We start from the raw sequence: 61,813 nt of genomic DNA on the forward strand, positions 1-61,813 counted from the left end.
TCCAGGGTTGGTGGCCACACCTCCCACCAGCTGGCCACTCCCAACCTAGCCTGAAGATTGGGTAGTCTCCCAGTCTCCCTCCCCCCTTCAGAGCTCCTGCCCCTCCCCTGCCTGCTGGGGAGTGCCAGGTATCTGGACCCTCATTCCCACCCTCACTATGCCTCTGCCACATCCCTACCCACTCCCTCCCTGGGAGGGATGCTCACCACCCACTGCTGCCCGACAAGCTGCAGTAGGCCCAAGTCCTCTTCCTTCCTACTCCCCCACAAGTCCAAACTGTGACTCCTTCAGAAGCTTCCCCCCTAAGCTGTAAGGAGAAACAGGCATGACGCACACGCCACCAAGGAGAGGCAGTGGCGCCCAAGCTCAGTCTTTCTGCCCTCATTCTGCTGCCAAGGGCTGCCTTCTGGATTTGAGATGGCTCCCAGCCACCTAGCTGCTCAAGAAGCTGAGATCTGAGGCTCTTGGTTCAAAACCAGCCTGGTCAGGAAAATCCGTGGGATGCTTATCTCCAATTAACTATTTAAAAAGCCAGAAGTGGAGCTGGGGTAGAGTGCTAGCCTTGAGCACAAAAGCTTAGGGACAGCACCTAGGTCTTGAGTTCAAGCCCCAGGACCAGCACACCCCTCCTCACCCCACACCACCATCACCACTAAAAGGACTGGGGGTGTGGGTTCAAGTGGTACAGTGCTTGCCTAGCTCAGTTCTTCATCAGATGACACTAAGCAAGTTAAGTTTCTTAAACTATGCATTTGGATAATAACAAAGATGATAATCCAGGTAAACAACTTAGCCCAGAATGCCTTAGCTACTTAGCTAAGTAGCTAATCTGAGTAGCTAATCTTAGCTACTCAGGAGCTTGAGATCTGAGGATCATGGTTCGAAGCCATCCTCAATTAACCAGCAAAAAAAAAAAAAAAAAAAAAAACAAAACAGAAGCAAAGCTGTAATTCATGTGGTAGAACACCAGCATTGAGCAAAAATGCTAAAAGTTGGGTGTGGATGACTCACTCCTGTAATCCTAGCTACTCAGTCAGCTAAAATCTGAAGATCTCAGTTCAAATTGAGCCAGGGCAGGAAAGTCTGTGAGACTCTAATCTTCAGAGGTGGTGCTGTGGTGCAAAGTGGTAGAGTGCTAGCTTTGAGCAAAAGAGCTGAGGGACAATGCCCAGGCCCCATATTCAAGCCCCGTGACAGAAAAAACACAAACAAAAACCCCCTCAGGGACAGTGCCCAAGCCCTGAGTTCAAGCCCCAATCTGACACACACAAATAATAGTAATAATTTTACTTTTTTGTCAGTCGTGTTGTTTTGTTTTGTTTTGTTTTTGTCAGCCATGGGGCTTAAACTCAGCCTGGGCGCTGTCCCTCAGCTCTTCAGCTCAAGCCTAGCGCTCTACCACTTGAGCTCCACTTCCAGTTTTCTGGTAGTTAACTGGAGGTAAGAGTCTCACAGACTTTCCTGCCTGGACTGGTTTTGAACTGCACTGCTCAGACCTCAGCCTCCTGAGTAGCTAGGATTGCAGGTCTGAGCCACCAGCACCTGGATGTCCCCAAGTGTTTGTGCTCCAGGCTAGTGCTTTACCGCTTGAGCCACAGCTCCACATTTGACATTTTGGTATTTAACTGGAGATAAACGTTCTCATGGACGTTCCTTCCTGCGATCCTTAAATCTCAGCCTTCTGAGTAGCTAGGATTACAGGTGTGAGCCACGAGCCTGCATACATACATATATACAGAGAGAGAGACAGACAGACAGAAGCCACGAGGCAAAGGCAATTGTTGCCTCAAATCCAGGTTGCTTGACCTGGATTCTGTCCTGTGCTTCAGGCCATACTTTTTGGCCTCTTCCGTATCTTCATCCTGCCTCTGGAGCCTTCTCAGGTGAAGTGGGTTGCAGGACTTCAGGAAGGTTAAGGTCTCTACCGACCTCGTGTTGGTCTCCCAGGGTCCCTGAATGAAGCTTCTCTATGTCTCTATCTTCTCAGCTCCTGTTCCTGCCTATCCCAAGATCCTGAGGGGCAGGTGGGAGGGGCTTACCTGGGCTCTGAGAAGTTCCCTTCCCCAGCTGCCCCCCCTTCAGACTGTCTCTCTCAGGTGACCTTCACACATGGCCATGCCAGGGGCCTCTCTTGCCTCCTCCAGCTCCAGCTCCAGGGGGCAGGGTCTCAGGAGCCCTAGGCTTGTGGTCCCAGCCAGTCACTGGGTATCAGGAGACCCTGGAGAACTCTAGCCCCTCTCTGGGCACTGGGTGAGGTGACATGTCACGTGTCATCTGTCTCCCCCTATGAATAAGGGACTGGGGGGCAGAGAAGGTGGCTCAGTGGTAGAGCGCTTGCCTCGCACACATGAGGCCCTGGGTTCAATTCCTCAGCACCACATAAGCAGAACAAAGCCAGAAGTGGCGCTGTGGCTCAAGTGGTAGAGCGCTAGCCTTGAGTTGAAGAGCTGAGGGTCAGTGCCCAGGCCCAGAGTTCAGGCCCCACAACCGACCCAAAAAACCAAACAAACAAGAGACTGGCTGGATGGGAGACTGCCTAGCTCCCCTTCAGGATACCATGTGGAGCAAGACCCCAGGTTCAATGGTAGAGAACTCACCCTTGCCACCCCCTATTCAAATCATGAGCAACATCTACCAACTCTAGCTCTCTGCTCAGATCCCAGACACCTCCTACCATGACTGTCACCTGAACCTCACAGGTGGGTCACTGCACCCAGCTCTGTTCAAGTGCTATGCAAATACACCTTTGATATAAGTCCCCACGTCCCCACCCAACCAGTCTGTCTCCTTCCCCCACTGAGCCCTGTCCACTGAGGAACTGGAGAGTTGACAATGAGGTATAGGGAGGAGGTGAAGATTGCCAGGTGCAGGCGGGGGAGACGCTGGGAAAAGAAGAGCCCTGGCTAAAGCTCCATGACACCTAGGGCTGGTGCTTGTGGCTCACACCTGTAATCCTGGCTCCTCAGTCTGAGGATTGAGGCTCTAAGCCAGCCTAGACAGAAGAAGTCTGTGAGACTTTTTTTTTTTTTTGGTTGATCATGGGGCTTGAACTCTGGGCTTGGGCACTGTCCCTCAACTCTTCAGCTCAAGGCTAGTACTCTACCACTTAAGCCACAGCACCACTTCTGGTTTTCTAAGGTAGTTTATAAAAGAGTCTCACTGACTTTCCTGCCCGGGCTGGCTTAGAACCTCAATCCTCAGATCTCAGCCTCCTGAGTAACTAGGATTACAGGTGTAAGCCACCTGCACCTGGCATCTGTGAGACTTTTTATCTCCAATTAACTAGCAAAATGCTGGAAGTGGAGGTATGACTCAAGTGGTAGAGCATCAGCTTGGAGCAAAAGAAAAATAAAGCACTAAGGGATAGCACCCCGGCCTTGAGTTCAAGACCCACTACTCCCACAGATAAATAAAAGATGAGATTCTACTTCAACACCTAGATTCAAATCCTTCACTGTCTACTTCCAGCTAGCTGCATGCTCATATGCCCCACCTGACATGTGAATGGAAACTGCAGCTATGATTAATTCAGCTCTGGGGAGCAGGGCTGGGCCCGACCAGGCTTCATGGATGAGCCAGAGGGGACATGCTCATGGGCCTTGTCTGTGGAACTCACCTATTTCCAGAGCCCCAGACCCGAGAGCGGGCAGAGCTCTTAGGATGGCAACAGAGAGTAGGGATTCTCCCATAATGACTTGCTGCCCTATGTAGAAGATGACATAGAAATGTATTTGAAAACTTGGCTGAAGGGCAGGCCAGAACCCTTCCCAGGGGGAAAGAGGTAGCCTGGCATAGGGCCAGGAGTGAGGGCTGCCACTGGCTGCCTGGCATTGGATTCCAGCTCATCTGGAAAACGCTCTGATCGGAGGATCCTTGTATACCTAGTTCATGATATTGCTGTAAGGACTGGGGTTGGAGCTCTGTGCAGAGCATCTTCCCAGCATGCACAGGTTCCATCCCCAGTACCACAAAATACATTTTTTTTTTTGGTGCCAGTCCTGGAGCTTGAACTCAAGGCCTGAGCACTGTCCCTGAACTTTTTGCCTAAGGCTTGCACTCTACCACTTAGCCACAGGTCCACTTCCAGCTTTTTCTGTGTATGTGGTACTGAGGAATAGAACCCAGGGCTTCATGAATGCTAGGCAAGCACTCTACCACTAAGCCACATTCTCAGCCCAAAATAACATATTTTTGGTTTTTTTGTTTTTGTTTTTGTCAGTTGTAGGGCTTGAATTCTGGGCTTGGGCACTGTCCCTCAGCTCTTCAGCTCAAGGCAAGCACTCTACCACTTGAGACTCAGCTCCACTTCTGGTTTTCTGAGTGGTTTATTGGAGTTAAGAGTCTCAGGGCCTTTTCTGCCCAGCTGGCTTTTTAAAAAAAATTTTTTGTGTGTGAAAATACTGTACAGAGGGGTTACAGTTACATGAGCAAAGGTGATAAGTACATTTCTTATCAAGCATTGTTGCCTCCTCCTTTGTTTCCCCTCTCCCCTCCTCCTGTTAAGCTTTAAACCATGATCTTCAGATCTCAGCCTCCTGAGTAGCTAGGGTAACAGGTGTGAACCACTGGCACCCAGCAAAATACATATTTTTTAAGAAAAGAATAGGCAGGCTGGGAATGTGGCTTAGCAGTAGAGTGCTTGCCTAGCATGCGCAAAGCCTTGGGTTTGATTCTCAACAACACATAAACAGAAAAAACCAGAAGTGGTGCTGTAGCTCAAGTAATAGAGTGCTAGCCTTGAGCAAAAGAAGCCCAGAGACAGTGCTCAGGCCCTGAGTTCAAGTCTCAGAACTGGAAAAAAAAAAAAAAAACTAGGCCAGGCACTGGTGTCGCACACCTGTAATTCTAGCTACTCAGGAGGCTGAGATATGAGTATCAAGTTTGAAGCCAGCTTTGACAGCAAAACCTGTGAGACTCTAATCTCCAATTAACCACACACACACACACACACACACACACACACACACACACACACACACACACACACACACACACACACACACACACACACACACACACAGAGCCACAGAAGTGGAGCTGTGGCTCAAGTGGTATAGCATCAGCCTTGAGCACAAAAGCTCAGGGACAAGGCCCAGGCCCTGAGTTCAAGCCTCATGACAGGCACAAAAATAAATAAATGAAAATAAATGCACAATATTTCTCGAAAGCATGTGGAACAAGGGGCTAGCAGGTAAGGTTCTCAGTAATATGTGATTAAATATTTTTATCTTCACAGAAGGTCTCACTCTGTGTGTGTGTGTGTGTGTTGGTGTTTGTTTTGCTAGTCTTATGGCTTTTTCTGTTTATGTAGTGCTGAGGAATTGAATCCAGGCCTTTATGCATGCTAGGTAGGCACTTTACCACTAAGCCACATTCCTAGGCCACAAGGTCTTATTCTGTAGTGCAGTCTGACCTTGAACTTGAGATCCTCCAGCCTCTGCCTTTGGATGATGATGGGATTACGGGTGTATACTACCACAGCCAGCTCTGGGAGATGTCTGAATGTCTCCGAAAGTATTATTTCCCAGATGCAAGGCAGAGATTTCATTTTGAGTTCTGGGTTAATTGTTATCCTAAATGTCCAGAAACTGTAACTATGTAATGAACCATGGTACTCTGTTTCAGAACCCACAGCTCCATAGGTCCCCACTTGCTAAGGTCTGCCCAGGAGCAACAAGCCAGGGGAAAAAAAGGAATGGGCTGGGAGAGAGAGGTCCTGGACCCTTACTACAGAGATCCTGCTGTTCAGGCACTCCTCCCAGGCATCAGGGCCCTTTGTCTCCTCCAATAGCAGTGAATGGTGGTACAACTTCCCAGGAAAGCTGGATTTGGACCCAGAATGCAGTCCCCAGGGTTGGGAGCACATAGCTCCCAGACTGTCCCTGCCTTAACTGTGGTATGGCCACAGGTCCCCACCTGCTTCTGCTCCAAGTACATAGATCTCCATGAAGGTGGCCAGGGAGTTTGAGAGGTGATACTAGGGACCCATGATCAGATATTGAGTAGGCCCATCAAGAGGAGGGTATGGCTACCTATGGGTGGACGGGCCTAGTACCTGTGTGTGGGGTGTATTGTTGTTTTACAAAGAAGGAAATGAACTCAAAGAACAAAGATAGGTGTTTTCTCTAAGCTGGTTCAAATGCAGCTAATGATTCAACCTTGACTTCCTCTCTCCCCACCTCCCCCATCCCATAGTCCTCCACAGTCCACAGGGAGAGTTAGGAGCCCTGAGGACCAAGCCTACTCCTTTATTCTTGCCTGTGTGGATCTTGGATAACTTGTGTTTCTGAGCCTCAGTTTCCTCATCTGTAGAATGGGTTCAACCCATCCGTGGCCTGCAGGTCAGTGACCCATCCTCAGAAGGCTTTGCCTGCCCCCTACACAGGGGATGTGACCCTTCCTACTGCTCATGGACACCTCCCTAAGACCCCAACATGGCAATACTCTAGGGATTTTCTAAGAGCCAGCTCCCTCTCCAGCCTTTCCCTACTCTTCCACAGCTTCAGCTGCTCCAGCTGGATCCCTTTTCTATGTAAATTAACCTGCTTATTCCACAACACAGCTTTAGGTCTCCATTTCCCAGAAGTGGAAACAGACTCACTGTCTCTATCTCTGTCTCTGTCTTTCTCTCTCTCTCTTCCCTCCCTCCCTCTCCCTCCCTCTCTCCTCCCTCCTCCCCCCCCAATTTCTCTTTGTATCAATACTGGAGCTTGAACACAGGGACTCAAACTCTTGCTTGGCTTTTTTTTTTTTGGGGGGGGTCTGGTTGTGGGGCCTAAACTCTGGGCCTGGGCACTGTCCCTCAGCTCTTCAGCTCAAGGCTAGCGCTCTACCACTTGAGCCACAGTGCCACTTCCGGCTTTTTTCTTTTTGCTTATGTGGTGCTGAGGAATCGAACTCAGGGCCTCATGCATGCAAGGCAAGCGCTCTACCACTGAGTCACCTTCCCAGCCCCTTGCTTGACTTTTTTGCTGGAGGCTGGAGCTCTGTGTCTACTTCCAGCTTTTTGCTGGTTACTTGGAAATAAGATTCTGATGGGACTTTTCTGCCCTGGATGGCTTCCAACCTTGATCTTCAGATCTCAGCCTCCTGAACAGCTAGGATCACAGTGTGAGTCTGTTCAAGGGCCCTCTGGCAGGAGGTCAGGCCCCTGGGTTGTAAGGGGCTTCCTCAAAGCCCCCATGTAGGAGGCGGACCCAGAACCTGTCTCCTCCTCCATCACCTGGCTGCCTCTCCTGAGTTCTTCCTCCCTGGTGCCCAAGCCCGGCCAGTTCCTCACATGTAACCTATGCAGCCATTAAAAAGGGTGATTACACATACCTGAACGACTAATAACAGGGAAGATGCCTATGACAGTGTCAAGAGAGGAAAAGCTAGATGTAAATCTGTAAATATGTGTGACAAATTATATTAATATCGCCAGGTATAGAAGAAAGAAAAAAAACTAGAAGGAAACCGCCCAATATCCACATCTTATGGTTTTGCTCGTGTCTTAAGTAACATGGAGAATGTCTCTCCTGCTGTTCTCCATGTACCTAATAGTGCACACTTCCTTTACATGAAGAAAAGATGTGTAAATACACGTGCCCGCATATGTGTGGCTGAAGTACAGGGAGGCTGAGGCTTCCCTTTCAACTTCCTCTCCTTCAAATCCCTCCCCGGCCTCAAGACAACACAGCTACATCCAGGAGACAAGAAAGAAGTGTGGGGGGCAGCCAGGACCTACCTTCCCAGATCCCCGTCCGGCGCTGCCTTGGCGGGTGAGGATCCCCACTCCACCCCCCACCCCGCCCAGCACCCCTTCCCCCAGGCTCCCACTGGCCTCACCTGGCGCTGGGAGATCCGGCGTTGCGAGAGACGATGCGCACACCTGCCACTCCAGGTGAGGACTTCGGCTGGGGAGGCTCTGGCTGGGGAGGAGGAAGCCCGAAGGGGCGTGGCCGTGGCGTCACCCGCCGGCCCCGCCCCCAGCCCGGCCCCGCCCCCAGCCCGGCCCCGCCCCTGCCTCCCCGCCGCAGGGGTCGAGGTTCTCATGCTTGCGGGGTGAGGTACCGGCACGCCCCGCGCGGCCCGGCCCGCTCCCGCCCTCCGCGGGCGGGGTGGGCTGAGGGTCTGCACGGCGAGGATCCCAGGGGGTCGACACTTCTGTTCAAATAGAACACGGGGTCTTCGGGTCCCAAGTTCACATCGCCTGTGAACCTTTACTTCTGTCTGTACCCCCCGCCTGCCCCGCTTTCCTCCGGGCCCCCGACCTCCCGGGGGTCGGGCGGGATGGAGCTGGGAACCCGGGGCCGGGGGTGAAGCTGTCGGGGCTCAGACCCGCCCCGCGCTGCAGACTGGATACTGTATCCGTCTTCTCTCCAGGACGGTCTGGCCTCTCACGAGGAGCGCCGGATCCATGTGGGTTCTCCATCCCCAGGGGGAAAACGAGCTGGTGCGCAGCACAAACACACACTGGAATAGTATGCAATCACGAAGAGGTGTGCTTGTATAAACAGCTGAGGATACTATGAGGAAATGCGTTCTGAGACGAACCGAGCCGCAGCAGGATGTAAATAGGAGGTGACAGCAGGATTACGCTGGGGCTTAGAACAAAACAAACCAGCACCGAGAAGGGCCTGGGAAGAAAATGTTCACTGTGGCAACTCTGGGCGGTGGTTTGTTTTCACCCATTTTTAACATCGAATGGACTTATTTCCCTTGTATGCAGTTCCTTTATTTTTACTTTGTATTTTTTGTGGTGCTCGGGAGTAACTGCTAGGCATGCGCTCTACCACGACACCCCCTGCCCCTTTCTTAAGGACTCTGTTTTGTTTTGTTTTGTGTGCCTTTACTGGGTCTTGAACTCAAGGACTGAGCACTGTCTCTTAGGTTTTTGCTGTTGTTCAAGCCTGGCACTTTATCACTTGAGCCACAACACCACTTGGCGCTGTCCCTCAGCTCTTCAGCTCAAGGGGAGCGCTCTACCACTTGAGCTACAGCGCCACTTCCGGTTTTCTGGTGGTTTATTGGAGATAGGAGTCTCACGGTCTTTCCTGCTCGGGCTGGCTTTGAACCGCGATCCTCAGATCTCAGCCTCCTGAGTAGCTAGGATTACAGGCATGAGCCACCAGCTCCCGGCAAAATCCCTTAATTCTTAAAATATTCCATTTCTTGTCAGACACCAGTGGCTTACACCTGTAATCCTAGCTACTCAGGAGGCTGAGATCTGAGGATCGAGGTTCAAAGCCAGCCCTGGCAAGAAAGTCTATGAGACTCTTATCTCCAATAAACCACCAGAAAACCAGAAGTGGTGCTATGGCTCAAGTGGTAGATACTCACCTTGCACTGAAGCACTGAGGGACAGCGCCCAGGCTCAGACCAACAACAAAAAATTCCATTTTTAGGGCTAGAAAGGTGGCTCAGTGGTAGAGTGCTTGCGTTGCATGCATGAGGCCCTGGGTTCGATTGCTCAGCACCACATAAGCAAAAAGAAAAAAGCCAGAAGTGGTGCTGTGGCTCAGGAGGTAGAGGGCTAGCCTTGAGCTGAAGAGCTGAGGGACAGCACCCAGGCCCAGAGTTCAGGCCCCACAACCAGATCCCCCCCAAAAAAAATTCCATTTTTTTTAAGCTACAATCTAGGATAATGTGACTCCTGACGTGTCCTGAGCTGTCTAGCCTGTCCTTCTGAAGATGAGTCCCTCTTTGGGAGATTTTGACCTGCTGCCATGCAGATAGGGCCCCAAGGAGGCCAGAATGCACAGAAGCAAGTCCAAGGGGCGGAACTGGGGCTGCTTTTGTCCCTCAGCTGCTCCACAGCTTTTATAGGTTTTTCTAACTATAAAAGCAGGAGGTGTTTATGGTGGAAAGGTAGAAAAGTCAGATGGAGGGAGGGAGGTGGATCGGATACATTGTACTCATGAATTCAGGGCCATGGAGAAGCCTCCCTTGTACCAGGAATGTCTGGCCTCCAGCCCTGCTTTTTCCTGGTTATTTTGGAGACAGAGTAAACTTTTCTACCCAGGCTGGCTTTGAACCTGAGTCCTCTGGATCTCCAACTTCTAAGGATTACAGGCTTTTCTGAATATGCTCATCACCACAAAAGGAAAGCCTAGGGCTGGAAAGGGGTGTTAGTGGTAGAAGCCCTGGGTTTGATTCCTCAGTACCACATAGACAGAAAAAGCTGGAAGTGGCTCTGTGGCTCAAGTGGTAGAGCGCTAGCCTTAAGCAAAAGAAGCTCAGGGACAGCGCCCAGGCCCTGAGTTCCAGCCCCAGGACTGGCAAAAAAAAAAAAGAGGAAAGCTTGTACTCACTAGCAACCACCAATACACTTTTTTCTTATCTTGGGGCTTGAACTCAGGGCGCTGTCCCTGATCTCTTTTGCTCAAAGCTAGTGCTCTACCACTTTGAGCCACAGCCCCACTTCTAGTTTTCTGGTGGTTAATTGGAGATAAGAGTCTCACAGGCTGGGGCTAGGAAGGTGGCTCAGTGGTAGAGCGCTTGCCTTGCATGCATGAGGCCCTGGGTTCAATTCCTCAGCACCACATAAGCAAAAAAGAAAAAAGCCGGAAGTGGCGCTGTGGCTTAAGTGGTAGAATGCTAGCCTTGAGCTAAAGACTGGGGGACAGCGCCCAGGCCAAGTTCAGGCCCCATGACCTGACCCAAAAATAAATAAATAAATAAAATGTTAAAAAAAAAAAAAAAAAAAAAAGAGTCTCACAGGCTTTCCTGCCCTGGCTGGCTTGGAACCATGATCCTCAGATCTCAGCCTCCCAAGCAGCTAGGATTATAGGCGGGAGCCACCAGTGCCTGGCAACCACCACATTTTTCTCCAGTTCCTCATCACCGCTATTCTCACTTCTGCCTCTTCTTGACCTGTCATACCAATGAGCCCAGCCATTTTGTGTGTGGTTCTTTCCCTCAGCGGGAGGCTTCTGCAGTCAACCATATTGCAAGATGTATCTACTTCATTCCTCTTCACAGCTGCCTGAGATGCCACACTCTTTCCCAGCATCTGGATTCCACCGACTGCTCCTAGCAGGGTCTGCTCCGCACCCTTCCCTACACAAACCAGAAATTAGATGCAGACCTAGTGGCTTAATGAAATTTCCTTGTTTGGTCTTTGTTTCCCACTTTGAATCCAGGGCTTTGCACTTGAGTGCAAACGCTGCCACTGAGATGTCTGGAGTCTTTTCTTGTTTTATGGCAAATCCTGGCAAATCCTGAGCTCAAAGCTCGGCACTGTCCCTGGGCCTCTTTGTGCTCAAGGCTAGCATTCTATCTCTTTCAGCCCCAGTGCCACTTCCTGCTTTTTCTTAGTAGTTTATTGGACATGAGTCTCAGACTGGGGGCTGGGAAGGTGGCTCAGTGGTAGAGCGCTTGCCTTGCAAGCATGAGGCCCTGGGTTCGATTCCTCAGCACCACATAAACAAAAAGAAAAAAGCCGGAAGTGGCACTGTGGCTCAAGTGGTAGAGCGCTAGCCTTGAGCTGAAGAGCTGAGGGACAGCACCCAGGCCCAGAGTTCAGGCCCCACAACCGGACCCAAAAAAAAAAAGTCTCAGACTGCCGGGCACCAGTGGCTCAAGCCTGTAAACCTAGCTACTAAGGAGGCTGAGATCTGAGGATCATGGTTCAAAGCCAGCCCAGGCAAGAAAATCCATGAGACTCTTATCTCCAATTAACCACCAGAAAACAGGAAGTAGCGCTATGGCTTAAGTGGCTCACCTTGAGCTGAAGAGCAAAGGGACTGTGCCCAAGCCCAAAGTTCAAGACCCATGACCAACAGAAGAAAAAAAAAAAAAATCTCACCAGCTTTCCTGCATGGGTTGACTTTGAATTTCGATCCTCAGACCTCAGCCTCCTGAGTAGCTCGGATTCCAGGCATGATGGCCCTATGAGGAAATTAAGGCCCCAATCATGAAGGGACCTGCCTTTAATGAGTTATTGGATGATTCCAGTCAGCAGATTCTGCCAACAGGAAAACATCATCTGTGTTTGGTAAATATGGGTGTAGACAAAGTAATCAGAGCCCTAAGAGAGGTGATGCGAGTTTTGGAAGTCTTCCCAGAGGAATAACAGCTGGGGCCTCTGAGTATGTGTAGAAGTTTGCCATAGGGAGTCAAGGCAGAGGAATGGATCCACCATCTGAGTAAGGCCTGAGGTGTGATTTGGTGAGGGGCAGCATCTTAGAAATGTCTGCCCTTGGGCTGGAGGAAGAGGGCGAGGCTGGGCCAGGGGCAGGCGGAGGGTAGCAGAGTGAGGATGCACAGGCCACTGCACCAGGCCTCTGAACACTCATGTTGGATGTGCTGAGCTCAGGTGTGGTCCCTGCCCTCAGAAGCCTATGAAGCCGGGCATGATGACACATGCCTGTAATCCCAGCACTTGGGAGGCAGGAGAGTAGAGGGTTTCAGGGCAGCCTGAGCCAGATAGACCTCAGGGGAGAAGGGTCAGTGGTTCCTACTGTAGAAAGTAGAAAGCTCCCTCCCTCCCTGCTCCCCACAACCTGTCCTCAACTTCAGCCCCAAGATTCTAAGCCAGGACCTGAAATTGAGTTGAAAGGAACCCAGCATTTCCAGTCCAGAGGTCCCAAGTGATGCATGCGGGTTGGTTTCTGGGTGCACACCAGAGCTCAGACGGGCCTAGAAGGACAATTTTCAGTCATGTTTTCTTCATAATAGAGAGTCCCCGGAAAATCAACAAGAAAAATACCAACAATATAGTGCAAATCTGGGGCTGGGAAGGTGGCTTAGTGGTAGAGTGCTTGCCTAGCATATGTGAAGACCTGGGTTCGATTCTTCAGTATCACATACTGGAATTGGCACTGTGGCTCAAGTGGTAGAGTGCTAGCCTTGAGCAAAAGAAGCTCAGAGTCAGTGCCCAGGCCCTGAGTTCAAGCCCCAGGACTGGCCAAAAAAAAAAAAAAAAAAGAATGGGGCATGAGGATGGAGGAGGTGGAGCCTAGTTCCGGTACTTGGCACAGGGGGTCGCTTCCCCTCCCCCTGCCTCCCCTGGGAGAGCAGGCATGCATGGGGACAGGTCTTCAGGTGCTGGCCAGAGGCGCCCTCCAGAGAAGGAACTGGTTTGAACCTCTTGCTGATGCATTCATGATGCACGCGGTGATGACTGTGTGATTGAGGCAGGGATGAGAAGATGGAGTGGGGACAGTGACAAAGCTGGGCCTGCCCGACACTCCCGGGCTGCTGGGGTGTGAGTGTGAGCCAGGATGACGACCTTGACCCTCACCCAGAGGCTCCACCCCCAGGCCTGGCCCTGCATGACTCCCTCCCACCCCCCTCAGGCTCTGAGAGCCCCGCCCACCTGTGGGAGACACCTAGCCCCATCATACAACAAACATGGAACAGGGCAGAAACCCAGGACCCTGGACTGCCTGGATCCTAGCCTAGCCCCCACTGCCCCAGCACCCAGAAGAGCGAGGAAGGGCCAGCCTGGAGGCTGGGAGGGGCACTCCCAGAATTAGAGGGGGCCAGAGCTGGGGAGCTCAGGCGGGCTACTGCAGGGGCGTCCACCAAAAGAGCCTTTGAAGTGCCCACAGGGGCCCACTGGGCTAGTTTATGGTCAGGCACAGAGGAGGGGCCCGTGACCCGCAAGGTGTGATGGGTAAGGACAAGAAAGGGTCTAAGTTTTTCTTCTTCTTTTTGTTTGTTTTGTGGGTTTTTTTGGTGCCAGTTCTGGGCTTGGTCTCAAGAGCCTGGGAGCTGTCCGTCAGCGTTATTGGTCAAGACTAGCACTCCGCCACTCCTCCACTTCTGGGTTTTGATGATTAATCAGAGATAAGAGTCACGGACTATGCCTGGAGTGTTCTGCACATGCAACAAAGTAAACTTTAAAAAAATTATGACAGCCGGGCGCCGCAGGTAGCTCACGCCTGTCATCCTGGCTACGCAGGAGGCTGAGGGCTGAGGATCGCAGTTCAAAGCCAGCCCCGGGCAGGAAAGGCAGTGAAATTCTTTTTTTTTTTTTTTTTTTTTTTGTCGGTCGTGGGGCTTGAACTCTGGGCCTGGGCGCTGTCCCTCAGCTCTTCAGCTCAAGGGAAGCGCTCTACCACTTGAGCCACAGCGCCACTTCTAGTGGTTTACTGGAAATAAGAGTCTCTCGGACTTTCCTGCCCCTGCTGGCTTTGAACCGTGATCCTCAGATCTCAGCCTCCTGAGTAGCTAGGATTACAAGCATGAGCCAACAGCGCCTGGCTAGGCTGTGAAATTCTTTTTTTTTTTTTTTGGGTCCGGTCATGGGGCCTGAACTCTGGGCCTGGGCACTGTCCCTCAGCTCTTCAGCTCAAGGATAGCGCTCTACCACTTGAGCCACAGCACCACTTCTGGCTTTTTTCTTATGTGGTGCTGAGGAATCGAACCCAGGGCCTCATGCATGCAAGGCAAGCGCTCTACCACTGAGCCACCTTCCCAGCCCCTAGGCTGTGAAATTCTTATCTCCAATAAACCACCAGAAAACTGGAAGTGCACTGTGACTCAAGTGGTAGAGCACTAGCCTTGAGCTGAAGAGCTGAGGGACAGCACCCAGGACCAGAGTTCAAGCTCCATGATGGACAAAAAAAAAAAAAAAAAAAAAGTCACAGCCTTTCCTGCCCGGGCTGGCTTTGAATGGGGATCCTCAGATCTCAGTCTCCCGAGTATCTAAGATTACAGGCATGAGCCACCAGCAGCCTTTCCCTACCCCACCCCCGCTCTGCACCAGCCCCCCCCCAAACCCCCTCCCACCTTTCTTAGGCAATTCCTCTTTTGCACTGTGAGTAGGGAGGGCTGGGGAAACTGAAGCATAGATCAACTAGAAACTTGGCTCATCTAGAAACTCACTCCTTACCACTCTCCAGACTCTAGGGCTGCAGAGAAAGCCAAGAGACCAGCCATGGCTTCCTGGATAGATGCCGTAGCAGACTGGAATCAGCGGAGCCAAGCAGCCCTGGGGTACATTCCTGCCTGGCATTTAGTTGGACAGGGAATGGCAAATAAGCTTTTAGTCTTCACCCATTCACCCAGCCCAGCCCAGAACCCAAACCTGATGGAAGCTTCCAGAAGGCTTCTCACCAGCCTGCTGCTTCCACAAGCTGTACTCTGGCCATGGGTGGAAATGGCTGGCATTCCTCTGAAGCCCGGGATGCAGATGGCAGTGACAGCAATGGAGGTGGTGATGGAGAGGATGATGGAGGCGGTGATGGAGGTGATGATGGTGGGCAGGAAGAATTTCAGGCTCTCTGGCTGAGCTGACATCTCACTCTGGCCCTGCATCTCCATGCCAGCATCCTGTCTTCCCCGCCTCCACTGTGGCTGAGCAGTCTGGGCTGGAATGCGGGTAGTGGGAGGAGACCGTGTCATCATGCAGCACCTGTAGCACCCAAGCCTGTCCCTTCTCCCCAGCCCATGGCTCTGATGCCGGTTCTGGTGGCTCTGGTTGTCCCTGCCTGAGCCCTGCCTTCTCTCCCCATCCTCGGGGGTCCCTGGCCTGCTGGCCTAGGATGTGCCCTGGCTCTCTCCCCCCTCCCCCCAATCAGGTGGCCCTGAGTCCAGCATCTGAACAGCTTCCCCGACTCCGTGTCCAGCAGAGGGCGCTGCTCCCATGCTGCTGGCAGGCAGGGCCCAGGGTCACCCGGAAATAGGACTGGGACTTGGTATCTGAGCAGGCTGGAAGACCCCTCTTCTGCCTCTCTAGTTGTCCTGTATGTGGGGAAGGCAAGGGAAACTGAGGCATGGGAAGGTGTCCTGTGATCTAGAGACTCACTTGCCTTGCCACTCACAGAGCCCACGCTGGGCACTGGCTGCCCACACCTATCCTCCTACTCACTCAGCAAGCTGAGATCTGACGATTGAAGTGCAGTCAGCCCTGGTAGACAGATCTGTGGCTATCTCCAATTAACCAGCAAAAGGCCACAAGTGGAGGTGTGGCTCAAGTAGTAGATCACCAGCCTGGAGTAAAAGAGATGAGAGCTTAAGACTCTGAGTTCAAGCCCCAGTACGGGCACTGACTCACAAAAAAGAAGGGGGGGGGAGAAAGGAAGGAAGGAAGGGAGGAAGGAAGGAGGAGAGAAGGAGGAAGGGAGGGAAGGAAGGAAGGAAAGGAGGAAGGAAGGGAAGGAGGGAGGGAGGGAAGGAAGGAAGGAAGGAAGGAAGGAAGGAAGGGAGGAAGGAAGGAAGGAAGGAAGGGAGGGAGGAAGGAAGGAAGGGAGGAAGGGAGGAAGGAAGGAAGGTGATTCAGCATTCTAAGTGACAGTCTTGAAGCTCCAGGCTGGACTCCAGTCAGCTCCGCTGTCCATCCAGGAGGCCATGGCTCAACCTCATGGGCAGCGGGAGAGCATCATGGGGTGACCGGGTGGCGTGAGCTGGGGTGAGGTAGCACCTTGGGCTGGGCCAGCCTGGGGCAAGGTCCAGCCAGTGTGTCCTGCGTTCCTGTCCTGCTCGGAGGTGAGCACACAGCACCTTGGCACAAGGCCAGCATGGAGAGATGGCGGTCCCAGTCCTGGCCCCGCCTTGGCATCTCTCTGTGCCTCAGTGTCTCCATCTGCTAGTGCGGTATGCCGGGCGCAGGAGGGAGGCCCTCAGAGGCTGCTAAGCCACCCCTCCTCCCACACCCGGCTTTGTCTCTCTCTCACCAGGGGGAATAAAAGTAGAGGCCAATGCTGACTGCAAGGCGAAGGGCAGGAGGCCCAGGTCCACTGAGGCAGACCTTGGGTGTGGTGAAGGGCTCTTGGCTCAGTCCAGGGCCCAGAAGTCCTCCCTTCTTGTGGGGCTTGAACTCTGGGCCTGGGCACCGTCCCTCAGCTCTCCAGCTCAAGGTTAGCGCTCTACCATGGAGCCACGACAGCACTTCCAGTTTTCTGGTGGTTTATGGGGGATCAGAGTCTCATGGAAAGACAGGTGCTGGTGGCTCACGCCTGTCATCCTACTACTCAGGAGGCTGGGATTTGAGGATCACGATTCGAAGTCAGCCTAGGCAAGAACATCTGTGAGACTCTTATCTCCAATAAAACACCAGAAAACCAGAAGGGGTGAGGTGGCTTAAGTGGTAGAGCGCTTGCCTTGAGCTGAAGAGTTGAGGGACAGTGCCCAGGCCCTGAGTTCAAGCCCCATGACTGACAAAAAAAAAAAAAAAAAAAAAAAGAGTCTCACGGACTTTCCTGCCTGGGCTGGCTTTGAACTACGATCCTCAGAGTAGCTAGGATTACAGGCCTGAGCCACCAGAGCTCAGTGAGGCTTTGCCCTCTTGCTTAGCTTTTTCATTCTAGGCTGGTAATCTCCTCCTTGAGCCACAGCTCAACTTCTAGTGTTTGCTGGTTAATACCAGATGTGAGTCTCATGGGCTTTCCTGCCCGGGCTGGCTTTGAACCTTGATCCTCAGATCTCAATCTCCCGAGGAGCTAGGATTACAGGTGAGAGCCACTGGAGCCCGACTCAGTTTTCCCACGTGTGCTTTCCATGGGGCCAGAGGTGGGTTTGGGAGTTGTGTGACTTCAAGAGCTTCACCCCCATCTCAGATCCTTTGCGCCCCAACTCCAGCAGGATGCAAGAGACATTTATTTTTTATTTTAATGTTTTATATTTTTGCCAGTCCTGGGGCTTGAACTCAGGCCTGAGCCTCTCTATTCTCAAGGCTGGCACTCAACCACATGAGCCACAGCACCACTTCTGGCTTTTTCTGTGTATGTGGTACTAAGGAATCAAACCCAGGACTTCATGCCTGCTAGGCAAGCACTCTACCACGAAGCCGCATTCCCAGCCCGCAAAAGGCTTTTATGAGACCCTCATGGGGCCCCTGCTTTGTGAGCAGGGAGCCTGAGTGTTCATTTGTCAGGAATTATCAGAGCCAAAAATGCCCTTGTAGCTGGACAAGGTGCCACATACCTGCAACCTGAACCCTTGAGAGGTACACCCAGGAGGACTGACAGTTCAAAGCCAGCCTGATGCAAATAGTGTGCCTTGGAGAGCGGGGAGAGGGAGAGCGACCTGCTCTGCAGACAGCCTGCATGCAGATGAGGACCCTGAAGATCCTGGGGTGAGATCAGTCCCTCCTTGGGCCCTTTGCTCAGCTTCCCTCCTGGCCAGCCCAGGTTGGAGCCCAGGTTGTGCTCAGCTGCTGCCCCCGTGTGGCAGCTGTAGACATTGCAGGTGGGGAGCTGGGATGACTTTCCATGAGGTGGGCCTGGGATATAGAGCCCGAACGTTCAATCTGGCAGGTGTTTTCTAAACCTAATTATGTACTGGTGCCTTGCCTGCTGCGATTATCCTCTTGGTGGGAAGACAAGCCCCAGTGGAGGCAGGGTCCCCGTTAGCAGGACATGCGCCTATTCTGGGTGAAGGTTAAGGGGTGAATGGTGGGGGAGGCTGGGGATAGGAGGCCTGGTACCAGAGACTTTCTGAGATCCCACCTCATCCCACACAGTGCCAAGGAGGAGGGTTAGCACGTGCTGTTCTGCAGCTGGGGGCAAGCTCTGAGCTGGACTAGCAGGCAGGCATGAAGAGTCCTAGGCACTGTAGGGACAGGTGCCCACTGAGACACACTGCTAGGAGAGAGAGGCCATAGGACTTAGAGGCTGCATGTAGACTCCAGGAAAGGGTGACCCCTGGCCAGAAGACAGAGGCTTTGGGATTGGAAAGTACCTGGGAAAGAGGGGTGCCGCAGGGCCTGCTGGGAGCTCTGAGCTAGAGAGGTATGTGGGGGGGGGTAGCTGAGGCGAGATCCCCTGGAGGAGGATCACCCTGGGAGGCTCGGGCCCTAGGATAGGAGAGCCACAGGCGGAGACTAGTCCATGTGCCTGTGGCTCATGTCTGCAACCCTAGCTGCTCAGGAGGCTGAGATCTGAGGATTGAGGCTCAAAGCCAGCCCAGGCAGAAAAGCCCATGAGACTTTTTATTTCCAATTAATCACCAAAAAGCTGGAAATGGAGCTGTGGCTCAACTAGTAGAGCTCAAGCCTTGAGTGCAAAAGCTCAGGAACAGTGCTCAGGTCCTGAATTCAAACCCAGTACTGGCACCAAAATAAAATCAAATAAAAGTTAAAGAGAAGTGCTGGGAATGCGGCTTAGTGGTAGAGCGCTTGCCTTGCATGCATGAAGCCCTGGGTTTGATTCATCAGCACCACATAAGCAAAAAAAGCCAGAAGTGGTGCTGTGGCTCAAGTGGTAGAGTGCTAGCCTTGAGCAAAACAGAAGCTTAGGGACAGTGCCCAGGCCTTGAGTTCAAGCCCCAGGACTGGAAAAAATAATAGTAATAACATGAAAGTGAAAAAAGATAAAATAAAAAATGGGAGGGAGAGGGCAAGGGAAGGGGTGACCTTGTCCAAAAAGAAATGTACTCTCTACCTGATTTATGTAACTGTAACCCCTTGTACATCACCTTTTTAATAATGAAATAAAGATTGAAATAAAAATAAAATTAAATTGGAGACGGAGCCCGTGGCAGCGTTGGGGTTACCCGCCCTCTGTGAACCTTGGCTGTGTCAGATGTAAATTACTATGAACTATCTCTCCACAGAAGCCTGGGGCTTTATGTCCACAGTGCAGGGCTGGCGATGCAGCCCAGGGCCTTGTGGCCTAGATAGGTAAGTGCTCTCCCACATCCGCCAGCATCTGGACTGGGAAAATTGGACTTTTTAAAGCATGGATGGGCCAGACCGAGCTGCAGGGGTCTGGTGAGCCCTGTGGGTGGTGGGCATCTCCTCCCTCCTGTCTAAGGCCCTGTGGCCAGTGAGCATCTTCAAATTCCCCTCACCTCTGCTCTTAAGCCTTTGTCTCCAGGAAGGACACTGACATCTCTTGGAGGAGGGTGTGCTCGGCTCAGTCCGGGAGGCGGAGTCAGCCCCACGTGACCCAGAACCCAGACAAGGGGTTAGAGAAGTAGCTGCTGAAGGCGGGCCCCTTGGCTGCAGAGCGAGGCTTCTAACTACCAGGCCTCCCCCTGGGAGCTGCTGGGGCCTGACAGCCCCTCTGGGCCTGGCCTGAGCCTGGTATTCACTAGTGAAATCTTTTTCTCTCTTTTTTTGTCTGTCATGAGGCTTGAATTCAGGACCTAGGCGCTGTCTCTGAGCTTGTGTATGAAAACTAGCTGGGGATGGAATGTACAACCTTGCAATCTTGGGTGGCTTTTTTTTTTTTCTCTTAAGGCTGGTGCTCCATCACTTGAGCCACACCTGCACTTCTGACCTTTTGCTAATGAATTGGCAATAAGAATCTCCCAGATTTGTCTGTGGGGGCTGGCCTCACATTGGGATCCTCAGACCTCAGCCTCCTAAGTAGCTAGGATTAGAGATTGTGAGCTGCTGGTGCCTGGCTCCTTTGGGCCCATTTTACAGATGAGGAAACTGAGACTCAGAGGGGCCATCACCCCCATCCGAAAGGAATTCTTTGTTTACCAACGTGCCCCCCTAGAACATCCCTCTGTGGTTCACTCAGCAGAGACAATGTCCTCTGTGTTTTAAGTGACTAAAATTACTCCAGTCATCCACACGTACGGAAAGATATTACCACAGTCTAGAAGCACAGCTGCGGGCCCCTCTGAGCTCCCATGGCCACGTTTCCTTAAATAATATAAAGTTCAAGGCGAGAATTGCTGAATTATGATTTGAGCCACATGCTCCATGTTATCGGGCACGGCTGAACTATTTTCCAGGGAGAATGAACCAATTTCCACTCCCACCCAAAGCGGTGAGAGTCCCCCGGATCGAATCCTCGCCAGCTCTACCCCAGTTGAGCTTCATGCTTTCTGCCAAACTAGTGGGAGTAGAATTCCAACGCACTGTGGCTCTAATTTGCATTTCCCTGATTACTAATGACACCGAGTATCTGTCTTATTTACATCTTGTATATCCTTAGTAACTCTTTCATCCCCTTGGTGCTGGTCACTGAAAATTTGGGACTTTTTTTTTTAACCAGTCCTGGGGCTTGAACCCAGGGCCTGGGCACTATCCCTGAGTTTCTTTTGCTCAAGGCTAGCACTCTACCACTTGAGCCACAGCACCAACTTCTGGCTTTTTCTACTTATGTGGTACTGAGGAATCAAACCCAGGGCTGCATGCATGCTAGGCAAGCGCTCTGCCATGGAGCCACCTTCCCAGCCGAGATTCATTTATCATGATGACAATGGCATCGCTCCTTTCTCTCTGCTTTGCCTTATATGTTATCAGGTGTGTAAGAGTTTAGAATTGTTTCATCTTCTGGAACTGTTACTGCTTTGTTTCTAATAATGCTTCTTTTTGCCTTTGAAGCCTACTTGATCTGACATTAATATAATGACAAATCTTTTGATTTTCGATCTTTTCCCAGAGGAGGAAAATGTTTTGCCTCCCCCTCTTCTTATATGAGTCAAGTCACTTCCAAACTGCCAGTTAGCCTTCGTAAGAGGTGACTCAATTTCTTATTTTTAAAATATTTTTTTATTATAAAAACTTCCAAACATATACAAAAGTACAGGCTAGTATAAAATGTATCCCCCAGTACCCACCAGCCATTTTAGACATATCCAAGCCAAAGGCTGATCACCATTACTTTCTGGTATTAATTTAAAGCAAATCTGGTCTAAATTAACCCTAAATATTGGAGAAGGATTGTAGTCAGGCGGGACAGCTCATAGCTGTAATCTGGGGCACTTGAGAGTCTGATATTGGGAGGATCATGATTTGAGGCCAGCCTTGGTAAGAAGTGAGACTCAAGGGGAAAGGAGCAGATGAATGGAGAGAGGAAGGGAGGGCAAAGACAGCCATAAGACTCAATGTACATACGTGAAAGTGGAACTGGGTACCTTGTGGGGGTGGGGGAGGCTGGGATATGGGGAGAATGACAGAAGAGGTAACACTGATCAAGATGCATTTTGCGAGGCTGGGCAGGTGGCTCAGTGGTAGAGTGCTTGCCTCGCATGCATGAGGCCCCGGGTTCGATTCCTCAGCACCACATAAGCAGAAAAAGCTGGAAGTGGGGCTGAGGCTCAAGTGGTAGAGCGCTGGTCTAAGCTGAAGAGCTGAGGGACAGCGCCCAGGCCCAGAGTTCAGGCCCCACAACCGACAAAAAAAAAAAAAAAAAAAAAGATGCATTTTGCTCATAAATGACAAGTTGAGTTGAAACCTTCTTTGTATAACTATTTAAAGAAAATAGAAAAATGCTTAAGCCGTGTGTTGGTGGCTCATGCCTATAATCCTAGCTACTCAGGAGGCTGAGATCTGAGGATCACAGTTCAAAGCCAGACCAGGCAGGCAAGTCCGTGAGATGCTTATCTCCAATAAACTACTCAGAAAAAGCCAGAAGTGGTGCTGTGACTCAAGTGGTAGAGCGCTAGCCTTGAGCACAGAGAGGCTCAGGGACAGCGCCCAGAGTTCAAGCCCCAGGACTGACCAAAAAAAACCCAATGAAGACTATGGTCAAGGCTAGCCCAGGCAAAAATGCCAGACCCTATTTAAAAAATAGCTAAAGCAAAGCAAAACAAAACAAAAAACCCCAGAGCTTTGTCTTAGTGGTAGAGTGCCTGCCTAGCAAGCACAAGGCCTTGAGTTCAAATCCCAGTACTGCCAGGAAAAAAAGAAAAGGACCCTTTAAAATGGCACCCCATGCCGGGTGCTGGTGGCTCACACCTGTAATCCTAGCTACTCAGGAGGCTGAGATCTGAGGATCACAGTTCAAAGCCAGCCTGGGCAGGAAACTCCGTGAGACTCTTATCTCCAATAAACCACTAGAAAACCGGTGTGCTGTGGCTCAAGTGGTAGAGCGCTCACCTTGAGCTGAAGAGCTGAGGGACAGCGCCCAGGTCCAGAGTTCAAGCCCCTGATCGACAAAAAACAACAAACAAACGGCACACCAAATTCCACTACCACTACCCTATATCATTAATTCCCTCAGACCATCACGATGATGTTTTACAGTTTGTTTAGTTTGAGTCCAAATGTCAGTCTGCTGGTGAAATCTCACTGTGAAATCTGAATCTGTAAGTTCTTACTCTGCCTTTCTACATTTAATTTTTCACTGTACTGAGGATGGAACTGAAGACCTCCAGGAAGGGCTCCTCAATCTGAGCCATGATCCTTCGCAGTTGTTTTGTTCCTGCTTATTTTTCAAATGTTTTCTTGAGCTTTGGTTGAGGACAGCCTCTGATTGAGATCCACCTCTCCTTGCCTCCTGAGCAGCTGTTTTGTTGTTGTTTGTATGTTTTTGAGACAAGTTTCCCTCTACAGCCCAAGCTGGCCTCCTGCTTTCCATCCAAATTCTGGGAAGCAGGGCAAAAGAAGCAGGGCTTCTCAGACAGGAAGGGGCTCTGATGATTGGCCTAATAGGTATATTTTATTTGTGTGTGTGTCTACTAGGAACTCAGGACCTGGGTGCTATCCTTTAGTTTTTTTTGCTCAAGGTTGGAACTCCACCACTTGAGCCACAACTACACTTTCAGTTTTCTGGTGGTTAACTGAAAGTAAGAGTCTTGTGGACTTTTCCGCTCAGTCTGGCTGTGAACCACAATCCTCAAATCTCAGCCTCCTGCGCTATTAGAATTATGGGCATGAGCTGCTGGCTCCCAGCTTACAATTATGAGTGTCTTTTAAGACAGCCACAGTGGCCCATGCCTGTAATTCCAATTACTCTGGAGGTGGAGATAAGAGAGGATCAAGATTTGTGGTACAGGGGCTGGGAAGGTGGCTCAGTGGTAGAGTGCTTGCCTTGCATGCAAGAGGCCCTAAGTTCGATTCCTCAGCACCACATAAGCTAAAAAGAAAAAAAAAAACGGAAGTGGCGCTGTGGCTCAAGTGGTAGAGTGCTAGCCTTGAGCTGAGGAGCTGAGGGACAGCACCCAGGCCCAGAGTTCAGGACCCACAACCAGACCAAAAAAAAAAAAAGATTTGTGGTACAATAGCTAGCCTGACCTACCTCAATAAATATCCTGGTATAGCTCTGAGGAGGCTGAGACAGGAGGATTCACGTTTGAGGCCAGCCTGGGCTACATAGCTAGATTCTATAGGGAGGGCTGGGAATGTGGGTCAGAGACATTGCCCCTGCCTACCTAGGAGTTTAAATCTCAGTACCATCAATTTAAGAAAAAGGTATGAATAAGATATCTGCATTTGCTTTTATAGACTCACCTTTGAAGTCCCACAGGCATTTTCTATGAACACCACCTTTCAGTCCATCCCCAGGTCCAGAGCTTGGCAAGTTCTGGCCATGCTTGATGCCCTGGTTTGTGGGGGAGGGTGTCATACATGGCCAGTGAATGAAGTCGGCCAAGCTCAAAAATCCCTCCTCCAACTCCTGTCTCCCTGCCCTGGCTCCACCCCAGCCCGCCCCTGCCACACACACACATATCTGGGGTGAGGGACGGCATGAGGGTGGGGCCAGCGGGGCTCTGGCGCCTGGGACCCCAAGCCAGCCTAGGGGTTGGGGTGCCAGGCTGGGCTGGGGGCCATGCCAGCAGGCTTTCTGCAGCCGGCAGTCCCTGAGGCCACCACTGGGGGCGCTGTGGGGCCAGCATAGGGATGGGAACCCCCGGGGCAGGTCTGGGGTGAATGGTAACTGCACTCAGTGATAAGACTTTCCTGGGGAGGGGAAAGTGAGATCATTCTGATGACTCCCCAGCAGAGGGAAACTGAGGCAGAGACGTGCCACCCTGTCCCCTCTCTCTCCAGCCACTGCAATGTAGGAACAATCTTCAGCCAAGTCCTGGGCGAGGGGACCTCGGGCAGCCACCCTGGCTGGGTCTGTTTCCTCCTGGGCACAGGACATGTGCGGGTTATTACAGACTCGGGGTAGAAAGGGCTCCTGCAGTGTCCCCGGGGGCCTGCCACGGTTAACCTGTGCAGCTCAACGCAGTGGCCAGGCTTGGGGGATGATAGAAATAAAAGCTGCACCTGCTACAGCTCACGCCTGTAATCCTAGCTACTCAGGAGTCTGAGTCCTAGATGATCGCCGCCATCGGAAGCCAGCCGAGGCAGAAAAGTCTGTGAGACTCCAGCCTGCAAAATGCTGGCCTGGAGGTGTGGCTCAAGTGGTGGAGTGGGCCAGTGGAAGGGGCACTGTCACAGCACATGGAAGGAGACGGGATGCTCTATGCGGGGGGGGGTGGCAAGGCCATTAGTGGTCCCTTCCCCCTTACCTCTTCCCTGCAGACACTGGGCCATAAATAGCCCGTCCTTCCTCTCTGTGTTCAATTGCCAGTGTGTGAGTCCTCCTTCCCGGCACCATTCCATCCCTCCATTCCTGTTGTTAATCTGCCCCATGCCCCACCCCCACCCTGCCAGCTTCCCAGGACCTGTCTGTCTCTTCTGAGTCCCAGTGCTGACCCCCTATTCTTGCTGTCCCCTCCAGCTTTCTTCAAGAGCCAGAAGCCTGGGGAGTCACCAAAGCTGCAAGGAGGTGTGGGGGGAGGGGGAGGAGGGGAGAGAGACCCTCCAGGCTGCTGCCCTGCCAGCATGGTTGGCAGCTCTGATGCCCCACCCCCACTCCAGCCCACTCAGAAGCCCCAATTTCCAGAATGCCACCTCTGTCACTCACCCCACTAGTCCCTCGCTGCCATGGCTCCCACTGTCTGTAGGAAAAGCCTCTGGATCGTCTATCTGATGTCCTCCCTCGCTCACCTGGCCCAGCTCCCCAGAACTGCCTGACCCCCTACACCAAGTCCCTTTCCCCTGCTTGGGCCTCGCCACCAGAGTGCTGTGGTCAGGGCTAAAGGCTCATCAATATAAAAGCCAGTAGGCCGGGCTTGATGGGCTTATGCTCGCAATCTTAGCTCCTTAGGAGGCTAAGATCTGAGGTTTACAGTCCAAAGACAGACTGGGCAGGAAGATCCATGAGACTCTTATCTCCAATTAACCAGCAAAATTCAGAAATGGAATTCTGATAGAGTGCCATCTTTGAGTGGGCAAAGCTAAGGGAGATGGTGAAGCCCTGAGTTCAAGCCCCAGTACTGGCACACACACACACACACACACACACACACACACACACACAGAGCAGACAGCCTTAGGGCAAAGTGCAGCACTGCTCCGAAACTCCCCATCTGTAAAATGGGGATGAGCTGAGCCGCTCACAGGCCGGCAGAGGTGTTCTAGAGCAACCAGCATCTCACTGCTCCTGTCTTTTTTTTTGTTGTTTGGGGGTCTGGTCGTGGGGCCTGAACTCTGGGCCTGGGAGCTGTCCCTCAGCTCTTCAGCTCAAGGCTAGCGCTCTACCACTTGAGCCACAATGCCACTTCTGGCTTTTTTTCTTTTTGCTTATGTGGTGCTGAGGAATCAAACCCAGGGCCTCAGGCATGCAAGGCAAACGCTCTACCACTGAGCCACCTTCCCAGCTCTTCACTGCTCCTGTCTTGTACGATATTGCCAACTACTGGCTCAGTTCGATCCCACTCTATTCCTATCCCCCTCCATGTTCTGAAAGACACGGAACTGGGGGTCATGAGAGCGAACCTTCTAGACTCAAAGATCTCTACAGAAATGAGACCCAGTGAAGTGATTAACATACCACGAGGCAAAAACCCAGCTCTTAGCAGAGTGCAGTGGCTGTAAATCCTAGCTCCTCAGGAGGCTGAGATCCACGACAGTGCTGGGCCGAGTCCCACCCAGCTTCTCTGGAAGTCTGTAAGCTGTTTAAGGAAGGAAGCCATTGGAGTCTTCCAGGGTGGAGCTTGAATGGTGGATTTCAGCCCCGCCCCCGCAGGTATGTGGGCGGGGCCCCGCTAGGACACACCCCTTTCCCTCGCATTGAATGGTGGGTTTTCAGCACCCCCTAGCCGTGTGGGCGGAGCCCCTCTAGGCCACACCCCTCCCCCTCCCCGCCTTGAATGGTGGGTTCATAGAGCCCGCCCCAGGTGTGTGGGCGGAGCCCGCTAGGCCACGCCCCTTCCCCTACTCCCACCTGTGCTTCAGCCGCCCACCACTCCACCTGGGGCGGTGACTTTGCAGGGACCCTTCCCTTTCCGGCTCGGCTGGGAGGGTGGGCGGGGGTGAGGGAGGCTCTCTGCGCCGGCCCAAAGCCCGGCTCTGGTTCCAAGCTCCAGGACATCCGAGCCTCTCCCGCCCCCATTGGCACCCGGAGCCGAGAGGAAGGAAGACGAGGCGCGGCACGCGGAGGGCGGCAGGTGGGAGGGCTGCGAGCGGGAACAGGTGGGAGAAGGTGAGTCAGCGCTCTGCAGAGCTGAGCCGGCGAGCCGGAGCTCTGCAGCGCCGTCCTGCATCTCGGGTGGAGCCGCCCTGCAGCTGTGCGCGCGGCGCGCTCCGCCGGAGCCCCTCCCGGGAGACAGCCTCCGCCACACCCCGTGCGCCTCGAGCAGCCCGGGAAGGCCTGGCTCTGGTCAAACGGGACCCTCCTGTGCCCCACGGGTCACCTAGCATGGGGTGGGGAGATGGGGGTCATCTCAAAAGAATCCACGAAAGCAGGCACCAGAGGATCCAGCTACTCCGGAGGCTGAGAGCTGAGGATCGCAGTTCAAAGCCAGCCGAGCAGTAAAGTCTGTGGGACGCTTATTTCCAAGTCACCAACAAAAAGCTAAAAATGGAGGTTTGGTTCTAGTGGTTAAAGTGCTAGCCTTGAGCAAAAAACGCCAAGGGAAGGGCACCAGGGTGCTTGAGACCCTGAGTTCAAGCCTTGGTACCAGTACACACATGCTAAACACACACACACATACACACACACACATATTTGAGGAAGTGGCAAACTGTAGACATGGAAGAGGCCTGAAATGACCCCCCTCTGTATTTCTCCTCCAAAGTCCAACTCCTCTGTGCACCCCTTCCCTACCCCATGGCCAGTTCCAGGCGAGGTGGGGGCACTGAGCCAAACCATCAGCCAGCGCTCTGCTTCTTGCCTGACACCAGAGCTTCACTGGGGGCAAAGAGGGCAGGAGAGTAAGGCACAGGCCAAGTCCTCTCCTGCAGGGCTGCAAAGAGGGACATCCCTGATGAGCTACCAGGCCAGGTGAGACCTCAGGGTGCTCCTGAGAACTTGGGCCACTGGGTAAGCTGATGTCCAAGTCGCCCTTGTAGGCTCTTGGAGGCACAGGAGCTTCTGGGAAGTCTTGAGACAGGGAGGAAAGCGGGTGGCCCTGTCCCCTCCCTGGGGAGGGAAGGAGTGGACAGGCAGGCCTCTGTGCCTCTGCCACTCCTGCCCTTGGTGCAAGCCAGCTTCGAGTTCCCTGGGCCTGACTTTTCTGTTCTGTCTAGACTATCAGGACCATAGAGAAGACCATAGTGCTTGTTCTAGTTCTTGGTCAACTGTTGAGGCATGCAGGATGTACAATATCTACCCAAGGGCCTTGGAATATGGTCGTTCACGGGGTGCCCACTGCACTTCAAAGAAAGTGAGTTCACTGCTGGTTCTGGGCATCCTGAGGTAGCTGGCACCTGGGCACAGAAGATTCTTAAGGTGCTTTCTACTTTCCTACAGCCCAGATGCTGGGTAGAGACATGTGGAGTAGAATGGGAGCCAATGAATCTCTGTGTGTGTGTGTGTGTGTGTGTGTGTGTGTGTGTGTGTGTGTGTGTGTGTGTGTGTGTGTGTGTGTGTGTGTACTAGGGCTCGAACTGTACTCTTGCTTGACTTTTTCTACTCAAAGCTGGCACTCTACCATTTGAGCCACACATGGATTCTGGTTTTTGTTGCTGGAGGTAGGAGTCTCTGTTTGTCTTCCCAGGTTTGAAAAGAGATCCTCAGACCTCAGCCTCCTCAGCCTCCTGAGCATCCTGCCAGATGTGGTGGGTAGATCAGGCACTGTTCCCTCCTGCTGGGCATAACCTTGCCAAGGGACTTCACCACTTTCCCACAAGGCGGAGTTTAATCCCGCCCTTTGGCCAATGGGATGCACTGGAAGAGAAACTATACAAGTTCAAGTGGAGGCCTCCAGAGACCCTGTATCTTCTGCTTTCCTTCACAAGTTGCTGCCCTGAGACACCATGATTGCCTTTGCTGTGGCTTACTGAAGGAGGGGAAGCCCCCAGAGGAGAAAGGAAGCCCCCCAGACAACACCAGCTCACCAGCTGACATGTGGGCGAGGCCCTCTTAGGGACAGCTGAGTTGTGGCAGCCACCTGGGTACAGCTGTTGGAGGAAGCCCAAGAGAATTGAGACGTGGAGCCCCCGGCCCACCCACAAGTCCTGGAGAAAGAATAAATTGTTGCTACCTGAGTTATGGGTCCGGTGTGTTACACAGAGCAGGCTACCAACGGCCTCTCTGCAAGGAAGACCAAGTCTGGACTGTAATCAACTCCAACTGGTAGTCCTGTCAGTGGCCTGCAGGCAACATTAGCTCTGTGTGTGTGTGTGTGTGTGTGTGTGTGTGTGTGTGTGTGTGTGTGTGTGTGTGTGTGTGTGTGTGTGTGTGTGTGTGTGTGTGTGTGTTTCTGTCTGTCTGTGTGGCAAATTCAGTGGGTCCTTCCCAACACCTCCAGGTTTCAGTCGAAGCTTTGGGTTCAGGACCAAGTTCCCTGATGTCCCCTCAGGGTGACCGTGAGGGGATCAGCATCCCAGAAAGGAGCCCACACACGGACACGCTCACACGTGCACTCTCTCCATCGCCACCAGCCTACCCATCCCGGACCACATCCTTTATTAAAAATAGAGAGTTACAAACTCCTTATCATCCTGGAGGACTAAAGGGGCCACAAGGAGAGGGAGGGGCGGCCCTCGCCCTGCCTCTTTGGGTCCCACCTCTGCTCCCAAACCCAGCACCATTCGGAAACCAAGATGGCTGGCTGCGAGCGCCAGAAGGCCAGCCAGCTGGGTCAGGTCAGGGCTGGGCCTGGGGGGAGAGGGGGCAGGAAGGACACAGAGAGGACGCCATCTCCTTGTCCTACAAGTCAAAATGGCAGAGGTGGACTTGGTGTCTCCATCTCGCTCCGTTCATAGCTATGTACAAAAGGAAGTCATGAGCACAGACCACAGTCATGCAAAAAAGGAACGCGCCCGTCCCTCCCCCAGGCCCACCCTGCCCACCCAGAACCCCATGATAGCCACCCCCCCCAGCAGTCCAGCCACTGTCCCCAAGGTTATGAGAGCAGAGGGGCCGTGTCCTTGAAGGGTCAGTGGGGAGAGGGAGGAAGGCCTGGGGGCCCAGAACTACCAGGAGGAAGGGCTGGCGAACCTGAGTCCTCCTCAGCCCTGGGCTCTGTAGTCTTAACAGGAATGAGTCCCCCCCCTCGTCTTTGAGGCCCCCTCCCACCTTCCTCTAGAAGGTGAGTGTGGGAGAGAAGTCCTGGCATCCCACAGGGGCAGAGGCTCTGGCGGGAAAGGAGGAGGAGGAGGCCTGGAGGTCAGATGGCAGACTCCCTGCGGTAGGAGATGTTGTCCAGCGGGAGGGTGGCTTGCATGCGATCCAGATCTAGGTGGCTGCCAAACTCCAGCATTCGGATGATGCCCGCCTCCTCCTTGGAGCCTGCCTCCAGGCCCAGGCCTGCAGCCACGGCTGCCGCTGCGGCCGCCGCCTCCTCCTCCATCTCCTCTTCCTCCTGGCTCATGAGGGCCAGCTCGTTCTCGTAGCAGAAGGCACTGGGCGGCGGCGGCGGCGCGGGCAGCACGGTGATCTTGCTCTCCTGCAGCTCCCGTGCCGAACAGCAAGGCGTGCCCGCCACCTCGTAGGTCTTATGGAAGCGTGAATAGTCTACCTTGTAGTGGCTCTTCTCCTCAAAGACCACAGGCTCGAAGCGGTGGCCCCACAGGATCTCGCTGGCCAGGTAGGAGCTGCGGGCCTGGGTGGTCATGGCGGTGGCTTCCACCATACCCTCCAGGATGACCACGATCTCGAAGTCTTCCGACTCCAGCTCCTCCTTGCCCATGCCGTAGAGGGGACTGTCCTCGTCGATCTCGTGGACGATGATGATGGGCGACACTAGGAAGATGCGGTCCAGGCCGATGTCGTAGCCCACATTGAGGTCCCGCTGGTCCAGCGGCAGGTACTCCCCCTCCTGGGTCATGTAGGGCTTGATGAGCTGGGCCCGCACGTGGGCCTCCACGATGTGGCTTTTGCGCAGGTTCCCCACGCGCCACATGAGGCAGAGTTTGCCATCACGCACCGAGATCACCGCGTGGTGGCTGAACAGCAGTGTCTGCGCCCGCTTCTTGGGCCGGGCCATCTTGGCCATGATGGTGCCGATCATGAAGGAGTCGATGACGCAGCCCACGATGGACTGGACCACCACGGCGATGACGGCCAGCGGACACTCCTCCGTCACGCACCGGAACCCGTAGCCGATGGTGGTCTGCGTCTCCACGGAGAACAGGAAGGCGCCCAGGAAGCCGTTCACGTGCATGATGCAAGGCTTGGGGACCGGGCCTGCTGCGCCACTGCCCGAGGAGCCCCCAGCGGTGGCGGACACCGCGGGGCTGGCCTCCAGGTCACCGTGGAAGAAGGCGATGCACCAGAAGAGGAGGCCAAAGAAGAGCCAGGAGATGAGGAAGGCTGCGGAGAAGATCATGAGCATGTACCGCCAGCGCGTGTCCACGCACGTGGTGAAGATGTCCGCCATGTAGCGCTGGGACTTGTTGCTCAGGTTGGCGAAGTACACGTTGCATTGGCCGTTCTTCTTGACGAAGCGGTTGCGGCGTTTCCGCCGGGGCACGTGGGCCTGCCCGTTGCGGCTGTGCCCGGGCATGTCCTGAGGCCGGCGTGGTCACCTGGGAAGATGCAGGGCCTGCGGGACAGAGTGGACAGGTGAGGGGCTGGGATGGCACCGGACCCCGACTTCCTGTGCTCCTGCCAAGAGTAAGGCCAGGCCGATGTCCCCAGGGCTGGCCCAGCCCTGGCCACTAGGAAGCTTAAGGCCACCAGGATCCTGCTCCTAGTTCCCATCCCTCAAGCTTGGTTGCTCTTCTGGAACATTCCTGACCCCCATCTTGACTCTACCTCCACCCTACGTCTTGTTTGCCTGGAATGCTGGCACCACTCAGGTCCCTGGGTTAGCCTCTACACTTCTGGGCATCTCACAATCTGCACATTCTCCTGTGATGTCCAATTCAGTAGCCACCCTGTGGCCATCCTGGCGCTTGAACTCAAGGCCTAGGTGTTGTCCCTTGGTTTGTTTTGTTTTGGTTGTGGGGCTTGAACTCGGGGCCTGGGCGCTGTCCCTCAGCTCTTCAGCTCAAGGCAAGTGCTCTGCCACTGGAGCCACAGCACCACTTCCCGTTTTCTAGTGGTTCATTGGAGATAAGAGTCTCACAGACTTTTCCTGCCCCGGCTGGCTTTGAACCATGATCCTCAGATCTCAGCCTCCTGAGTAGCTAGGCCATCGGCGCCCAGGTCCCTCAGTATTTTTTAAAAGCTCAAGCCTGGTGTTCTACCAATTGAACCACAGCTCCACTTACAGCTTTTTGGGTAGTTCATTGGAGATAAAGAGTCTCACTGACCTTCCTGCTCAGGCTGGCTTCAAACTGCAATCCTCAGATCTCAGCCTCCTGAGTAGCTGGGATTATAGATGTGACCCACCAGCACCCAGCTTCCCTGTGGCTTTTTATAGTTGATTAAAATTAAACCAAATTGGGGCTGGGAAGGTGGCTCAGTGGTAGAGCGCTTGCCTTGCATGCTCGAGGCCCTGGGTTCGATTCCTCAGCACCACATAAGCAAAAAGAAAAAAAAGCCGGAAGTGGCACTGTGGCTCAAGTGGTAGAGCGCTAACCTTGAGCTGAAGAGCTGAGGGACAGCGCCCAGGCCCAGAGTTCAGGCCCCACGACCGGACCCAAAAAAAAAAAAAAATTAAACCAAATTTAGCTGGGTGCCACTGGCTCATGCCAGTACTCAGTACTCAGGAGGCTGAGATCTGAGGAATCTGGTTTGAAGCCAGCCTGTGCAGAAAAAACCCTGGGAGATTCTTATCTCCAATAAACTACTCCCCTTCCCCCCCAAAAAAGTAGCACAAAGCTGGGTGCTGGTGGCTCACGCCTGTAATCCTAGCTACTCAGGAGGCTGAGATCTGAGGATCGCGGTTCAAAGCCAGCCCGGGCAGGAGAGACCGTGAGACTCCTATCTCCAATAAACCACTAGAAAACCGGAAGTGGCACTGTAGCTCAAGTGGTAGAGCGCTTGCCTTGAGCTGAAGAGCTGAGGGACAGTGCCCAGGCCCAGAGTTCAAGCCCCACGACCGACAAAAAAAAAAAAAAAGTAGCACAAGTGGTAGAACACTAACCTTGAACACAAAAGGCTCAGGGAGAGCACCTAGACTTGAGTTCAAGCCCCAGGATCAGCAACAACCACAACAACAAAATAATAATAATAATAATAATAATAATAATATAAACTTAAGTTTCAGTTCATTTGCACTAGCATGTTCATTTGCACTAGCATGTTGGTGCTTGGTAGCCCCCTGGCTAATGGCGACCACACAGGCAGGAACAGGAGGGGAGTCCCAGGGACATTGCTGGGTCCCACAGCTACCTCCTAGTCTGAGCTCAACTCTTAGATTCTTCTTTGCCAGGGTTGCTCTGAGCCACTGAGCCCCAGATTCCTGTCCTGTCCCCAAACTTGTTGAGAGCAAGGGTTGGGAAGAACTCGGTATGCTGGTCAGGACAGAGGGAGGGGAAGCTGAAACTTTGTCTCTGTTTAGGTACCACTATCCACAGGAGGCTCAGAGAGGGAGAGTGGCCTTCCCAAGACTACACAGCTGGGAAGTCACTGGTCCAAACTGAAGGGAGGAGGAAAAGGTGTCAACTTCGATGAGCTCCTGGTACAAAGACTGGAATTAGGAGAGGCAGAGTTAGCTAGGTCACTTCTGAGCCTCAGTTTCCTCTCCTGCAAAGTGAGATAAAAAATTTCTATCTTAGCCAGGCATTGTGGATCATACCTGTAATCCTAGCTACTCAGGAAGCTGAAATATGGGATCACAGGTTCAAAGCCAGCCTGGGCAAGAAAGTCCATGAGGCTCTTTTTATTGGGGGGGGGGTTGGTTGTGGAGCTTGAACTCTGGGCCTGAGTGCTGTCCCTCAGCTCTTTAGCTCAAGGCAAGCGCTCTACCACTTCTGGTTTTCTACGTGGTTTCTTGGAGATAAAGAGTCTCACAGACTTTCCTGCCTGGACTGGCTTTGAACCTCAATTCTCAGATTTCAGCCTCCTTAGTAGCCAGAATTATAGGCGTGAGCCACTGGCACCCAGCCCATGAGCCTCTTATCTCCAATTACCAAAAAGCTGGAAATGGAGCTATGGCTCAAAATGATAGAGCACAAAAACTCAGGGATACACATACACACACACACACACACACACAGAGCATAAAAACTCAGGGACACACACACACACACACACACACACACACACACACACACACACACACACACACACACACACACACACACACACACACACACACAGAGTTTCTACCTCACAAGACCTAAGAAGATAAAAAGCAGCTGCCCTCCGCCTGCTTCCCCTCCCCACTTCCCGGGAGCTGGTGAGAGGCAGGCCTGGCTGTCAGCCTTGCTAAGTTGTGTCAGTCACCCACGGGTGCAGACTCACGGATGAGGCACCCAGAGGGCCGATCCTGTCTCCGGTCCTTCATTGCTACCAAGGTCCTGGGGCAGAGAGTTTGGGGCCCCGCAGTAGAGGCAGGGCCAGGACCTGGCCTGAGTCCCTGATAACATTTTGGCCCCGAATTATATAAGGCTGGAAGTTTCTATTTTCTGTTCTATTCTTCTTCCTGATCTAATTGTGCATCTGTGGTAATGTTTATACACTTCCCTGGTTCAGGACAACTCCGTTGCCGCAGCAACCGGTGCTCGCCAATGCTATAATTTAGAGATCAACAGCTTCCAGCCTGCCTCTTCCCCAGAGATATTCCCTCTCCCGGCCCTCCCCCTGCCTCCCCCACAGTCGCCCCTCCAACCCCCCATTTCTTCTCCCAGCTCGGCCCCGCCAAAGGGCTCTCTGGGTCCCCCAATTCTAAGCTGACGTCCCAGATAATGCTGTGTGACTTGGGCAAGGCACTGACTGCTCTGGGTCCATTTCCTTATCCAGACCCAGACATTTGGTTCCCTGTAGAAAAATGGCTCTGGTGGCCATGCCTGTAATCCTAGCTGTTCAAGAGGCTGAGAGCTGACGATCGCAATTCAAAGCCATGAGACCTGAGCATCATGCTTCAAAGCCAGACTGGGCAGGAAAGTCTGTGAGATTATCTGCAGTTAGCAACGCTCAAGGCTAGAAGTGGTGCTGTGGCTCAAGTGGTAGTGTGCTAGTCTTGAGCAGAAGCAGCTCAGGGACAGTGCCTAGACCCTGAGTTCAAGCTCCAGGACTGGTACCAAAAAGAAAAACGGGCCTTGTTCTGGTCCTCAGAGCTCCTAGCTTTAGCTGGGGTCCCAAACTCTGTCATCTGCCCTGGAGTCCCAGAAGCTGGACTCCAGAGGGCTGTTTGTGAGAGACTGGAGGTGCTGTTTCTGGTCAAAATCCAGCGTTTTTTGGAGAGGCCTGCCTTCCACATCCTCCTCTACTGTGGCCTCCAATTCCTCCCTCAGCACCCCAGACACACAGTCAGCCAGAGGAACGGGGCACTGACACCATGCACGTCTAGGGATGGAGAAGATCCGCTGAGGTTCACAGAGTGAGGCTGGGCTGGCCTGCCCTGGCCAGATCTGTTCACACATCCATCCACATCCTCCCTGGAAGGGCGGGGGGCTAAGAGGGAGCACGCGCTGCAGCCCATCGGGCCCAGCCTGGAGCACCATCCTCACGAGAGGGAGAGTGGACAGGGCATGGCAGCCCTGGCTTTTGATGAGTGTCCTGAACGCAGGAGAGGGGGACCGTCCCCCCCAAACCCAGGTGTGGGAGACCTTCAGTTCTTTGCTCAGGGGACCCGTTCCTGGCCCGGGGGGGGGGGCTTCCCAGGCTGTGGGGGCCTGGGGTGAGGGACTGAAGAACGGGTGCCCCCATGAGCGTGGCTGCCACACCTCTCTCTCCCAGCCCCAGGCATGGCTCCCACTGAGCAAGCCCAGGGCCAGCGTCAGTCCTGCTGTTCCCATCCCATAGTGCAATGCGGCCCCTGGGCACCGGTAACCCCTTCACCCTGTGCCTCCCCTCCAGGTCCCATCGCCATTTCTTCCTGTGCTAGGCCCGGTCTGGGGTGGGGTTGTAGAGCTCCCAGCATGCCCTGGTGCATTACCATGCCCAGGAGAAAAGCCAGATCCCCAGAGGGGTCCTCTCTGTCACCCATGGCGGCATGTGAGGTCTTCCCCGCCCCCACCCGGCTGTGCACAGACTGAGCACACGGCACCTCACCCAGCCAGCTCAGGGTAGTTTCCTTGTGACCACCACTGGAATGTGGCCAGGGCTTCCTGGAGATGGTACACAGGCCTCAGGGGCAGGAAGGGACATTCAGCCTTAATTTAGATCCATCCGCCCTTAAACACAATGGGCTTTAAGAAATATTTAAGGGTTGGGAAGCTGGCTCAGTGGTAGAGTGTTTGCTTAGCCTGCATGAAGCACCACATAAACAGAAAAAGCTGGAAGTGGCGCTGTGATTCAAGTGGTAGAGTGTTAGCCTTGAGCAAAACTCTCAGGGACAGTGGCCAGGCTCAGAGTTCAAGCCCCAGGACTGGCAAAAAAAAAAAAGTTTCACAGACTTTTCCACCTAGGCCGGCTTTGAACCTCGATCCTCTGGTCTCAGCCCCCCTGAGTAGCTAGGATTACAGGTATGAGCCACCAGCTTCTTAATGTGAATAAATGATCATGCTACACCAGCAACCTTCTCTCCTCCTCCTCCTCCTCCTCCTCCTCCTCCTTCTCCTTCTCCTTCTTTGTTGTGGGGCTTGAACTGTGGGCCTGGGCGCTGTCCCTCAACTCTTCAGCTCAAGGCAAGTGCTCTACCACTTGAGCCACAGCACCAGTTCATTTTCTTGTGGTATATTGGAGATAAGAGTCTCACAGACTTTTCTGCCTGGGCTGGCTTTGAACCGAGATCCTCAGATCTCAGCCTCCTGAGTAGCTAGGATGACAGGCCGGAGCCACCAGCGCTGGCCTTTTTTTTTTCTTCTTTCTTTTAACTTTTCTTAAGCTGTGAACATGAGAAACCTGGGAGCCTCTAGTCCAGACCTCACTGGACAGTTGGAAACAGAGGTCAAAAGCATGGCTGAGCTGGGTGGTGAGGAGGTGGTGTGTGCTGCTCACCTGGCCTGCCCACTCCAGCAGCAGCCCAGCCCTTCTGAACTCAGCCAGTACCCGAGGACGGAGCTGGGGAAGCCAGCACCAGCGCAGCCTGTCTGATTCACCCACCACCAGCCTCGGAGGTTTGCAATTGGTGGGACAAGGAGAGGCCGCACAGCTCAGCCCCGCCCCTGTCTCGGAAGCCTGTCCACAGAAGGAACTCACAGGGTATACAGAGTCCACGCTGCACCCCGCCTGTCCACTCATAAAGCATGGCCACACATCTGTTTATTTAACAAGTACTAAGCACCAGACACACCATGAGAAGGTTCTCACTTCTCTTGCTCAGCGAAGGGATGGTAGCTGCAACACTGGGGTGACAAGCATCGGGAAGGTGGATAGGAGAGACGTGACAGAGCAGGATTTGCACTCAGGTCTAGCTGGCTCCAGATTCCTGGCTCACGGTCTAGCCTGGCTCCTCTTAGGTCCTGCTCATCCCTCTCGGGCCCTGCAGTCTTCGGTTCTTGCTCCTGCCTTGGGCTCCCCACACGACTTTGTGCGGTTATGTGCGCGGACTTGAGGTGGCAGGCCTGGCTCTTGACCTGGGCTGGAGCACCTCAGCTTTGAGCCTTGGTTTTCCTGCCTGCACATGGAAATGGCGATGTCAGTACTGACCCCACCAGGCCACCATAGGACGAGGAGACCTCATCAGTGCAGAGATGCTCAGGGTGGCGGGATGGGTCAGCAGGGTCTCCACACAAAACTCCACGTGACATGTCAACAGAGATCATGGAAACACTGACTAAAGGACACTGGATTGAGAGCTGGGAAATCCCAGGCCTGGCTCCACCATGAAGGTGTTCTGGTGGGTGGCGGGGGAGGGGGGAGGAGGGGAGGGGGGAGGGTAAGAGAGGTGGAACCTGTCATGGCGCCTACGAAGCAGGTGGGGGAGGAGTTTTGTCTGACAGACTCCTCCTCCCAGCCCCCCAGCTTCAGCCTGCAGTGAGGGCTGAGGAGAGGGACAGATGGGAGGATTTCCCTGGGGCAAGTGGCAGGAATTCACACCACTGCCCCTTTCTGAAGGAAAAGCTCTGCACTGCTCCGCATTCCAGCCCTGTGGCTTTTGGCCTGGATTCCTCTAACGGGGCAGAGGCCCCCTCCTCCCTAATCCCTGGGACCTCTGAAGGAAGGGAAAGGACTCAGGGCTCCAAGCAGCTGAACTTCAAAAATTAAAGAAGGGCGCTGGTGGCTCACACCTGTCATCCTAGCTCCTCAGGAGGCTGAGATCTGAGGATCACAGTTTGAAGCCAGCCCCAGGCAGTCTGAAAGTCTAAGAGACTCTTATCTCCAATGAACCACCAGAAAGCCAGAAGTGAGGCTGTAGTTCAAAGTGAGAGCCCTAGCCTTGAGAAAAATAGTTCAGGGACAGTGCCCAGGTCCTGAGTTCAAGCCCCAGGATGGACAAAAAAAAAAAAAAAAAAAAGAGCTAGATGCAGTGGCTCATACCTGTAATCCTAGGTACTCAGGAGGCTGAGATCTGAGGATAAAGGTTCAAAGCCAGCCCGTGCAAGAAATTATCTGAGATTCTTATCTCTAAATTAACCACCAAAAAGCGGGAAGTGGAGCTATGGAAGTAGAGCGCTAGCCCTGAGTGCCAAAGCTAAGGGACAGTGCCCAAGCTCTGAGTTCAAGTCCCAGTACTAGTATGCACACGCACGCGCGCACACACACGTGTGCACACGCACACACACACACACTACTTTAAAAGAGGAGCTAAGGCTACAACTAGCCACAGAGGACATTGTCCCCACTGGTCCCTGGTCCTCTGAGGAGCCTGTCCTGCCCCGCAGACCCTGGGACACAGCTCCCTCCAGTCCATGAACCTCAGCTTTAACTCTGAAGTCTCTATACACATTTTCTCTGTGTGACCTTAGGCTGGTGACTTAACCTCTCTGGTCCCTGCACACCTCACCAACAGGTCAAACTACCGCGCTCCCTGCATAAGACCCACTGCAAACAGAATAAATGAGAGCGCATGCCTAAAGAGGTGAAGACATGATTGGAGTTACCCCAAGCTGAATGGTCCTGCTCCCCATTTCCTCCCGAGTCTCAAGGACCACACTCCGGCCCCCCCAAGAGCCCCGGCCGGCCACAGAAGCGCTAGGCGGCGGTGACAGGCTCGTTTGCAGGACCACAGCCACGCCTACCTGCACCGTGGTCCCAGGCTGCAGGGGGAGGGTGATGGCGCCAAGGTGCAGGGTGAAGGGCAGGATGAAGGGCCGCCGCTCTTCTCCCCACCCCTTCCTCCGGACCCTGAAATCGCACTGCACACCCAGCCCCTCCCCCACCGGCCCACCACGTGACATTGCAGAACTCAAGGCCCCGTAGCCGAGCCCTGATGTCCCCATTTACTCTGGGCCAGGGCGCTTCTGAGTGCTTTACGCTGTGATGGATCGATCCTCTCAGTGACCTCACAGAAAGGTATTGTTACCGGGCCTATTTTAGAAATCTAACCGGGGCTCAGAGAGATTCAGCAAGTTACTTGAAGCCACACAGCTCTTAAGTGGCAGCACCTGAGCAGTTGGCACCAGAGCCCCCTGCAGGACAGGAAGACCCTGTCCCATCGCCTGCTTCTGCTTGATAAACACAGCCTCGCTGGGGAAAGAGAACGAACAGCAGTCACCAGACAGGTCAGGGACTCGGGCAGGGCTTTGCTCTTCCCCATCACCTCCTTCTCTCCATCCCCCCCCGTTTCTCCCCATCAGCCACTCAGGCCATGGTATTGACTACACTGGGGTCCGATGTGGCCTGGAACTCACCCAGGTCTACGGGGGCAGCTGACACTCTGGCACACAAAGGTAGTTTGAAATCCAGAGAAAGAAAAACTCTGTGTGGCAGAAGACAAGGAGACTCAAAGGTAAGCTGAGAGCTGTGTGGGAATGAGGAACCCTGGGTGTCCTTGTGAAAAAAAAAATGATGTGTAGAACATTCTAGAAGAAGTCTGGTGTGTTGAGAACGTACAGAAGAGCTGGCTGCAGTGGTGCAGTGGGCAGGAGGGTGTGGTGCTCGGGATGGCGGCCCAGAGACAGGAGGTGCAGGGCTGGGCCCTTGCTCTCAGCCTGGGGGGCGGGGAGCAGGTTGCCGGGTTTTGCTTGGTTTGGTCTTTTAAACTCGCATATGAAATCTTGAAGACAAGCAGAAACAAGAAGTACAACAAGGCAGGTGCCGTGGCTCACGCCTGTAATCTTGGCGACTCAGAGAAGACTGAGATCTGAGGGTCGAGGTTCAAAGCTAGCTCAGGCAGACAAATCCATGAGCATCTTCTAATTAAAACACACCAAAAAGCCAGAAGTGGAGCTGTGGCTCGAGTGGGAGAGCGCCAGCCTTGCGTGAGACGGGGAGGGACGGGAAAGGGGGAGCCAGGGAGGATCTGGTCCTTAGAGCTCAGTAAACAGCACCCCCACCCCCAGGAGCTGAGGGTGAGGACCCCCATTCCCTCCAGGGCTCTCTGCAGAGGTCACTGGGGTGGGGTGGGGGCAGCGCCTGCCTGGTCCCCAGACTCCAGCTGGTCGGTGGCGCTTGCTCGTGGGAAGTCAGGCAGCCTGGCCGGCTGCAGCGCGGCTTGGAAGCAGCCCAAAGGCACACGGGCTAATGAACGGCAGCACGGCACACACGCAGCAGCCATAAAAGACGAGGAGGGAGCTCTTTCGGGACCGTGTGGGTCTGGGGATGTATTTTTAAGTGGAGAAGGCCACCGCCATGAACGGCGCCGCGTAGAGTAGCTGCCGCTTGTGTAAAAAAAGGAGAGAGAATGAATTTATAGCTACACATATCTGCTCGTCTCTGGATGGAGACCCGGGAAGCGGGTGACATTGCCGGCTGCCAGCGAGGGAAGCAGGTGGCTGGGGATGGGGTGGGAGGAAAAATTCGCACTGTTTTCTCGTTGGTGTCTTTTTTTAATTTTAGAACCATATGAATGTGTTACCTATGGAGGGCGAAAATAGCCATGAAAAGTTTTTAAATTAGTGTGTACACGTGTGTGTGTGTGTGTGTGTGTGTGTGTTTGAGAGAAGGGTCACAGTGTTTACAAAGTCCTCAGCAGCGAGGGCTAGGAGCCAGAAGTCCCTGGAGCACTTCTCCGGTGTGTCTGCCCCGCCTTCCTCCCGGCTCACCCCCTGCCCTGTTCAGGGGCTCACACCATGCCCAGCCCAGGCTCAGCTCCACCCACCCACCCCCATCCTCCTGAAACCTCATCCAATCCTGTGGCTTAAAATGCCACACCTGACTACAGCACCCTGCCAGGGGCCGCCACCCTGCATCCAGAGCCCTGCACGGGTGGCTGAGAGAGAGAGAGAGAGAGAGAGAGAGAGAGAGAGAGAGAGAGAGAGAGAGAGAGAGAGAGAGAGAGAGAGAGAGAGAGAGAGAGAGAGAGAGAGAGAGAGAGATCTCAGCCTTGGACCCATGCTGCTCAGACTCCACGCCTGGGACAGCTGATCCTCAAACACAGGACACTTAGCAATGGCTTGGTGAGGAATTGCACACAGTGTTCACCACACTCCAATCGCCCATTATTCCCCCCAACTCCATCCTCAGACAGGGCGCTCACAGCCCTCAGTGTGGGAGCCCCATTCCTAGTGGGGTCTTGCCCTCTCTGCCCAGCCCCCCACCCCCACCTGCTCCCTCCCCACCCATAATAAAGGACATGGCCTTTCTTCCTGTGCCTTCAACACCCCAAGTTTATTCCTACTTCTGGACATCTGCACTGACAGTTCCTTCTGCAAGGCCCCAAGACACACCTCCCTATCGCGCGCACACACACACACACACACACACTAAGGCTTGAACTCAGGCCCTGGGCACTGTTCCTGCTTTTTGGCTCAAGGCTGGCATTCAACCACTTGAGTTTCAACTCTACTTCTGGCTTTGTGGTGGTCAACTGGAAATAAGAGTCCCAAGGACTGTCCTGGCTGACTTTGAACTAGGATCCTCAGATCTCAGCCTCCTGAGTGGTTGGGATCGCAGGCGTGAGCCACCAGTGGCTGGTGATTACTGGGGTCTTGGGTTAAAGGCTGTCTGCTTTGAGAGGCCCCCTGCTCTCTGTGCCCGTCCTCGCCTGCTCTGCGGCCTCTCGGAGCTGACGGATCGCATTTGCTACGTCTTCAAGTGCAGTGCCCTGGGCTCAGGCGCACATGTGACATGGGACAAGGACACGGCACGCTGTCAGCTGTCATAATTTCTGTGAAGGGCCTGTGCAGGGCGATGTCACAGACGGTGACCAAGGAGAAGCTATTTTTGTTGCAGTAATCAGGGAGCACCTCTCAGCAGAGGCGGCTCAGAGCAGAGACCTTTGGGCCACTGGAGGCAGCATGGTGGCCTTGAGCAGAGGGGCAGCGGGGGTGGGGGTGGGGACGCTGGCTTCCTCCTGGGTACACTGGGATGGAGTGAAAGGACACACAGCCTAGCCCCAAGGTTCTGGGCTCCTGGAGAGGCTCCAGGGATGAGGGGCAGGGCCTAGGGGGGAGGGGGCATCAGGAAGGATGGTGGGAATGTCTGGCCTTGGGTCCGCCAACACTCCTGCACAGCTACAGCCAACTGACAATCACTCAGAATGCCTGCAACGTGCTGGCGAAGTGCTGGGAGCTTATTGCAAGCTTGAACATCTCTCTGCTGGTTCTCAAGACAGGGCCTCTCCCACTCCAGCCACCCCTCATCCATCCATCCATCCATCCATCCATCCATCCATCCATCCATCCATCCATCCCCCAGTGCTGGCATGGCACCTGCTTGATGTTTGTCCAACCCAGCTCAGAACTAGAACCCAGAACATACACTGGTGAGTTCTTGAGTGTTTATTGAGCACCTACTATGTACCACAGAAAAGCTATAAGACACAGGCCTGCTTGGCCGAGATGGGTGCCAGATCCTGGGCCGGGACATGAGCCGAGAGTCGGCACAGCTAGGGGTATAGAGAAGATCTGAGGAGGATGTGTGGACAGCAGAGAACAGAAGCCGCGGGGGCTGGACAGAGTAGGCGTGTATGTAGCCCAAGCAGGATGGATTATTAGGGGTCTGGAGTGTGGAAGAGGAGGCTGCTTTGGGGCTGAGCAGTAGTTGCCTGGAGTTCTTGGATCTCAGATTTTTATGAACTGAACTTTCAGGAGGAAAGACACTGGCGGTGCATCTGAGCTGCTCCCAGAGCCGCTTCTGGACCACAGGGGAAGAGGCTTTCCAGCTCGGTAAGGAGGGCCTAGAGTGAGCAAACTGCTACTGGATACTAGAATGTAATACTAGAGTGCCATAGAAACAAGATCAAGCAAAATGTGATTGACTCTCGCCCTGCACATATAGTCTTGAAATTGTTTTTTCATTATTTCATTAAAAAAAATAAGTAGAAGCCGGGCGCTGGTAGCTCACGCCTGTAATCCTAGCTACTCAGGAGGCTGAGATCTGAGGATCGCGGTTCAAAGCCAGCCCGGGCAGGAGAGACCCTGAGACTCGTATCTCCAATAAACCACCAGAAAACCGGAAGTGGCGCTGTAGCTCAAGTGGTAGAACGCTCACCTTGAGCTGAAGAGCTGAGGGACAGCGCCCAGGCCCAGAGTTCAAGCCCCACGACCGACCAAAAAAACAAAAAAGTCAAAAAAATACAGTTTAAAAAACACAAAAGGGCTGGGATGTAGCTCAGTGGCAAAGCGCTTGCCTAGCAAGTGCAACGTCCTGGGTTCGATCCCCAGTACCAAAAAAGAAAAGACAGTTAAAAAAAATAAATAATAAGTAGTGGGCTGGGAAGGTGGCTCAGTGGTAGAGTGCTTGCCTTGCATGCATGAGCCCCTGGGTTCAATTCCTCAGCACCACATAAGCAGAAAAAGCCGGAAGTGGCACTGTGGCTCAAGTGGTAGAGCCCTCGCCTTGAGTGGAAGAGCTCAGGGACAGCGCCCAGACCGAGTTCAGGCCCCACGACCAACAAAAAAAAAAAAAAAAAGGAGGGTGGCTGGGAAGGTGGCTCAGTGGTAGAGTGCCTGCCTTGTATGCATGAGGCCCTGGGTTCGATTCCTCAGTTCTATATAAACAGAAAAAGCTAGGAGTGGCACTGTGGCTCAAGTGGGAGAGTGCTAACCTTGAGCAAAAGAAGCTCAGGCAGGGACCGTGCCCAGGCCCTGAGTTCAAGCCCCAGGACTGGCCAACTCACTACATCAGATCCACAGCTCCACTAGCAGGCCAGCCCCTGTGGGTGTGTGACTCTGAAAATCCTGTCCAGCAAGGTGCTGAGGCGCTAACTGGAGAAAGAGGAGAGCCAGTGCTGCCATGGGAATGGTGCCGGTGGCGCATGCCTATAATCCCAGCTCCTGAGGAGGCTGAGATCTGAGGATCACGGCTGGACACCAGCCCCACCGAGAAAGACGAATCTTTAAAACTCTTTTCTCCAATGAACCAGCAAAAAGTCAGAGTGGAAGTGTGACTCAAGTGGTAGAGCATCAGCCTTCAGTGACAAAGTTCAAGGTGAGCTTGAGGCCCAGAGTTCAAGCCCCAGGAGCGGCACAAAAATAAAAGCCAACAAATAAATACAAGTGCAAGTAACACCATAGGCTCTGGGAGGCCCAGTCAGGAGGACACTGCTGGAGAGCAGGGGCACTGGGAGGCAGAGCTGCTCAACCCCGCGGCCCGAATGACCTCTGTGATAGCCTAGACGAGAGAGAGGCGCACTGGGTCCTGGGTCCGATCCTGAGCTAGAGGTGTGCAGCCCGGAGCCCCGCAGGTTTCCCGCCCCTGCAGTGCCCCCCCTGCTCAGCAGCTCACCCTTCTCTTTTTTTTTTTTTTTTTTTTGTCGGTTGTGGGGCTTGAACTCTGGGCCTGGGCGCTGTCCCTCAGCTCTTCAGCTCAAGGTGAGCGCTCTACCACTTGAGCTACAGCGCCACTTCCGGTTTTCTGGTGGTTTATTGGAGATAGGAGTCTCACGATCTCTCCTGCCCGGGCTGGCTTTGAACCGAGATCCTCAGATCTCAGCCTCCTGAGTAGCTAGGATTACAGGCGTGAGCCACCAGCGCCCGGCCAGCTCACCCTTCTCAGCAGCCACTTGATTTCAGCTCTGCTGTGAAGTCCGGTACTGGGGTTTGTCCCCCTGTCCTTGGCTGACTATCTCTGCCTCCATGTTATCCTATGACCTGATCCTCTCTCCTCTCTGCTGCCCAGCCACTGCCCCCTATCTGGGGTGGGGGTGGGGGGCAGGCTGGAACCAAGCCAGTGGGAGGCTCTTCCGGGGTCAGGCGGCCTTGGGAGCTGCAGCTGTGTGGCCTGGTGCCCGACTGTGAGCTCCATGCCCTGACTCCCCACCAAGCAGGTCTGGGAAGCAGAGCTGTGAAGCAGGGTACAGAGCCCTGGCCACCAGAGACAAGGTGTCCAAAGGCGATGCCTGGGGCGGGGGTGGGGAGACCCCCCATCTTCTATCTGTGCCCACCCTGTGCCCTGGGGCCCTTCAATTACACCCATCCCATCTGCCCCTCCACAAGGGACACAGAGGCCAGACAGACAGGCCCGGTGCTAATTCTGCCCTCCCCTCAAGGTGATGATGAATGTTCCATCCAGAAGTGGGGACCAGCTCCCCTAGATGTCCCTCCTCTCTCTTCTGCGGGACCCCTGGGCGGGGCGGGGCGAGGAAAAGCCGGGCCTAGTCCTCACCCTTCCACAGGTGGGCCCTGCTTGACAGACAGAGGGACAGGGCCCCTGCCAAGGTCATGCAGGGTCAGAAGGGGCGGGGCCATGGGTGTCCCTCCACTTCTACAATCTGGGGATACAGACTATTGCCTCCTCTGTACCCCAAAGATACTGGAGACATCTGAGATGGTGAGGGGGAAGGTGTCACAACTCCGGGGACTTCAGGTCCAGCCCCAGCTCTGCCCCCTTCGCTGTGAACTGCAGGGCCCTCCTGGCACCTTTGTCTCCCAGGAGAGGTGCAGATGGGAAGCCAGACATAGGTGAAGACTGGGGCTGCTGGGGGTGGCGGGGTAAAGCTGGAGTGAGCTCCCCGGCCCACTGCACCCCCTCACCCAGTGCCCTCTGTCCCCGTTGGCCCCCCTGGGCAGGCAGGTCTAGACCCACGCTCTCAGTGGCAGGTCGCCATGACAACGCTGCCTCCCTCCGCACAGCTCCCGCTGGGGTGGAAGGCAGAGGACCAACTTTTCTGGTCCCTCCTAGGGCCCTACCCTTGACAGGGCCACCTCGTGTGTCCCCGCGAGGCCAGTGTTTGCACTGAGGTCCCCAGGGCTGGCCCAGAACTGGCCAGGTAGCCAAGGGAGCAGGCAAATTGTTGCAAGGAAAGAGGGGATAGGGCGGGAGGCAGGCAGGGAGGGGGGGCACTCCCTTCCTCAGGAGGCCAACGGAGGTCTCGGGACGGCTGGGAGAGGGCACATGGGTAGCACCAAAAGCAAGAGCTACGCCTACATGGAAGGTCAACTCTTGCTTCTCACCGCGCCTCCCTTTTCTCATCTGAAAAGTGGGGGGGGGGGACTCCTGTGAATTCACATGCACCAGGCTGGTCTGGCACAGGGTCCGGCTCACTCCTGCAGACATGTCCCCAAGAAAGACCCTTGGTCGCCCAGATGCCAGGCAGTCATTGCAATGTTGCAGTCAGCCAGAGCAGCCCTCGTGTGTACGGATGTGTCCTCGTGCGTGTCAGGGGGAGGCTGTGGCAGCAAGAGGGGTGAGGGCTGGGGTCAAGGGTCAAACCCCAGTATCCCTTTCTCCTGTACTAATTTCCCTGGCCGGAGTGTCCTGGCCTAGAACCAGGCAAAAGCGTCCCGTTCAAATGTGGTCCCAGATACTTTCCACCTGTCTAGCAGCCACTCCCTCTTGCTGAGCCTCAGTTTCTCTCTCTGAGAGTATGTGGGGCCATACCCAAAGTCTTCTAAGCTCATCAAGGGACCAGATGGGAGACCACAAGGTCAGCACTTGGCTAGGCCGCATGGAGTAGGGGTCAGGGATCGCAGCCAGCGGGACTGAGCTCCCAGCCCCCTGCCCCCGTGCCGCACCCCACCCACCACACCGCCAGCGCGTGCGCGAGCGCCCGCCTGGGGGAGCGCGCGTGTGTGACTCAAGCGCTATTCATAGCCAAGCTCCGCCAGCTGCAGCGTCACACAGGCCTCAGCCCATATTATTATTTCAATTACCATCTGAATTAAAAGTTTAAGCAGCGATCAGCCCACGTAGCTCGGAGAAGAGGGAGCAGGAGAAAAATAAAAAGGAAAAGGAGAAGAAGGGCTGAGCCTGGAGATCCCCCCCCAGCCCCCCCCCCAGGAGAGGGCTGAGGCTGCCTGAAGGTGATGCCCAGCCTCAGAGCCCCTGACTGTCCCTTGCCACGGCCTGGGACCCTCGTGAGGCTGGCAGGAGCATTTCCACAGGACAGTGCAAAGGCAGCTACTTCATGGAAAGTGAGCGTTCTCATGCGTTCAGATTCTTTGTCCCACGGATGGGTGGACTAATCAGAGGTTGGTGGATGGAAGCTCTCTCTCTCTCTCTCTCTCTCTCTCTCTCTCACACACACACACACACACACACACACACACACACAGGCCACTGTCTCCGACCTCTTCTTGCCAGGTTGGACCTATACTTGGCTTCCTCTCCCTCCTTCCCCCCCCCCCCCCCCCCCCCCCGCACACTTCACCAGGCCACGTGACTCTGAAGTCTGTGGGTGGTCCCAGGAGCTGGCACCAAGGACAGAGGTGGGATCTGCTGGGCCTCACCCTGCTCCTGTGCCCGGCTCTCCTCTCTGGAGCCATCAGCTCAGGCCACTATCAGCCCAAAGTCCCAGGGAGACAGGCAGCCCGGCAGACACCCTTGGACAGGTCGTTCTGGCTCTGATCTGAGTCTCATTCATACAATGAGCTCTCCCTTTGGTTCGTGAGTGGATCTGTCTCAGAGGGTCCCCGAAGGGGGTGTCACATTGTGGGGGTGATGAGACCATCTCCTGCCAAGTCCCAGTCCAGGAGAGGAATATCGCCCACTCTTTTCCCAGGGAAGCCCCAGCAACAGTCTAAACTCAAGCCTAGGCTTTTCTACCCTTCCTTGCTGTGTGACCTTGGGCGAACAACATCGACTCTGGGCTGTGGCTTCCCCATCTCTAACATGGGGCTGTTCGATCTACAGTGTACTGTGGTTGGGGCTGAAATGAGGTGCCTCACCTGGGACTTAGTGAGGCAGATCGACTCCTGTCTGGAAGTGGGTAGTGGTGGTACCACCTCCCAGCGTCTCCCTGGGATTTTGGAGGTAGAGATGTCTTTTGCTCTCACCCATTAAGCAAAAGTCACCAGGCAGCATGCTTACTTCTATTTGAGAAGACCTTAGAAGGAGGAGCTCACTACCTCCTTCACCATCTACACCTACTCTCTCTCTCTCTCCTCACCTCCAGCGCTGGTAATCTAGAATGAACCAGAATCTTCCAGCTTAATTCCAAGTCCAGCCTGCGTCCCTACCTGTGACAGACTTTCAAAGGAGCCTGAAAAGAATCCCTCAAATAGACCCAAGAGGGAATGAGTCCCTGCCCTGGATGCTAAGGGAAGGAGATCAGTCAGAGCTGAGTTCCCAGAGCTTTCTTGCTGAGCCCTGGCGTCCCCTGGGGTTAGAGGGCTTTTCCTGTCTGTCTGCATCCCAAAGCCACCGCTGCCACCCCAGAGCCACTACCCTCTCTGATGACAGCATCAGGCCAGTGAGGTGAGCTCCCAGCTTCTGTCTGAATAAAACCATTGGCCACCATGCTGGGAGCCCTAGGATCCCCATCTTCAGGCCAGGCCCTCCTCTCCTCTCCGTGCCCCTCCTCACGTCTAGTCCCTTGGAGGTTGACTTGATAGCTCCATCGCCGCAGGTAAGGAGATGGAGGCGGCCGGCTCAAGGTCACCGGGCACCATTTCAAGTGTAGGGTTCACTCTTGGCCACGAGAACGAAAGCAGAGCACCTGGATTCAGGAGAGCCACCCGGACCTGGAGTGTCCAGCTGTTCTCTAGACAGCTGTGGATGCTGCATGAGGGAGGGTGGAGGCACCTGTCCAAGGTCACATGGCGAGCCAGTAACAAATCGGGGTAATGAACTTTCCAGGGCTCATCTAGCCAGGGGACAGTGAGAAGCAGACTTCCCAGTCCTGGTCCTGAAATCTGCCTGGGATTGGGGTGAAGGTCCTGTCCCTAAATCTTGCATGTCAGCTCTCAGAACGCAGCCCCCCCCAACTACGACTTAGGTTGGAAGAGCAGACAGAGGACAGACAAGAAAGTTGGGGGCCTCCTCCACGTCCAGGCCGCAGCCGGCCTTGGTCCCTTCCCCTCCTGTCCCTGGTGTAGGGGAGCGGTGGTGATGTAATGCGCTCGGCTTTCGTCCTGGTGCCAATCTCAGAAGAGAGACGACAGATTGCGTGAGCCAAATTTGGCATCCTAGGGGGAGAGGCATGAAAAGTGGAGATAGGGAGGAGAAGGCAGGAGACTTGAGGGGGTTGCAGGAGAAGCCCCCTGCCCGCAGACCGCAGGGTGCCTGGCTTCCCTCCACTCGGGGGTCCCCTACTCTTCCTCAGCCTACCTGGCCCAGCCCCTCCCCGTGCAAGATCACCCCGGCTGCTCCCCGGGACCCTCCAAGCTTGCCGCCGCCAGCCTTGCCCCTCCCCTCCCCAACCCCAACACACTGCTCCAGCTCCGTTCCCACCGTCGCTAGTTTCCTGGTTACCAGGCTGCCGGTTGTCATGTTGCTCCCATGTCCTCGTGACTCAGTGGTCCCCGCAGCGGGGCCCCTCCTCCTCACACCCCCCCTAGCCCTCACCCCCGCCTCCCCCAGATCCACATTAAGAACCAGCCCGCCCTGCAAGCCTACCCCATTCCTCCTCCCGTTCCCGTTCCCTCTGATGCCAAGCTCCGGAAGGAACCTTCCTGAGGCTTCTAGAGCCACTTCATCCTGCTCAGAAACCACATGCCGGCTAAAAACCCACCATGTCCGAACCCCAGGGCCCTGACACAGCCGCTCGGCCCTGGTGGGGGCCACCAGCCCAAACTGAGGCTCAGGGAAGTCAAGTCAGCTGCCCAAGGTCACCCCAGCAGAAACCCACGGCCACTTCTGTCTGGCCTGTCACCTCAAAGGGAGAGATTTCTTTTCAAGGGTGATGCAGGGAGTCACAGAGCTTAGCTCCCAAGCTTGGGGTCCCCCTGGTGACCCCTGGACAGTCTTATCTCAAGTCAGTCTGATTTCCAGCTAGATTCCTTCCCTTTACTCTGCACCCCTGGGGCCACTAGTTACACTCCCCCCTCCCCCCTGCCAGCACTTTCCCTAGCCTGGGGAGGGGGGCTGTGCTGAAGTGGGGAGGGGCAGGGGGTGACACGCACATTCCACAGGTGTGGAGTTGAGGCTCAGGCGGGGAGCAGGACCCGCCGGGGGTTCTAGTGTCTCAGCAAGCTTGAGCTTATTTCTGAGAGTGTGGATGGAGCATCTATGATGCTGGATGCCCAGTGTGGGAAACGCCAGAAAGAGTCCCTCCTTCCAATGGAGGATGGAGTGGAATGTTCTAGACTCGAACCTCCAGGCTCCAAGTGGATAGGGCGAAGCTCAGTGGCCAGCAGCCCTGTCCCTTACGCCCCAATCGTCCTTTCCCTCCATTTGTTCTCCTCACCAGAGAGCCACGCAGGGCCGCTGCTCCCCAAAGCCTTGGAGGTCATGGGCCTGGACTGGGGGAGGGGTGCATGTGTGACACTCCGTCTCCCCTGCTTTGCCCCCTCCTTTCTACAACCCGCTGCTGGCGCCGGACAGACCCGTGCCCTGCCAGCCTAGCTCCCGTGCTTCTACTACGTGTCCTGTGTCCTCTCCCCGTCCTGCCGGCCCTGGGCCCGCGTGGGTGTGGGACATTCTGCAGGTGTCAGGGGAAGTTCTCTGGGGCTCATCCACTTGGTCCCTGGGAGGAAGTCTTCCTCTCTCCCCAGCCTCAGTTTCCCCGGTTGTGAAGGTTGCATTTACCCCACCCGCGGCCCACTCACCCTAAGGTCTGGTACAAAGTAGAAACTCAACACAGAGGTGGGATGTTGGTAAAACACCAGGGCGACGAGGTGGGAGAGACCCCAGCCCACCCCCGCCCCCAGTCACCCCGCGCCGCCCGGGCAGCGGGGTGGTGGGCAAGGCGACAGGGTCAAGGCCGGGGCAGGAGGTCGACAGCCTCTTCCTCCCGCCTCCCTCCGGCGGGCTGAAGCCCAGACCCAAGCCCTCCAGTGGAGGCCCGGACAGACGGAGGCCGGCCCGAGGGCGGCCCGGCCCGCGCGCGCCAGCCCGGCGGGAGTCACGGGACCGCGCCAAACGCGCTCGGGGCAGCCAGGACCCGGGTCCGGACCTGGGGGAGCGGGCCAGGCGCCAGGACGCACAGACACCGCGTGGCGGGACAGACGGACGGACGGACAGACGGACGGACGGCGCCCGAGGGCGAGCTCCGGGCTTACCGCGGGGACGAGGGTCCGGGGAGCGGGTGTCCGCGAGGTGGAAGCGGCGCTACATCACCGGCGCGGTCCCGCGGGCGTCGTCTCGGCCGGCCGCCCTGCGCGCCCGCTCGTCGGCTGCCGGTCGGCCGGGGCGCAGGTGTCAGGGTCGGGGGGGGGGTCCCCGCCGCCGTCCCGCGCCGCTCGCTCCCCGTCCAACTTTCAGCGCCGCCCCGCGCCGCGCCCTGGGCGCCGCCTGGGCGTCAGCATCGCCGCCGGGCCGGGGCCGGGCTCAGAGCGCGGGGCTCGGGGGCCCCCGGGGCGCCCCGCCGCCCCCCGCCCCGCCGTCTCCCGCGATGCTCGCGCGCCGCCCGCGCCCCGCGCTCCGCTGCGCTCGGGGCCCGGGGTCGCCTCCCGCCCTGGCCGGCCGGGGTCAGCGCCGCCGCCGGCCCCGCGCCCCGCTTCGCTCCCGCGCTCCCAGGATCGCAGCGGCGCGGCCCGTCCTCCGCCGCCGCCTCCTCCCCGGGGCTGCGGCTCGCTCCCCACCTCGCCGCCCCCTGCCTCGGCCCCGCGTGCCCTGCGCGTGGCCCCGTCCTTCGCCGTCCTCCCCTCCGCCCCTTCTGCCTGGGACCCCGGCCCGGCCCGGCCCGCCCGGGAGCCCGAGCTCCCGCCGCCCGCGGCGCTGCGAGAACTCCCAACTCGCCGCCCGCCGCCCGCTTTGCGAGACTTTCGCCCCTCCTCACACGTGACCCGCGCCCCACAGCGGAGGCCGGGCGGGGGGTGGGGGGTGTCGGCAAGCCGGCGCGGGAGCCCGGGACGGCGCCGGGGCCGGGCCGGGCCGGGTCTCCTCGGCCCACCCTCGCCCGCATCCAGCCCGCGCCCGCGGGGCCCGCGGCGTGGGGCGGGGGCCGGGGCTGGGGGCGGCGGCCCGGCTCCTGCGGGGATCCGGCCCGGGTTTTCCTCCACACTCCGAGCGCTCCTCCCAGAGCCCGGTCCGAGATCCGCTCCCGGGTTTTCCGGGTGCCCGGGGCAGGTGGGGGGGTGTTGTGGGAATGGTGGAGGGGTGGGGGGAGCGGGTGGGCCTGGGGGTCCTGGGGCGCCCAGCCTGCGCCTTGGAGGTCCGCGACCCCCGCCCCAGGGCCTGCAGTGGGGGGGGCATAAGCACCTTACTCCAGGAGGCCCAGGCCGCCGCCCTGCCCGACCTAGGCCGCACCTCCCCATTTCACAGACCGGGAGACTGAGTTAGAGAGAGCCGGCCCAAGGTCACGCAGAGGTGGCCGGACTCCACCGGCTGCTCTCCGCCATGCCCCGTTATCCTTCCTTATTAGCTGTCACAATGAGGGAGCACAGAGCTCGTCTCCACCCACTGCTTGTGTGTCAGGTCTGAGCACCCCACCCTGGGAAACCCCCGAACCCCACAGTCCCTAGTGAACAGCTGTGGCAGTGTCCATTCTGCACACCCCCCCACACACACACACTCTGGCCTTCTGAGGAGAGAATGCCTCTCTCCTGGCTGGTAGACTGAGTGAACACAGCAGGTAGACAGCCAGAAGAACTTCCAGCAAGTCTGGCCACTGTTGGTTGGCTCTGGTTCCGAGAGGGGGAGACCAGCACCCCAAGATTGAGTTGACGCTGAGCTCCCCTCCAGGCTCCTACTTCCCTAGAGGTCTCTCCCTTTCTGTGGGCTCTATCTATCTAAAAGTATCTGGCTCTGAATCTTCAGCATGACCCCTGGCCCCACCACACCGTGTACCCACACAAGCCCCCCTCCCCCCATTCCCACAGTTTCCAGAACATACCAGATGCCCCCACCTCCCTCTGCTCACACACTCTGTTCCCCCTGCCTGAGATGCCCCCAGTGCCTTCTTTGCCCAGAGCCTTCCTGCAGTGCTCCAGGCCCCGCCTCAGTGCCTCTCTCTCCTGCAAGAAGGCTTCCTGATGCCCTGGCACAAGCCATTCGTTACCCATTCAGTCAGACAGCATTGGGTGCCCTTGGGCTGGGCACAGGTATGGTCCCTGCTTACTGAATCTCAAAGTCAGATCCCACTTGGACTCCAAAAGCACTCAGAAACTACGGGTCCTTGAGTTCTTTCTTTGCCTATAAAATGCGGGTTGGGGCTGGGAATGTGGCTTCGTGGTAGAGTGCTTGCTTAGCATGCATGAAGCCCTGGGTTCGATTCCTCAGTACTACATACACAGAAAAAGCAAGCCAGACATAGCACTGTGGCTCAAGTGAGCACTAGACTTGACCGCAAAGAGGCTGAGGAACAGAGCACAGGCCCTGAGTTCAAGCCCCAGGAGTGGCCCCCCAAAAATTAAATAAATAAAGTGAGTCGTACCAGCTCCTTGCAGATGGGGGAAGCAGGTCAAGTGGGGTGGATGCTTACGGTAGGTGCTTGGTATCATGGTGGCTCTTGGGGCTCAGCGCTGAGGGTCTCCGTAGGGCATGGCATTTTCCCATCCCCCACTTCCCTGCCCACCAGTTACGTGCTGTGTCCTCAGGCACACCACAGGACTGATGTCCTCAGGCACAAATTCTCCATGTGAGGGCTGGGAAGGTGGCTCAGTGGTAGAGCGCTTGCCTTGCATGCATGAGGCCCTGGGTTCTATTCCTCAGCACCACATAAGCAAAAAGAAAAAAGCCAGAAGTGGCGCTGTGGCTCAAGTGGTAGAGCGCTAGCCTGGAACTGAAGAGCTGAGGGACAGCGCCCAGGCTCAGAGATCAGGCCTCACGACTGGACCCAAAAACAAATTCTCATGTGAGGACAGATGTGGGGACTCAGGGAACCTGCTTGAGCCACTTCTTGCTTTCGGCGGGTTGACTGGAGATAAAAGTCTCACAGACTTTCCTGCCTGAGCTGGCTTCAAACTGCAAGCCTCAGATCTCAGCCTCCTGAGTAGCTAAGATTATAGGCGTAAGCCACCCGCCTCTGGCTTTCTATTTTACCTTTTAGTGGGCAGCAACTGACAGGGTGGAGGTAAGGTGAAGGGACCTGCCATCTCTTCTCTGGCCAGAGGCTGGGCCTGATGGCTACTCCTTGAATGTTGGGTGCAGAGGAAGGAGAGAGAAAGCAGGAGGGACATAGGCACAGGTATGTCTTTGTGTCTATCCAGAGCATCTCTTCTTGCAGGACAGCACCCCAATACCACAAGGATGAGGTCACCTTGTGTCTAGGCCTCATCCCTGGGGCAGCCTCTGTGCCCCACAGGAAGCCTGGACTGGGAAGAGGAGAGGGCGGCAGTAGCAAGGGAAGTGACAGGCAGGAAGCAGTTCAATACTGCCAGGAAAGAGAGGTCCTTGCTGGGCAAGGGTGGCTCAGCTCACGCCTGTAATCCTAGCTACTCAGGAGGCTGAGATCTAAGGATCACGGTTCAAAGCGAGCCTAGGCAAGGAAAGTTGTGAGATTCTTATCTCCAATGAACCATCAGAAAATCGGAAGTGGCGCTGTGGCTCAGAGACAGTGCCCAGGCCCAGAGTTCAAGCCCCCATGACTGACACCACTCAATACCCTGGGGCAGCCCCCCCCCCCCACTCCAGACCTCCCTTTCCTTACATGGAAAGGAGGAAGGATGAGAGCCACTTGGAGCAGATGTCCTGATTGAAGACCAAAGGACAGTTTTGCCACCATCAGCCCCCTGCTCAGGCAGTGTCTCGATCTGTTGGAGCTGGGAGGCCGCCACCCTCCTCCCCAGAGGCAGACGCTGAACTGATACACAGAGGAGAAGGGCTTCCCACAGCTAGCCAGGGAGGAAGCAGATGTCTGAGCCAGGACTCCATCCAGGCTCACCTCCTAGATCAGAGAGAAAAGTCATCCCACTCGCTGGTCCACACTGAGAGCTTGCTCACACTTCCTGGGTCCCCTGGGGGCCCTGAGAGCTTTGCAGAGCGCTGGGCAGAGTGGGGGCGGGGTGGAGGGACTTGGCCAGGTGGGACAGCTGGAAGGGCCACCTGGAAATACCAGCATCACAGGCTCCTGGAGAGTTCCTTAAAACGCAGCCAGCCCATTCTGCCGAAGAGGTAAACTGAGCTATCCAGCTGCTTGGATAAGAAAGCCAATTGGGACGCAGCTGGCCTGCCTCAGAGGGCTGGAGTGTTGGCAGCTCCAGATGAGTTAGTTCCAGAGGTGCAGAAAGGGATATGTGGGGTCCAAAGAGCCAGGCAGGACCCATCCCAGCAGGCTATGCCCTGGGAAGGGGGACAGTAGGGGTCTCTCCTGCCATCCACCCCCCACCCCCCCAGCTCTCAGTAGTCACCAGGGTGGAATAATTTAGCACCTATAGAAAAACCGCCACAGACGGCCTGGCAGCTGTTGCTAAGGAGACGCTCCCAAAATAGCCCCCCTCCGCCAACCTTTCCTGCTGCTGCTCCTGCTGTGGGGAGGGGAGGAGGCCAGGCAGGGAGGGGTGTCACATGAGCCCTGGCCTCAGGTTCACCCGCCCACCTTGACTCCTAGTGGTCACCCCAAGCCAAAGACCTGGGCAGCCACAGGTCTGTGGAGGGGACAGGACTGACCTGCGCATGCCTGTGACCTCACCAGGTCTCAGCTGGGAGAAGAAGGTCACCAGGTGAGCAGAGAAGGGGGAGAAGCCCCTGCACACAGGACCCCAGCACACTCCCACACACCTCAGTTACCTACAGCCATCCGTGGACCCCACAAGTCCAGGCCCACATCGATACTGCACACACACCAACAGAGACATAAATAGATGCCTGGGTAAACACATATGTCATAAACGCACAACATACACACCTGCACGCACATTCCACACAGCCCTAAATAGACACATTTACATACACAAACTCAAATACATGTCCCAAGTACACACAGACACCAGGGCATGTGTGCCAGGCACTTGGACACACACACACACCAGTGTGTGTGTTCCTTCACAGCACATGGACACACACACTTGCAGATACACACAGCTCTCCAACACACATGCCTGGCACATGGCATTCAAAGGGCATTGGGTTGCCCAATGGTCTCTGTACAGGGACCAGGTCTGGGAGCTTCCTGTCCTCAGTGGAGGAACTTCTACAGTCTAGCCACAGGCAGAGGGGGTGTCGCACGTCCTTGATTCCTCTAAGTCTGGGGTCTCAGAAGTGCTGCCCTGGCTCCATCTCATGGGTAGAAGTAAGCAGAGTGGACTCACCTGCAGACTTGAGACTTCTGGCATGCAGGGTGCTGAGCCCCAGCTTAGCGGTGCTGCTGGGTGTCCCGAGGCTTGCCCTTGGGGGCTGGGGTGATGGGCCAGGACAAGATTGGCAATAGAGAGGCAACGGTGGTGGTCCTTGACGTGTGCTTTACGGTTTACACGCTGCTTTTGCAGTCATTGATGGTTTTACACACTTGGTAAGGTATGGGAAGGGGTGGCCCATCTCTGAGTCCCAAACAGAAGACGGACTTCAAGATCACAGCAAGTTACTAGCAGAGCTGGAATCAAGAGCCCAGGAGGCAGGCGCCGGCGCCCAGTCCCGCGCGCCTTCCAGGAGGCTGCGCCGCGGGGGCGGGCGGGGGCGCGGTCACGGAGGGCAGGGCCCGGCCCGGCCCCGCTACTCCGGGTGATGCTGGCTGAGAATCAGCCAAGCCCTCCTCCTCCTCCCCACCTGCAAAGCCGGGGTGCAGGTAGCAGAAGCCTTGTGGCCACAGGCGGGCTGGGGCGTGGCGTCTCCCAGATGCCCTCGGGCTCCCAGGGCAAGGACGACGGGTGGACGCGCCGTTCCCTCTTCCCTTGGCCGGCCGCGATCTCTCTCCCCAAGCCTCGCTGTGGGGCTCCAGTCCAGAAAGCCGGGATCCGGGTCTTCGCTCGCGCCTCATCACTCTGGAGACGCCGAGAGCGGCTCGCGGTTGCCATGGGAACCGCGCCGGGTCGGAGACGCGGTGCAGGACCGCGGACGCCGGGCGCGGGGCGCCGGGCTCCGGGGCGCGGGGCGCCGGGCGGCGAGGGCCAGCGCGTCGGGGCCAGGGCACTGTGTCTTTTTTTCTTTTTTAATTGGGGTGTATTTCCAATCAGTAGTGCTTATGCGTTAGGAGCACAAGATGAGTGTGTGTGCGTGCGCGCGTGTGCGTGTGTGTGCGCGCGCAACACGCTCCTGCCGCTCCACCCCGACCGCGGCACGGAGCACTGCCAGCCCCCCCCCCGAAGCCCCGTGGGTTGGGGGCCTCCCGGGGCTGCTTCTTATAAAGAGGAGCGAGGGACTGACACCCACACCCATGTATTGCTTGCAAGACTCCTGACCATGCAGCTGACTCTGACCCTGATAGGAACCCTGGGCTGGGCCTGCGCTGGCCCACCCCGACGGTCTCCCCTCCACACTGTGATCTACTGAACCATGATGCTTATCCTTTCCATCTTCTTCTGTTAGAAAGGGAGCTGGAGGAGATATCCCGTGTGTGTGTGTGTGTGTGTGTGTGTGTGTGTGTGTTTGCCAGTCCTGGGTCTTGAACTCAGGGCCTGGGCACTGTCCCTGAACTTCTTTTTCTTGGCTCAAGGTTAGCACTCTACCACTTGAGCACCACTTCCAGCCTTTTCTGTTTATGTGCTACTGAGGAATCCAACCCAGGGCTTCATGAGTGCTAGACACTCTACCACTAAGCCACCTTCCCAGCCCATCTCCGTGTCTCCACGCACTTAGTTACTTCTACTTAGAACTCTCTTCCTCCAGGATTTATTCTTAGGATAAAGTTCTTACTAATCCTTCAAAGCTCACTAGGGCTGGGCGCCGGTGGCTCACGCCTGTAATCCTAGCTACTCAGGAGGCTGAGATCTGAGGATCACAGTTCAAAGCCAGCCCGGGCAGGAGAGACCGTGAGACTCCTATCTCCATTAAACCACCAGAAAAACGGAAGTGGCGCTGTAGCTCAAGTGGTAGAGCGCTCGCCTTGAGCTGAAGAGCTGAGGGACAGTGCCCAGGACCAGAGTTCAAGCCCCATGACCGACAAAAAAAAAAAAAAAAAAAAATCCTAGCTACTCAGGTGGCTGAGAACTCATGATCTCCATTCAAAGCCAGCCTAGGCAGAAACATCGCTAAGATTCTTATCTCCAATTAACCATCCCAAACAAACAAACAAAAGCCAGAAGTAATAGAACACCAGTCTTGAGCTAGAAAAGCTTAGGGACACACTGAGTTCAAGCCTCAAGACCAGCATGTATGCACATGGGCACACACACACACACAGCCCTACTCTTTTCCTCCACACTCTCCTCTAAGTCCTGTGCAGAGGCCCCATCTCTCATGGGGCCAGAAGAGCTCCTGGAGGCTGCCATATCCAGTCCTCAAGGTGTCTGGCACACAGCTGGTCTTCACATGTGCTCAGAACTGAAAGCGGAAGGGAGGTTCTACAACCCGGGCTTCCTGCTTTGTAAGCAGGACCATTGGACCTGGCACACTTAAGATATAGAGCCGGGAACACCTGGGAGGGAGCAGCGGGGAGAGAAAGGCAGCAGCTGGCTTAGGCAATAGCTTATCATAGCCTCTTCCTGCTTAGACCTCTCGGGAAGAGTCCATTCCTGCACCTAGCAGCAGCCGAACATCATGTCATGTCAGGCCATACCTTAGTGGCCTCTGGGAAGTCGGAACAGCCTGAGCTATAGATTCCCACTTCTGGTTGATTGGTAGTGGGGTGTCCGTCATTTGATTCACTTTGCTTCCTCCATTTCCCTTCACTGAGAATTTGAAGCAGTTTGCAGGATATTCAATACAATGGTGAACTATAACAAAGGGCCAGGACCGTCAAAAAAAAAACAGACCATATGTACATATTTTCTCTGTAATTGACCAACTCCCCTACTCTTTCTATCAGAATATTGACCTTAAAACACAAGCTGCTGGGCTGGGAAGGTGGCTCAGTGGTAGAGCGCTTGCCTTGCATGTATGAGGCCCTGGGTTCGATTCCTTAGCACCACATAAGCAGAAAAAAATCTGGAAGTGGTGCTATGGCTCAAGTGGTAGAGTGCTAGCCTTGAGCTGAAGAGCTGAGGGACAGTGCCCAGGCCCAGAGTTCAGGCTCCATGACCAACAAAAAAAAAAAAACACAAGCTGCTGCCTTGATAATAAGAAAGCCCTTGCCTTTTGTGGTGAAGGAAATTTCCCTCTTAAATTTTTCCTACAGTACACACAATTTCTTTTCTTTTCCTTCCTTCCTTCCTTCCTTCCTTCCTTCCTTCCTTCCTTCCTTCCTTCCTTCCTCTCTCTCTCTTCCTTCCTTCCTTCCTTCCTTCCTTTCTTTCTTTCTTTCTTTCTTTCTTTCTTTCTTTCTTTCTTTCTTTCTTCCTTCCTTCCTTTCTTTCTTCCTTTGCTCAGTGGAAGAGTGCTTGCCTAACGAGTTCAAGTCCCTGAGTTCGGTCCTCAGCTCTGGAGAAAAAACAAAAAAACTATAAAAGACAAAAAAAAAATAAGACAAATAAGAAAACTTCCTTCCTTTCTTTCTTTTCTTTTCTTTCTTTCTTTCTTTCTTTCTTTCTTTCTTTCTTTCTTTCTTTCTTTCTCTCTCTCTCTCTTTCTTCTTTCCTTCCTTTCTTTCTTTCTTTCTTTCTTTCTTTCTTTCTTTCTTTCTTTCTTTCTTTCTTTCTTTCTTTCTTTCTTTCTTTCTTTCTTTCTTTCTTTCTTTCTTTCTTCTTTGGCAGTTGAGGGGCTTGATCTCGGGGCCTAGGCACTATCCCTGAGCTTTTTTTCATTCAAGGTTAGTGCTTTACCACTTTGAGCCACAACTCCATTTATTGTTTTTTGGTGGCTAACTGGAGATAAGAGTCTCCCAGGGCCGAGGCTCACGCCTGTAATCCTAGCTACTCAGGAGGCTAAGATCTGAGGATCTCGGTTCAAAGCCAGCCTGGGCAGGAAAATCTGTGAGACTCTTATCTCCAATAAACCACTAGAAAACCGGAAGTGGTTCTGTGGCTCTAGTGGTAGAGCGCTAGCCTTGAGCTGAAGAGCTGAGGGATAGCGCCAAACCCAGAGTTCAAGCCCCATGACAGACAAAAAAAAAAAAAAAAAGAGTCGGGGTGGGGGTGGGGGTGGGGGTGGGAGTGTGGCTCAGTGGTAGAGTGCTTGCCTAGCATGCATGAAGCCCTGGGTGCCATTCCTCAGTACCACATACACAGAAAAAGCTAGAGGTGGTGCTGTAGCTCAAGTGGTAGAGTGCTAGCCTTGAACAAAAAGCAGCTCAGGGACAGTGCCCAGACCCTGACTTCAGTCCTCAGGACTGGAGAAAAAAAAAAAAAAAAAAAAGAGTCTCAGGCCCAGTATTGGCGGCTCACACCTATAATCCTAGCTACTCAGGAGGCCAAGATCTGAGGTTTAAAGCCAGCCCTAGCAGGAAAGGCCCCATGAGACTCTCAGATGCTCATTTCCAATTAACCACTCAAAAACTGGAAGTGGTGCTGTGGCTCAAAGTGGTAGAGTAATAGTCTTGAGCAAAAGAGCTCAGGGGCAGCGCCTAGGCCTTTAGTTCAAGCCTAATAACTGACCAAAAAAAAAAAATCTTTTGGACTTTCCTGCCCAGGCTGGCTTTGAACCATGATCCCCAGACCTCAGCTTCCTGTGAGATTCTTATCTGCAATTCCCCAGCAAGAAGCCAAAAGGGGTGGTAGCTCAACCTTGAGTGAAAAAAGCTAACGGATATTGCCCAGGCTGAGTTCAAGCTCCAGTACTGCAGCAACCAAAAGAAGAAGGAGAAGAAGGAGGAGAAAGAGGACGAAGAGGAAAAAGAGGAGGAGGAGGAAGGAGGAGGGGGAGAAGGAGGGGGAGGAGGAAGAGGAGGAGGAGGAAGAGGAGGAAGAAGAAGGAGGAGTTAGGAGGAGGAGGAAGGAGGAGGAGGAGGAAGAGGAGGAAGAGGAAGAAGCGGAAGAAGAGGAGGAGGAGGAAAGAAAGAAAGAAAAACAACTTTGGGTCTCAGGTTCCTCATCCGGTAAGATGAAGATATACTTTTTGTGGGCAGACTGGAAAACTAGATGGCAAGGGCATTGTCCCTAGGTAACACATGGGAGGTTGAGAGAGGGGACACAGCAGGCTCAAGGCCACATGTCAGGGCAGGGACCAGGTTCATTTCCTGGGGCCATCCAACCTGAGTTCTTTTCTCCTCGCTCTGGCCTTGTCCAGGCCCCTTGAGGCTGTCTGGGAGAAATGAAGGGAAGGGAGGACTCCGCCCGTGCCAGCCCCCCACTGGTAGTCAGGCTGCTTCCCAGAAGGACAGATGTTTTGCCAAATGGCAAAGGCACGTGCCTCCCCAGCTTGGGGAGGAGGTGGGCGCTGAGAAGGAGATGCCAGCTGGCTGGGCACAGAGAACCCGCAGCCATACCTGAGAGATTTAAATAACCACCGCCTTCCTGTGTGGCCAGCTGGAGGGGAGGCATCTGGACGGGGGGGGG

At 54.9% G+C, this 61,813-nt stretch overlaps 2 protein-coding genes across 3 annotated transcripts; one reads left to right on the forward strand and one right to left on the reverse strand.

Moving 5' to 3' along the window:
* Window positions 1-29,402: 29,402 nt before the first annotated feature.
* On the reverse strand, window positions 29,403-57,191 carry Kcnj4 (potassium inwardly rectifying channel subfamily J member 4). 2 transcript variants are annotated; one of them, XM_069999531.1, is made up of 2 exons: window positions 56,600-57,191; window positions 29,403-31,593 (listed from the first exon to the last, which is right to left on the reverse strand). In XM_069999531.1, the coding sequence occupies exon 2, from the start codon at window positions 31,552-31,554 to the stop codon at window positions 30,217-30,219; it is 1,338 nt and encodes a 445-aa protein (XP_069855632.1). In that variant the 5' UTR covers window positions 31,555-31,593; window positions 56,600-57,191; the 3' UTR covers window positions 29,403-30,216. The 2 variants fall into 2 exon arrangements, with proteins under 2 accessions (XP_069855632.1, XP_069855631.1); XM_069999530.1 differs by lacking the exon at window positions 56,600-57,191 and adding an exon at window positions 51,470-51,773.
* Window positions 49,982-54,690, forward strand: LOC138811894 (basic salivary proline-rich protein 2-like). The gene is made up of 4 exons (XM_069999853.1): window positions 49,982-50,022; window positions 51,119-52,190; window positions 54,400-54,423; window positions 54,655-54,690. The coding sequence occupies exons 1-4, from the start codon at window positions 49,982-49,984 to the stop codon at window positions 54,688-54,690; spliced, it is 1,173 nt and encodes a 390-aa protein (XP_069855954.1).
* Window positions 57,192-61,813: the final 4,622 nt, after the last annotated feature.

Source organism: Dipodomys merriami, unplaced genomic scaffold (genome assembly GCF_024711535.1).
Source record: "Dipodomys merriami isolate MVZ:Mamm:240054 unplaced genomic scaffold, mDipMer1.0.p SCAF_55, whole genome shotgun sequence".
Taxonomy (NCBI): domain Eukaryota; kingdom Metazoa; phylum Chordata; class Mammalia; order Rodentia; family Heteromyidae; genus Dipodomys; species Dipodomys merriami.

What these genes read in the sequence shown, in the direction of transcription:
- Kcnj4 (XM_069999531.1), bottom strand. Translation starts at nt 31,554, where the DNA reads ATGCCCGGGCACAGCCGCAACGGGCAGGCCCACGTGCCCCGGCGGAAA.
- LOC138811894 (XM_069999853.1), top strand. Translation starts at nt 49,982, where the DNA reads ATGTCCGAACCCCAGGGCCCTGACACAGCCGCTCGGCCCTG. An exon ending in GACACAGCCGCTCGGCCCTG is followed by an intron (nt 50,023 to 51,118) that starts GTGGGGGCCACC and finishes CCCCGCCCCCAG; the next exon opens with TCACCCCGCGCCGCCCGGGC. An exon ending in ACTTTCGCCCCTCCTCACAC is followed by an intron (nt 52,191 to 54,399) that starts GTGACCCGCGCC and finishes TTTACCTTTTAG; the next exon opens with TGGGCAGCAACTGACAGGGT.